Source organism: Neolamprologus brichardi, chromosome 1 (genome assembly GCF_056152115.1).
Source record: "Neolamprologus brichardi isolate AB-2024 chromosome 1, ASM5615211v1, whole genome shotgun sequence".
NCBI lineage: Eukaryota > Metazoa > Chordata > Actinopteri > Cichliformes > Cichlidae > Neolamprologus > Neolamprologus brichardi.
In genome coordinates, this window is record NC_142104.1 from 31369339 (window position 1) to 31441427 (window position 72089).

General features: G+C 39.2%; 1 protein-coding gene across 1 annotated transcript; it reads left to right on the forward strand.

The window, feature by feature from the left end:
• The first annotated feature begins 21094 nt into the window (after positions 1-21094).
• Positions 21095-25674, forward strand: chst1 (carbohydrate (keratan sulfate Gal-6) sulfotransferase 1). The gene is made up of 2 exons (XM_006793775.3): positions 21095-21412; positions 23054-25674. Exon 2 carries the CDS (start codon positions 23101-23103, stop codon positions 24385-24387), a length of 1287 nt encoding a protein of 428 aa, XP_006793838.1. The 5' UTR covers positions 21095-21412; positions 23054-23100; the 3' UTR covers positions 24388-25674.
• Positions 25675-72089: the final 46415 nt, after the last annotated feature.

Consider the following 72089-nt stretch of genomic DNA (forward strand, 5'->3'; position numbering starts at 1 on the left):
CGGCTACCAAGACTGGCAGTTGGGACATGGAATGTCACCCCTCTGTGGTGGGGAAGGAACCTGAGCTAGGCTCACCTCATCGCATGGCCTGGGCTCTGGAGCCAGTCTCCTGAGAAGGGGCTGGACTCTGTCTCAGTCTGAAGTTGCCCCTGGTGAGAGGTGTTGGGCTGGGGGTAGGTATGTTGGTATCCCCTTGCTGCTGGTATGTTGGGGTTTCTCCCAGTGGACAAGAGGGTTTGTTCCCTTCGCCTTCGAGTCAGGGAATGGGTCCTGACTGTCATCTGTGCGTATGCTCCGAGTGGCAATTCAGAGTACCGAGCCTTCTTGGAGTCCCTGGGTGGGGCACTGGAGGGTGCTCCCCCTGGGGACTCTGTTGTCCTACTGGGAGACTTCAATGCTCACGTGAGCAACGACAGTGAGACCTGGAAGGGCGTGATTGGGAGGAACGGCCTCCCAGATCTGAACCCGAGTGGTGTTTTGTTATTGGACTTCTGGTCGATGATCCATTTGTAATCGTATCACCAGACCTGAGGCTATATGTTTTGGACACTCGGGTAAAGAGAGGGGCTGAGCTGTCAACTGATCACCACCTGGTCGTGAGTTGGATAAGGTGGTGAGGGAGGACGCTGGACAGACCTGGCACGCCCAAACGTACAGTGAGTGTGTGCTGGGAATGTCTAGCAAAGGCCCCGGTCCGTGAGATCTTCAACTCACACCTCCAGGTGAGCTTCAACAGCATTCCGAGGGAGACTGGGGACATTGAGTCCGAATGGACCATGTTCAGCAACTCCATTGCCAAAGCCGCTGCACTGAGCTGCGGCTGCAGGGTAGTTGGTGCCTGTCGTGGTGGTAATCCCCGAACTAAATGGTGGACATCAGAGGTGAGGGGAGCCACCAAGCTGAAGAAGGAGTTCTACCTGGCTTGGTTAGCCTGTGGGACCGGAGGCAGCTGATAGGTACCAACAGGCCAAGCGGAATGCTGCGCGGGCGGTGGCGGAAGCAAAAACTCGGGTGTGGGAGGAGTTCGGAGAGGCCATGGAAAAAGACTTTCAGACTGCCTCGAAGAGATTCTGGCAACCCGTCAGACGACTTAGGAGGGGAAAGCGGTGCTCTACCTGCACTGTGTATAGTGCGCGTGCAGTGCTGCTGACTTTGACTGAGAAAATTGTCAGGTGGTGGAAGGAATACTTCGAGAATGTCCTCAATCCCACTGGCACGTCTTCCGTGGCGGAAGCAGAGTCTGGGGACGAGGGGGATGACCTGCCAATCTCTGGGATCGAGGTCACTGAGGCAGTTAAACAACTTCTTGGTGGCAGAGCCCCTGGGGTGGACGAGGTCCGCCCCAAGTTCCTAAAGGCTCTGGATGTTGTGGGGCTGTCTTCGTTGACACGTCTCTGCAATGTTGCGTGGAGATCAGAGGCAGTATCCCTGGACTGGCAGACCGGGGTGGTGGTCCCCATCTTTAAGAAAGGGGACTGGAGGGTGTGTTCAAACTACAGGGGAATCACACTCCTCAGCCTCCATGGGAAAGTCTATGCCAGGGTGCTGGAGAGGAGAGTCCATCCGTTAGTCGAACCTCGGATACAGGAGGAACAGTGCAGTTTTCGTCCTGGTCATGGAACACTGGACCAGCTCTTTATCCTCTCGAGGATACTCGAGGGTGCATGGGAGTTTGCCCAGCTAGTCTACATGTGCTTTGTGGACTTGGAGAAGGCATTTGACCGTGTCCCTCGGGGGGTCCTGTGGGGGGTAGTCCGGGAGTATGGGGTGTCTGGCCCATTGCTACGGGCCATTCAGTCCTTGTACGACCGTTGCAAGAGCTTGGTCCGCATAGCTGGCAATAAGTTGGACTTGTTCCTGGTGGGTGATGGGCTCCACCAGGGCTGCCCTTTGTCACCGATTCTGTTCATAATTTTTATGGACAGAATTTTTAGGCATTGCCAAGTGGCGGAAGGCTTTCACTTTGGTGGTCTCATGATCTCATCTCTGCTTTTTGCAGATGATGTGGTCCTGTTGGCTTCATCAGGTGATGGCCTCTAGCTCACCTTGGAACAGTTCGCACCCAAGTGTGAAGCGGTGGGAATGAGAATCAGCACCTCCAAATCTGAGGCCATGGTCCTCAGCCGGAAAAGGGTGGAGTCCCCACTCCAGGTCAGGGACGATACCCTGCCCCAAGTGGAGGAGTTTAAGTATCTCGGGGTCTTGTTCACGAGTGATGGGAGAAGGGAGCGGGAGATCGACAGACAGATTGGTGCAGTGGCTGCAGTGATGCAGACGCTGTACCAGTCTGTTGTGGTGAAGAGAGAGCTGAGTGTAAAAGCGAAGCTCTCAATTTACAGATCGATCTACGCCCCTACCCTCATCTATGGTCACAAGCTGTGGGTAGTGACCGAAAGAACGAGATCGTGAATACAAGCGGTGCAAATGGGCTTCTACCGAAGGGTGGCTGGCCTCTCCCTTAGAGATAGGGTGAGAAGTTCATCCATTCGGCTGGGGCTCAGAGTACAGCCGCTGTTCCTCCATATTGAAAGGAGCCAGTTGAGGTGGTTCGGGCATCTGACAAGGGTGCCCCCTGGGCGCCTCCCGGGTGAGGTTTTCCGGGCATGTCCCATCGGGAGGAGGCCCCGGGGCAGACTCAGGACATGCTGGAGAGACTATATCTCTCAGCTGGCGTAGGAACGCCTTGGTGGTCCCCCGGATAAGCTGGAGGAGGTGGCTGGGGAGAGGGAGGTCTGGGCCTCTCTGCTTAGGCTGCTGCACCCGCAACCCGGCCCCGGATAAGCGGAAGAAAATGGATGGATGGATGGATGGATAGATAACATTTTAACCAACCAGCTCGGGAGAATGTAACAATTTTTGTCTTCCTAATCTGAAAATGTTCTATTTCTTCTTTTATTATTACATACGAACTGCCAAAGAACTTGTGTCAGTACTGGAGAATTTAATTAATCTCATTTGTGGGAAGTGCAATTAGCTCTAATAATGCATAAAAGACAACATCATGAAAAAGACAACATAAAGATTCTATATGCTACATCTTGTGAAATGGTACGTCCTAAACATGTAAATGAAGCACATGTAATGTGCTTCAAGTGAAGATTCTAGCACATAGTAGTATTTTTATCCTGCTGCGAAGCTGAATGGATTTTCCCAGAAAAAGGAGTAGCTAAATGAAGAAAATTTGGAGTGCTTGGGTGGAGGGCAGGAAGCTTTGCGGAAGGTCTTTTCCTGAAAGGAGACCTTGCTCCTGGCAAGGATTGAGTAAAAAGATGTCTGCATCCTTGGATTATGTCTTGTCCCTCCTCCTCTTAACTTGATTTCCTTAATAGTTGATCATGTAAAATATTTATGTGCAGACTGTATGTATGTGTGTGTGTCTGTGTGTGTAGTTTGTGTGTGTGTTAGGTGGGAACTTAAATCTGTTTGCATATTCACATCTTGGGAATCTATTTTTCTTAGATAAAAAGAAACAAGAAAAAACAAACAAAAAAACAAGAACAGCAACAATTCCCCATGTTCTATATAATTTATGATGGGGAGTTTAAACAAATTCACAACCTTTATAAAAGAATATAAAAACAGCTAATCAGTACACTGATTATGTGCCATGCTCCCATTTTCTGTTTTCAATTTTGTGAATGTCTCTACAAATGACAGAAGATGAAGTACAAACTAAGAGAACACACATAATCGACAGTTACGATAACAGCTTTGATAACGTTAAAATGCATATCACTATTTACAACAAGCATTAGTTATTTTATTCATTTCCAACACCTACTATACAGCATCACTTGCTATGTGGAGAAGTTGTCTCATCACGTTAATGTCCATGTAACTTGTGAAAGAATATCTCATGGCATATCTGGGTCAGGTCGTGGCCAGCACACATCTAGCAATAGTAGCAGTGGATTTCACTTCGACTACAAAAACAGATACCTAAATAAAATATGGTATTATAACCGATTGATTTTATGATTCAGTGCCCTAAGTTCAGTTCTAAGTATATTGCATTGCACAAGGACAGAAGTATTAAACATTAGCATAACTTTTAATTTATGAAATAAGAAAAAGAGACTGGACAGATGTCCCCTCTGGGTTCAAACTAATCGCCTTTAAGTGAGAGACGTTCTTTCAATTAGGGTGAAAACTATTCTCAGCTTTCCATTTACAGAGACACTGTATGTGACAAGAACACTTTTCTTTACTAGGGGATACTGAGGGAACAATATAGGAATTTGTGAATTAATTTATAAACAAGCTGTTACAACTCCATTTAAAAAAAAGTTGGAAGCCTGTGTAAGATGTATGCTTTTATGTTTTTGAAAACATTTTTTAAGGCACCGTCTTTTAAGATGCATTATGCCTACAAGTTGCATGATTAGGAGTGGTGCATCTACCAAGCTGGACTAATTTTTCATCAATGTTTCTTATGAAATAATCAAAGTGAAACTCTTCTAAAGAGTTTCAGTTGCTGAATCTCTGATCAATTTGCACCATGGATGTTAGAGCCCAATGTATCCTAATTTAGAGTTACAAGTATAACAGAAAACTGAATTTCAAGTATGTATATAAATACTCCACTGAAAAGTTCCCAAGAATCTAAAACTGAATCCTCCCAAACCAGGATCCAAACATTGACAGCACTTAGTCATAGTTAAAGATCTCAGGGGAAGTCTTGTTTAATACACATTAGTGTACATGTTTTCAGTTGTGGAAACTTATTTATTGCATGATTTATTTTTGTTTATGGTGTAACAGTCGTGTTCTTAATATGACTCCTATCTGTTTTGAAATGTGATCCTAGTGCAGCTTATTAACTTGCTTCATTCAATATCATTGATATTGCTCTGAGCATAAACAAGACTACATTTATTCAGCAAATAATTGCTGAGAAATCAAAATCCAACCATATGATTTTTCAACTGTTTCTTCAACTGTTTGCAGGATGCACACTGTTTGAAGTTCAGGCCCTGTTAAGTTTAATCACAATATGGCCTTAGACAAAACACAAACACTCTGACTTTTAAACGGTTTATTGGAAAATACAAATTTGGAGTGAATGATGGCAGGCAGTGAGGAATGGAGAGTTTGTGAGTCTAAAGGCAGACAGGGCAGAATGGTGGCTTTTCTGAAGAGAAGGGAATTGGAAAGTAATCCATTGCCAGAGCACAGAAAATGCTAAGTTGGTAATGGTGGTGGAGTGGGCTGGCAGGCAGGGTAGAAGATGGCAGAGTGGTGAGCTGGATGGTGAATATCTTGGTAGTGACTATTCCTGAAGGTGAGAAGAGCTAGTAGGCAAATGGCTGTTAAGTCAACAGGCCTGCAACTGAGGGAGAATCTGAGGCACGAAAAAGCAGCAGCAGTAGTAGATTGTGTTAGCCTGAGAACATTGCTACAACTGGAGATGACAGAACAATCTGGCAAGGCAGAAACAGGTCTTGATAGTAATGACTAGCTCAAGTGTAGGTGTGCCAGGCACGTGAGTTCAGAGACAGAAGAGCAGTAGCCACACCCAGGGACATACAAACACTCAAGAATACACAAGTTGTTTGTCTTTGATGTGCCATCTCCAGCACAACATCAATCCAATCATTTACAATCAAGTCATCATTTACATTGCAAAAGATCCTTGCATCTTTTGCAATGCAAATCACACTAAGAGAGTTTCACAAGTGGTGTGTTAAGTCTAGGGAGATTTATATGTCATTTATATTGAAAATGTATGCTATTTGAGACTGTACTGTATATGTCCTCATCTCCTCAAATTTCTCTTTTGACACGGCTTCCTTAAAATAAATAAATACACAAATAAATAAATAACCCTCTTTCAATTTTAAATGACATCGAACAGAAAAATGCTTCTTTCACACACTATGTTAAAGTCCTTCTGAAAGACAGAGCTTCAAAACTGAAGAAACTGTAAGCGTTGTTTTAAGTTTGAGTGATTTGCTCTGGTGGCCATGTCTGACCAAGGGTATGCACTAGGTGTATTTCCAAGGGTGATATTTCTTTTGTATAGATGTGGTGCTGGTGCCAGTGCTGATCTATTTGAACACTTTTCTGAAAAGCAGGCGATATTTTAACATTGCATTGGGACTTCAGAGGGGGGGAAAGATAGCTGTGGACTGTAACTTCAGATCATTTGTGAATATTTCACAGTGCCTTTTCCCATTGTCACTAATAGTAGTGGCTCCTTCTTTGATTCAAACAAGCAGAAGTGTTTGGGGTTTTTTTTGTGCTAATGTGTGGAGCCGGTTCTCCATTGGCCACTAGCAGCATTACCAGTATTGACAATCATGGCACAGCAGTGGAAACAGGAGAAAAAAAAAGGATAAGAGGGAAAGGAAGAAACAAAGCTAAAAACAAACTCCAAAAAAAAGGTAATGATGAAATTCACCACATTTCAATGGTTTGTTTCTTTCCACTTTCTTTTTATAGTTTAAAATCGGCATTGCTTTCCATCCACTACCTCATAAAGGATTTTACTACTGTTTCTGCTGAGGGATAAGGTTCATTCCAGCCAAACTACTCTGAGACTATGTAAATAACTGCCCACTGGGCAGCCTCCCTGTGAACAATTATTTATTTACTTTATTGTTTTTTAGTAGTCAAAGTACCTTTGCTAACATGACATACTTTATCTGCTTAGTAACAGCATAGCAACATCAAACAGCACCACACCAATATACAGGATGACAGACTTCTACCTATATAATCATAAAAAACTGAAAGAATGGCACTTTAGCTGGCTTTAAATTTCTTGTAATCCTGCTGCATGTTCTTTATTTTGTCCAAACATTATTTCTATGTGATGGATGCATAAGATAACAAGTTGCCAGCAAGACAATTTCACTTTGATCAGTTAAATTCAAGCAACAAATGTCATTTCGGATGTTAAAGGACTGTTGGCATCAATATCAAAAAACTGCAAAAGATGCCAAAAGAAAACATATTTCTGACATTATTCTGTCAAACTGTGACAAACCACGTGTTTTATTTAAAACCATTAACTCTGTTCTTAATGCACCACATACTGACTGTATCGAGTCCACATATGTGGACATCACATTTTGGGTTATTTAGACCAAAATCAAAATTTTAAACAAATATCCTCATATACAGGATACCTCTTATTTTTCTTAAAAACAAAAATAAGGTAAAAAATAAAATCTGGTAATTCTTTGTTTTTACATTCATCGGGCCCCAATATGCGCAAATATCAAAGAGAAATTAAAAATGCATGCCGTGGAAGAGTTCAGGTCTTAGGAGGTTAAAGGAGACTCCAAATGGGGGTCCCTCCTGATTAAAAAATCTGCTCTTGATCCTACAATTCATGCAAATTACCGGCCGATCTCCAAACTACCTTTTCTTTCCAAAATTCTTGAAAAGATAGTTCACAGCCAATGAATGACCTTCCTGGCAAAGCAAAATGTTTTAGAGGTTTTAAACCGTTTCATAGCACTGAATCAGCCCTTTTAAAAGTTTTTAATGACATATTTTTAGTTACTGACGCTGGGGATTGTGTTGTTCTTGTGCTTTTAGATTTAATAGCTGTTTTGTTTTTGATACAGTGAATCATGCCATCTTAATCTTTATTAGGGGCACTGCACTGGAGTGGTTCAGATCCTACTTGGCGGGGTGAACTTTTTCTGTTCGTCTCTGTGACCAGGTGTCGTCCCACAGGGCTCAGTTCTAGGACCCCATCATTTTTTCTTTGTATCTGCTTCCTCTTGTTTCTATACTGAGAAAGAATGGCATTGCATTTCACTTATACAGTGCTCAGCATAAATGAGTACACCCCCTTTAAAAAGTACGAATTTAATCAGTAGCTCAATGAACAAACAAACAATTTCCAAAGTTTTATTGAACACTTGTTTAACTCCATAACATGAAATTAAGGTTAATAATATAACTTAGATCACAAAATCTTCAGTTTTACTCATATTGGTTGAAGCAAAAATGAATACACCCTGCAATAAATTTACTACATCTAATATTTTGTATGACCACTGTGATTTCCAAGGACAGCACCAAGGCTTCTAGGCATGGAATGAACAAATTGGCAACATATTGCAACATCTGTCTTTTTCCATTCTTCAAGAATAACCTCTTTTAGAGCCTGGATGCTGGATGGAGAGTGATGCTCAACTTGTCACTTCAGAATTCCCCACAAGTATTCAATTGGGTTCAGATCAGGAGACATGCTTGGCCATTCAATCCCCTTCTCCCTGTTCTTCTTCAGAAATGTAACAAATGTGTGTTTTGGATCATTGTCATGTTGGAAAAGTGCACGGAGTGATGGCAGCATCTTCTCCTTCCATCTTCCTATTTGATTTATTGTTCACTGTTTTGTTTTTTTCTATTGTTATTAACATATTTACTGTACAGCACTTTGGTCCTGTGCTGGGTATTTTAAAGTGCTTTATAAAGATGGATTGGATTAGACTGGATTGGATTGGAAAAACATACTGCCTGATTATGTGCTGTATTTTAAACCCACCTATTAAAAAAAAAAAAAAACACCCCCACCTGTATTGTGCTCCATGCTTAATCTAGCATTGTGCCTCTCACACTCAATATTGCTTTCTTTCCATCCTTCTGTTGCCCATAGAACCACAGGTGTGAGGAGTTGCCATGTCTTGACATCAGTGGCATCTATCCACTCATGTGGCCAACTTATTATTCCAGCTGGATATATGATGACCAGAAGAGAATTTGTATGGTAGGCTTTGATCTTATTTCCATGATTCGGCTGACTTATCAGAGCCAATCTTACCTTCTGGAGGTATTTTACTGTCGGTGACCTTCATGCATCTTTATCATGGTTCCTGCTGGCCTGTGGGATACCCAGGTACATGTAGCTGACATGTGTATCTGCTACTCTGCAGATTTATCTATTCTGAATGATATCCCAGTGTTTTTGCTGTTGAGCCTAGTGAGGTGGATCAGTGAATCGATTTAGGAATAAGTGATGCCATCCTTGGTAGGAGGCTGATATTAATTCCAGTCCTGAATTTACATCCATTCTCTTTATCTATATTGTAAAGATGAGCCACCTTAGGAGGTGGCTATGTAGAACAGCAGTGGGGACGTTGCATCACATTGTTATATTCAGCACTTGATGTTGACTTATGTGATTGTCTTGGAGTTGCCTTCCAGTTCCCTTCCATGGTCCCTGTGAGTTCCTATGAATGTTATTAGAATACTAGTCTTCTATATTGCGAAGCACTACAGGGGGGATTCAGTCATAGATTTTCTGTAGTCAATCTGGGCACTTCTTAGAGTCTAATCTTAGAGTCCTGGTAAATGGACTGGTTCTTATATAGCGCTTTTCTACTCTATCTGAGCACTCAAAGCTTGTTCATTCACCCAGTCACACCCATTCACACAAGCAAGGCTTTCAGTGCTACCTAACTAACATTCAGACACATTCACACTCCAATGGATGCATCGGAGAGCAACCATGCAGACTGGAGTAGACTGGGATCAAACCAACAACCTTCCGGTTGCTCTACTACCCGAGGTACAGCCACCCCACTGTACTGTTCTATCAACGAGGAGCCTGTGGATGGTTGACCTAGTGTTATTTCCCATGCCTTTCTCCAAGCCTTCTTAGCTTAGTAGCTATGATACCTAAAAGGATTTCCCATGTTGTGAAGAGGCAGGTAATTACCCAGTCTAGATGAGTTCCTACTCTGAGCAGCTCCCTTACTGAGCTGCTCATGGAGTGCCGTTAGCTTCTTCAGCCAGTAGGCGTGGATCATGTCCGGTTCTGGTGCTGTCCAGTTCCTCATTCCGAACTTTCATTGTACGATGTCTGCTGGATGTCTGTTGAATAACTCATTGTTGAATTATCATTGCAGTGGCATATGTGAGCTCACTGGTCCCAGTAATACTGGCAGTGGGTATGGTGCATCACCTGATAGCACTTTGTCAGTGAGCCAGAGTAGTCATGCCCTTGGTTGGGTGGCTGCCTCAAGTTTGACCTGGTCTCTACATGCACGGTTCCCACCATGAAGCATGGCAGAGGAGGTGTGATGGTGTGGGGGTGCTTTGAGACACGCCATTCTGTCCGATTTGCATTTAGTTGAACCATTATTTATTTTTCAAAAGGACAATGACCCCAAACACACCTCCAGGCTGTGTAAGCACCATTTGACCGTAAAGGAGAGTGACGATGTGCTGTGCCAGATGGCCTGGCCTGCACAGTCACTTGACCTAAACCCAAGTGTGATGATTTGGGATGAGATGGACCACAGAGTGAAGGCAAAAGGGCCAACAATTGCTCAGCATCTCTGGGAACTCCTTCAAGACTGTTGGAAAACCATTTCAGGTGACTACCTCATAAAGCTCATCAAGAGAATGCCAAGCGTGTGCAAAGCAGTAATCAAAACAAGGGTTGGCTATTAATATAAAAATATAAAAGATGTTTTGAGTCATTTCACACTTTTTCATTTATTACATTATTCCATATGTGTTCATTCATAGCTTTGATGCCTTCAGTGAGAATCTACAATGTAAATACTCATGAAAATAAAGGAAAACCATTAAATGAGAAGTTATGTCCAAACTTTTGACTGGTAGTGTATACTGTGGCAAGGAATCAAACCCCCAAACTATTGTTATAAAGACAGTGATAAAAGTTTTCATTTAATTGCCATTCAAATTTTCATACAAATTGCTCCACGTGAGGTGTGGAATCTGTCTTTCTGCCAGGTAAAGAAGAATGTGAGAGCAAAGAGGGAGAGACTGATTGAAAGCATAATATTTCAGTATAACACACAACTGCCCCTTCCAAACAGGTTTTCAGAGACCCAGATTTCAGTCCACTGCATTAGGCAGGTCAATAGGAATGGAGTCCTTTAATTTCCCTTATCTTTCTAATTACACATAATCTGCTAGTCTGTCAGTATGAAATATATTAATAAATAACAGGGGTTGATGGGTATCCTGTGAGACAGACTGATTTAACTGGAAGGCATCCTATTCCCTTTTAGTTCTATTAGATAAGACACAGTTCTCTAATCTACCATTTAGGATGTCTGTCACACGTAAATGAGTCATCCCACAAGCACATTACATGCCAGTCAAAGGAGCATAATGATTCATAGAGGTACAGCATAGACAGACTGATAACATACCCTAGTGATAAAATTTATACACTCTAAAATGATTTCAGAAAAGTTATATTTGCTTTAATTTGCTGTATGTTGATTAGGTGGTACATCAGGGGCAGTATTTATGTGATACCTGTGGCAATGCAGTTGTGTAATATGTTATTTTTGTTCATATGATCAGGTTGTCAGTGGGTAGTTTTACTGTAATGCCCTTAGGCATATGAGGGAAGCCATTTGACTTTTACTGTCGTATGTACCATCGACACAGATGTCACATACGACAGAAACCCTGACAGAATACAGTGTTATAGTTTTAATTTAAATGAAATCTTGGGAATTTTATGGCTGTTATGACTATTACCTATGACTAGGTAATTCTATAATATTGTCAACACTACCATAATAGCTGTCTCACCTTCCTGATTAACAGAGCAATGATATCATAACACTTACAGTGGGGCAAAAAAGTATTTAGTCAGCCACTGATTGTGCAAGTTCCCCCACTTAAAATGATGACAGAGGTCAGTAATTTGCACCAGAGGTACACTTCAACTGTGAGAGACAGAATGTGAAAAAAAAATCCATGAATTCACATGGTAGGATTTGTAAAGAATTTATTCGTAAATCAGGGTGGAAAATAAGTATTTGGTCACCTCAAACAAGGAAAATCCCTGGCTCTCACAGACCTGTAACGTCTTCTGTAAGAAGCTTTTCTGTCCCCCACTCGTTACCTGTATGAATGGCACCTGTTTGACCTCATCATCTGTATAAAAGACACCTGTCCACAGCCTCAACCAGTCAGACACCAAACTCCGCCATGGCCAAGACCAAAGAGCTTTCGAAGGACACCAGGAAAAGAATTGTAGACCTGCACCAGACTGGGAAGAGTGAATCTACAATAGGCAAGCAGCTTGGTGTGAAAAAATCAACTGTGGGAGCAATCATCAGAAAATGGAAGACATACAAGACCACTGATAATCTCCCTCGATCTGGGGCTCCACGCAAGATCTCATCCCGTGGGGTCAAAATGATCATGAGAACAGTGAGCAAAGATCCCAGAACCACACGGGGGGACCTGGTGAATGACCTGCAGAGAGCTGGGACCAAAGTAACAAAGGTCACCATCAGTAACACACTACAACGGCAGGGAATCAAATCCCGCAGTGCCAGACGTGTTCCGCTGCTGAAGCCAGTGCATGTCCAGGCCCGTCTGAAGTTTGTCAGAGAGCACATGGATGATACAGCAGAGGATTGGGAGAATGTCATGTGGTCAGATGAAACCAAAGTAGAACTTTTTGGTATAAACTCAACTCGTCGTGTTTGGAGGAAGAAGAATACTGAGTTGCATCCCAAGAACACCATACCTACTGTGAAGCATGGGGGTGGAAACATCATGCTATGGGGCTGTTTTTCTGCCAAGGGGACAGGACGACTGATCCGTGTTAAGGACAGAATGAATGGGGCCAAGTATCGTGAGATTTTGAGCCAAAACCTCCTTCCATCAGTGAGAACTTTGAAGATGAAACGAGGCTGGGTCTTCCAACATGACAATGATCCAAAACACACCGCCCGGGCAACAAAGGAGTGGCTCCGTAAGAAGCATTTGAAAGTCCTGGAGTGGCCTAGCCAGTCTCCAGACCTCAACCCCATAGAACATCTGTGGCGGGAGTTGAAAGTCCGTGTTGCTCGGCGACAGCCCCAAAACATCACTGCTCTTGAGAAGATCTGCATGGAGGAATGGGCCAAAATACCAGCTACTGTGTGTGCAAACCTGGTAAAGACCTATAGTAAACGTTTGACCTCTGTTATTGCCAACAAAGGTTATGTTACAAAGTATTGAGTTGTATTTTTGTTATTGACCAAATACTTATTTTCCACCCTGATTTACGAATAAATTCTTTACAAATCCTACCATGTGAATTCATGGATTTTTTTTTCACATTCTGTCTCTCACAGTTGAAGTGTACCTCTGGTGCAAATTACTGACCTCTGTCATCATTTTAAGTGGGGGAACTTGCACAATCGGTGGCTGACTAAATACTTTTTTGCCCCACTGTATATTGGGATTCCCATCTCTGTTCAATGATGTCCCTTCTCAAACCACTGTTATAAAACATGATGTTGTGTTGACTAACCCACACCAATTAAACAGCGCACCTATTGGGTTAGCCCAGCAAAGAGGGAAGTCATAAAAAAGGAAGTTGACTATCTTTTTTAGAATGGATGTGGTGCCAAGCTCCAGCTCCTGGAGATCACCATGTCTCCTAGACACAAAGTCAGATAGACGCCCAAGATTCTGCACTGACTTTCAGAAGGTAAACTCTGTCACTATGCCAGATGCACATCCTTTACCTCTTATCGATGTCTGCATTGATGAAATTGGGCCTGCTAAATACATTACTAACCTTGACGCGTTGAAGGGGTATTGGCATGTTTCTTTAACACCAGAAGCATCTGACATTTCAGCTTTTGTAACTCCTGATCACTTCCTGCAGTACATGGTTATGCCTTTTTGGCATGTGTGATGCTCTTGCTACCATTCAGAGGCTGGTCAATAAGTGTTGGGAAACATCCCTAGTTGTGAAGCTTACTTAGATCACACAGTTGTGTATAGTAGTGACTGGTCAACCCACATGGCTACATTGAGAGAGGGCTTCACTAGTCTAGAAAAGGCATCCTTAATGTTGAACCATGCCACGTGTGACTTTGCTAAAGGCAGTGTTCTCTACCTTGGTCAGCAGGTTGGTCTAGGAAAAGTGCATCCTGCCAAAACCTCTGCAATTAAAGAATTCCCCCTACCAACCACCAGGAGGGAACTGCATCGTTTCCTTGGGATGACTGGATATTACCGGTGGTTTTGTAAGAATCTTTCCTCTGTTGCTGCCCTTCTCACTGACTTAACCAGTCCCTCAAAACCTTTCGTTTGGTCTGAGGGTTGCCAACAAACTTTTGAAAGCCTTAAGGGCATACTTTGTTGCACCCCCGTCTTGTCTGCTCCCAACTCCTCTTTACCATTCAAACTGGAAATAGATGTGGAGTTGGGGCAGGAGCAGTGCTTCTCCAGGAGGATAACCATGATGTAAGTTACTTCTCTCGCAAGTTAAACATCATCTCAAGTATTATATGATTGCAAAGGAGACACTTACTTTGTTGTGGGCCTTGCAATATTTTGACGTTTATATAAAGTCAAGTCCAAATTCAGTTCAAGTCTTCACAGATCACAACTCTTTGGTGTGCCTGTCTAGGATGTATAATCATAACCAATGACTTATGCGTTGGTCACTGATTATTCAGAACTATGTTGTCAACATCCATCACAAAAAGGGATCAGAGAAAATTGTAGCAGACAAGCACACAAATCATACAATAAAAAGAGATGACAGCCATAAGGGTCAAAATACTGTTGTAAAACTAGTAATTGGCTTTATTAGTAATTTGATTTTTATTTGTCTTAAATATTTATTATATTAACTGCAATGCAGGTTTTTCACATGTAACTTTACATACAAATGGAAATTTAAAACTAGAACTGCTAAGGGTGAGTTAAGAAATAGATTAATAGTAACCATATGAACTTTGCTTCCTCTAACACACAATATTCGGCCCTTTCTGACAATTTCTCTAGATTTAGTTAAAAACAAATTACACTAGTGAAATCCTCACTTGCTCCACTGCTGTGCTTTTTTCCTCAAATTTAAATGTAAACAAACAAACTCATCGAAAAGTGTGTATCAGGTCGTCGAAGTATCCAAATCTGAATTATTAGTGGTACTGCAGAAATACAGGAAGTTATTACAGAAGTTATTCCAACTTTATACCTGTCAGAGTAGTTTGTGCAGGATTTATATTAGGTGATTGAGTTGTAATGAGATATCCGGGTTTTGTGATTTTCATAATGAATATCTTGGCACATGACTGGAATGCTGTTCTTGATGCAACTGTCATGCAGAAATATGCAATAGCATTGGTATTTAATAGACTAGATCCATTAGCCATTAATAATAACAATTTGTATTAATATATAAAGAAAATTGACTGTGGAGTACTCATAAAAAATATTTAGTAACTTCTTACTTCTAAGACTGGAGGCATAATAGTTGCACCCCTAAGAACTAATGCTACTGCTGAACAGATCATTAATAGCACCCAGGCTTGAAACACCATTATTTAGGCAACATATTAATCACTGATTGCAGTACCATAGGTGAAAATGAAAAACTCCATTGGTTTTAATTAAACTCTATCTTGCTTCGTAGCACTTTACAAATGCTATTGCCTTAAAAGGAAAGAATCTTTTAAATATAATTTATTGTCTGTAGTGTGATTTAGATCATTACCTTAAAGAGGCAGAGAGCAGCTTTCAAATATGCAAAGTAACATACTTCCCATTGTAGTTAAATGTGCTCCTGCACAGTCATGGTGTGTATGTTTCAAATCTAAGATTTTTATTTTTGCTAAGGCTATGTAGTAGTTTATCACTACAAATGGGTGCATGGAGAGATGGGATATATGGTTTCTATTTGATTAAATAGACCTTTGACAAAAGATCCAGTACAGGAGAACGGCAGCCGCAGCTCTGTGGGTTTACACTGAATAAAGCTCATCCTGAGGGACAACTGCCTAGTTGGAATAGACTAGTGCCACTGGTGCTGGAGGCAGGAGCCTTTTCAGGTCATTTACTTACTTACTTAATAGGGATGACCAACTTTGGCAACATGCTGTAGTAAGTAAGAAAATCTACCAAGCCACAATATAATTTGTGTAAAGTTTGTCTAATTGCACAGTAGGCACTTAGAGCTTTCATTTTAAAAGATTTGTATCAAAAGGAGGAAAGTAAGAACTCACTTCACTTACACATATAGCAATTAGAACATTCCATCCAGATTTCTGAAACACACAGTAATTGCATCATCCGAGTCTCAAGCAGCCATGTAATTAGGTGAAAGTGTAATTGGAAACCACAGTTACAAGCACTGAAAAAAATAATAATTAACTCTGGAACAGCATTAGGCTACAATGGGAAGAATGACTAAAATTATAATGATAGTACAAAACATTATCAGTCTATTACTCTACAGAGGCTATTTTTAGATTGTAATGAGACATCTTCGTTCAAATTATAAGTGCTTCAGATTTAAATAAAGTGCATCCTGAAAGTATGACTTTCCGGATGCACTTATTTAGTACTGATTTCATGTATTTCATAGTAAAGCCTTATTCCCAAATGGACTGGGTTATTGTGAGTAAAAATCTGAGGTGAAAAATCAATTTAATTCATTCTGGAATAAGGCTGTAACATGACGAAATGCAAAACAAGTGAAAGTAAAGAGCTATGAATACTTTCCAGGTGCAATTTGCATGTATTTAATTCATGATTCTGACAGTTAGTTACATTTTTAGTGTCTAAACTGGTGAGCAGGCAAAATTGCACACATATGTATATGTTAAGCAAAGCTATACAGTGAGGTGAGAACACCTGAAATGATGCTGTTGGCACAGATGGACATGCGGGTAGACAGATGTAGGAGTAGAGGTTGGAGAACAAAGTGGTATAGTTACGCAGTGGGGTTGCACTCAGCCTGCTGGTTTGTGTGCATTCACAGATCACCAATGCTCCCTCAGCTTGCTTTTTTGCTCATTTAAATGAATCTGACAAGCATGACTGAATGACTCAAACACAAATCAGTGCTCTTTTTCCCCCCTACAATTGGCTTCTGATAAAGTCCAAGATGAAATTAATTCTTGATCTCGGTAACACCTCACAAAGCTAAGGAAGCTACAGTTATCTGTGTCTCTGAATCATATTGCTTGATCTTCAGCACTATAGTTTATTAGGTTCCTTATTACTGTTTCATTAATTGTTTTCAAGGTTAAGTTTTTGTTATTAGGTCAACATTTCACATTGCTCGAATCAGAGATTTGAAAGAATTGTGGACACAATGTATGCACTAAGTTTTATAGCATATGTAACAGCACAGGTGGGACAGTATGAGTAAAAACTGATGGGGCTTGAGTTTTCAATTCAATTCAATTTTATAGATTATGTACAGCTCAATTAACGACTGTGTTCCTTATGAGCGGCTGTCTCAGAAGATCATTATGATGCTGCTGGGGGAAATGTTGCTACTCTAAAATGTAAACTTCTGGTTTGAGGGTTTTTTTTGTTGTTGTTTTGGCTTTTTTTACACCAATATGTGTCTCTGTGCATTGAGAAGGATAAAAATATCAACTATAATAAATGCAGAAAACACAATAAGGAGTGTTGTATTAAATAAAAATAGTTGTGAGATGCTGTATCAATAGAAGTAGTCCACGGGTTTTTTTTTTCCAAACTTCAAGATGCTGTGTGATCTACCTCCCCCTATTTTGTATATGAGAACAAGACAATCCCTTGAAATCCTCATGCGCAGAGCTCCAAGTTGTGAATGAAAAATGGCAGGCACCAAAACCAAGCTTCTGTCACTACGTGCATACTGGCATAAAGATGATGGAGAGAAGAACAAAGCCAGTACCCCCCATTCACACATTATTTAGCCTGGCGTGTTATGAATCTGTTACAAATCCTTTCATAGTGTGCTCAAGAAGAATAGCCTTACGTGATAATGTGCGGAAAGGCTATCGCTCTGCAGCAGCTGTACAGCTTCAGTGTGGGAGTGAGTCCCCTATGACAAGGCTTCCACAAGCTGGGTTCATTGACATGGACGCTAAGGGGACAGCCATGGAATCAGAGCTGTATAGCTGCTGCTTCCCTCGCCTCCCTGTGCACAGATTTAAGCACATGCAGGGGGCTTTCATCTATAAGATTGAGACAATACAAGAGAAGCTTTACAGAGCATCCAATAAAGGGCAAATAAATGTGACCACAAACATGCACAGAGAGAGACGAAATCAAAGACCTGCTGGAACAAATGATTGCTTCAGATGGTAAATAGTTGTAACCATTAGGGAAGATGAGTGTTTTTGCCAACATAAATAAATACAAAGTATGTAAAATTCTTGTTTTATTCTAAAGGATAAAACAGGATAAAATGTAAAGTTTCTGCACAAACTATTTTGTATATACTAACACAATGAATTCATATTCCCATGCATTTTTTGATAATATAATATACTAACCTACCACATCATGGGATTTCATTTCAATAGAGTTTGTTTACGTTAATTAGAAATACATATAAAGTTTTTCTGTATTTAAATTTTCATTTTTTTTTATTATAGTAAATGATTTAGAACTTTCTCATGTAAATGCAATTGATGGAGCTATGTTAAGCTAAACCGTGTATAGGTTTTATTTTTCAAATGGTGTTGTTTCATTTTTTATGAATTAACTGCACACACTTTACTGAATCTGTTTACTGGATAATTAAATTAAAAATATATACATATATTACCACAAATACCTTAAAAATCAGAAGTCATAAAAGTTGGAGATTTGTAATGTGTGTAATTCTCACTGTAGTTTAAAATAAATGAAAATGTTGCTTTGACACGGCCTAACCTCACCAGAAAAACATGACGCACATTGTTAGATTGCTTGATTAAAGTTTTGTGTGTGTGTGTCCCTTATTAACATAATTACAGTGAATTAATATATTTTAACCTAAATTATGATTTCCAGTAGTAGTCCAATACAGCGGAAGTCCCGTGTTTAACTTGTGCCACTGTCACATCTTCTTCCATTCAAAGTGGACAAAAACTTATACTTGTCATTTCAGGAGTCGCTGTTAATGAATGAAGGCACTTTTTTTTTCATCTTTTTCACATCTATGTAAAAATTTAATTTGGAAGATATCTGCAGTGACAGCTCATTAACATCTAAGGCCTCCAGCATCTCAGGGTAAATCTTTGTGTCTCTGGCACAATGCCACTTTAGATATTTTAATTACCTCAGTGTCATCGTTCAGCAAAAAGTGAAACCAATTCCCCTTGAGCCATGATCCCAATAGTGTGTTTACTAGAATCCTAAATAAAATATTGTTTTATTACTTAAAGATAGTCCTCTCATGGTGTAGTCCAGCCTTGTCTGCCATGTTGCCATTACTGGATCACAATTGCTGGACTTGTGTTCCGCGTTTATGTGCTTGTGTTTGATTTTATTTTGAAAAGGAAAACATAAAATATTTTATTTCTGTTCTGTTCATGCTTAGATGATATTTAGATGCTTAGATCCAAGCAACTGATAATGAATATTTTATAATTGTCATGCAAAAATCTCAAGACTGTCTAAAGACTGTGTGTTTAACAGAAATGTTCATGTAAAGGTAAACCTCTAATTGAAGACTGGTCCATGTAATGTATGAATGTGACCATAACACTGATATTCTGCATTATCCCTGTGATGACCTGGCAATGGGCTACACACTGCCACTCACCTAATGCTGGTTTAGGCTCCATCCCTCACTGACCCACTTTGAGGTAACATGAGTATGGAGCTAAAAAAAAAAAAACCCCAAAAAACCCAGCTTCTAATATTACCAAGATTTATGACATTAAATTCTCATTCAAGTCAAATCATAAAGACAGTCTAAACTATTAACACACACAGTCTTTATTGTAAAAGCCAAATAACAGGTCACTGTGCAGACTGGAAAAACCCAAAGTAAACTTGTGAATTTGGACATTTCACAACAACAGTAGCAGTGAAATTATCCAGTAGATCCCTGGATCTACAGTAGTCCCTGTAGGTGCTTATAAAACTTGGTCAGTAATGGGGAGGAATACTTTATCCCAGACATAGTGTTGAACATTCAGGCAGCAAACTTTCAAAAAGTGCATTCATTTTTAATTGGGTGGCAGTAGCCTCCTTCCTGAAGTCCTTTCATTAACAATATTCACTTTTTTTCATTACTATTTTAAATGTTTCTTTGACAGTTTTTCAGATCTGTTTCCTTTTAACACCCACTGTGTTCTTTTTAAACTCATATCATGTTCATTATCACCACAACCAGTCCTTTATCAAGTGAAATGCAGATACCCTGGAGACAGAGCTTTGCAAAATCACAGAGCCCCAGGCAGTAACGCTGATGTGACAAGTTTCTGTCAAATGCATACAAACAAGATGGATATATGAAAAAATAAGAGAATTATTTCTATTTTTTCCCCTTTTTCTTAAAAAAAGTTATTATAAACAAACTAAAAACACATCAATTACATAGAAAAATAGTAAAAGATAATAAGCCCCATTCAGGCACACACACATTGGAAACCTTGCACCCTTTATGTGTGTCTGAACACAAAACAATCAAAAAGCACAGAGTATGTTTTGTACATATTATTGCCTATGACATTCTGTGCTACCATCCAGTGGAGGACTTGGCTTAGTTAGCTGTTTAACAACATGCTAGCAGTCACGAAAACCTAAAAAAAGTTTTCAGAACATTCCTAATATTCAGCCAGTATGTTTCCAATAGTTTAAGAACATAAATACTCATTTCATTGCTGAAATAGGGGATAATTTCTTAAAGATACACCAACACCATGATGCTCTTTCAGCAGCTGCTTTGAGAATGAGGCATCTTGGCCAGAGCTCCCCCTTCTGGCAGCTGCAGGCATAACAAGTCAATCACACGCATCATTTTTTTCAGAAAAGCTTTGATAGGTAGTATTTCTTTATTTGGTAATAAAGCGATTATCCCGTTTAATGGATTTAACATTGTTTGGATTACACCAGTTTACAAAAAATCGACTGAATTCCAACACCACAGTTTCATTGCGTACCTAACTCTGACTCATGATGAATATCATGATAAAACCAGTCTATTACATATGTAATTTAAATAACATGGCTGATAGAATCATAATGAACTTGCTACCAATTTGGCGGCGTGAAAGGCGATTGTGTGTGTTGCGTCTATAAGGTTGGGTGTGTGCGTGTGTGTTAGGGAGAGAGAGAGAGAGAGAGAGAGAGAGCGAAAGAGAGAGGCAGGTGGAAAGGGGAGGGGTTTGGGGTGGTCCAGACAGTCGGTCCTTGTGTACCTCACACACTCAGCCTCTGCGCATCATTTAAGGAGAGCCCGGTTGTCTTCACCGCCTGGCTTCTTAGAAACACCACAGCCGCCTTAGCGTTACTCCAGCACTTTTCCCTCCCAGTTTGTTCTTGTTTATCTGAAGCCAGTCGTTCAACTTAAAAGCGACGCTCCAGCGTTGGATGGAATATACGCTTGTGAGTGGCGCATTTATGCTCCCCTGACCGAGAAGAAGCGCACAGTGGAAAACGTTTTGAGGACTAATGGAAACCAGCCGGGATTCATTGGCACACAGAACATCATGAGAATACTACAACTACCAACAAGGTATAAGGAAACAAGTGTGAACGCACTCCATAATATTACTTTATCTCGCTAAAATCTGAACATTAACACGACATTTCTTTTACACCTATGGTTATTTTTGAACACTTGCGGCTGGGTGGGATGGCTGTTTTGTTCTATATTGTCCTTATCGCGCAGCGTTGGTAAGGATGTGTGCATCGCAGAAAATCTCAGTAAGCCAAACCTGTTCCCGCTGCAGTGTACTGAGCCCTTTTTTTTAATTTAAAATGTCTATGATAAGAAAGCACCGGTGCTCTCTGTAAGCATGAGTCGTCTCTGTTGAAATCGGTGGTCAGAGAAAGCAGTTTTTTACAGTTAAGAGTATAACAGTAAGCTATCATTATTTCCAGCCCCTGCACACAAGCAGAGAGCTCTAGTGTGTCAGTGCATCGGAATAACATACGTCTTATTTTTCATTTAATGGGGGGGGGGGGGGGGGGGGGGGGGGGAGAAGTGATTGTAATTTGACTTGCTATTTTAATGTATTTCCTCCACATTCTGCTTCTGAGGCAAGACTCTCATGAATGCATGGCGTCTGAAGTGGTGATGGTTAGCCTTTATTTTTGTTTAAGTTCCCCATGCCAATGCACAAGTCCATCACAATGTATCTTAAAAGGTAGAACCTTAATGTGACTGATTCTTATATAATACATTCAGTATTACTTTCAGTTCTATCACCAGTTCCCCTTGACATGACATTGGCATTAAATCTTGAAAGTATTGTTTACATGTCTGTGCTGGCTATATAAGACTGTTTTGTCTTTTCCAGCAAGGGCAATGCTTAGATTCTCCAATCAGACCAAACAAGGTCTGGGAATTAGATGCAGATATGATAGAACAGACACAGAGATTAGGGAGGATGCATGGGAAGTGCTGCAGTACTTGGTGAAGTGAGTTGTGTGCCTTATTATATTACTATAACTTTTATAATAACAATAATAACAAATACACAACTTGAACAAGCTGTTTTTTAATGTCATTTATACAAAGAGAAGATTTTTCTCATCATATATAAATACTGTAGTCCGGGCTTTCAGACTGCTTTGTGTGTTTTGGGAACAGATAGACCTGGAATGAAAATAATGAGTTCAGACCTTTTAAAAAAAAACTTTTTCATTTTCAAAAATTAAACTGCAGCAAGAAAGAGGAGGCAAACGGAAAGATTAGGAATGAGTCATCGTTGGGTCAAATAAGCACATCGCAAGCAGTATTTTCTTTGTGGTTCTAGGACCAAAAGGTTACAGTTTCCTTAATTATGTTACATATGCAAAAAGAAAAAGGGTTGGATTATATTTGATAATTCATGTTGACGCTCTAAACAACAGCCCTAAAAGAAATTCTGTCTGAGCCATAATCATAAGATTTAATAGCAAAATCAACTGGAGTGCAGGTTGTCCTGCTGTTAATTGTGATATTCAAATTAGATTTCATTGTAATATACTTCATTACATTACCATCTTATACATCTATAGACAGCACGCTGTAAATCTGTATGTTTAAGTGATCTGCCATGTAGTACTGTGTTTGATTAAAAAGAAGACAGACGAACATCAGAGGGCTTTTGCACATTTACAATGCCATACAGAAAATCCTTTCTAGAATAAAAAGATTCTTTGTTCACAGGGAGGACCTAGGCATGGACCCCTGTGTCTAAATGAAGTGGTTCAGCCATGCAATGTTCCTGGAAGGCAGTGATTCTGCTGGCCTTGGCCTCCATTGCCATCCAGTACACGGCCATCCGAACACTCACCTCCAAGCCTTTTCAGCTGTGCCCATTGCCCAGCCCCCAAAACTGTGGCCTGGGGGGCCAGGAGACCGAACCTCCCTTTGAGCGGGGGACAGCAGGTGGTGGAGGCTGTGATGACTACCCTTACTTTTCCATCAATGCCACACGAAAAACGCACATATTGGTCCTGGCCACCACGCGTAGCGGATCCTCCTTCGTTGGCCAGCTGCTCAACCAGCACCAAGAGGTTTTCTATCTGTTTGAACCTCTTTATCACGTTCAGACCACGCTGATTCCACGTCTATCGCACAGCCGCAATGCTGCCGATCGCCGTGTGATGTTGGGGGCCAGTCGAGACCTTCTGCGTAGCCTGTACGGTTGTGACCTGTATTTCTTAGAGAGCTATATCAAGCCAACACCTACGAACCACACCACAGACAAACTGTTCCGTCGTGGTGCCAGCCGCGCATTGTGCCAGCAACCTGTATGTGATGCCTTTGGGCCTGCTGATGTTAATGTGGAGGAAGGGGACTGTGTTAAGAAATGTGCAACCCTCAATATGACCTTAGCCACAGAGGCCTGCCGCGAGAAGCGGCATGTCGCAATCAAAATTGTTCGAGTGCCGGAGATTGGAGATCTGCGTGCTTTGGTTGAAGATCCACGTCTGAATATCAAAGTGATTCAGCTCGTCAGAGACCCACGCGGTATCCTGTCATCACGGATTGAGACATTTAGGGATACATATCGTCTGTGGCGTATTTGGCGGGCCACAGGGAGAAGGCCCTATAATCTTGACTTGAGTCAGCTCACGGTTGTCTGTCAAGACTTTCTCAGCTCTGTTTCAACTGGTCTCACCCATCCTTACTGGCTGAAAGGGAAATACATGTTGGTTCGATATGAGGATTTAGCGAAAAATCCTCTTCTTAAGACAAAGGAGATCTATGACTTTCTGGGGCTGCCTATGGATAAAAATGTGGAAGACTGGATACATGCAAACACTCGGGGCAGCAATGAGCCTTCAGCAAAACACAAGTTTGGTACGGTGAGGGACTCAGCAGCTAATGCAGAGAGCTGGCGCTTAAAACTATCTTTTGATATGGTGGAATACACACAGACTGTGTGTCAAAAGGTACTTCACCAGCTTGGATACAAGGCTGTGAAATCAGTGGAGGAACTGAAAAATATGTCCCTCTCACTGGTACAGGACAAAACTTTTGTACCATTTTTGTAACAAAGATAGTTCTCTAATGACTATTTTTGATATATTTATAATTGTTGCCTTATAAGGTCCTTTGTTTGTTTGATTTCTGTATTTTTGTTTCCTCAAATTTGCACTAAACTTTAAAGATTTTGAATGCACCAAGGGAATTATGGATGACTCCCCAATGTTACAAACAGCACATTTTAAATACAAAGTAATCAAACAGGCTAGTTTACAAATGTCCCATGATTTAGTTTTGTCCATCAGTAGAATCCAGACGGTACCGTCTTCATCAGCTGTCTGTATGCAAGTTGATGTTGTTTTGAGAAAAGTAAGATGTTCCTCGACAAAAAAAGAGAGCAAGAGACATTTTTTTTAGCCCTGTGATGGCAATAGATTGACTGTACAAATCCTACTGTGCAATAAATGGTGAATGTCGCAGTCAACCTTTACCACTATGGCATTTCTATCCATGTGGGAAGAGAAGAGATACTTCTGACAGATGCCACGCTTTCAAAGGATAATTGCAGACAATTAATAGGCTCTCAAGTTAAAGGGACCAGAATCCCATTGGAGGTCACGAGCGTTTCATCAGAGGATTTACAACCATCTGCGATACACAAACACACACTAATAAAAGGTAATGCTGAAATCTTCATTACTGTAAGAGAATATGTGCTAATTCTCAAGAACATTAAAAAAAGACTCTATGTAGAGACTGGAGCATTCTTATGAAGAACCATTGTTTTCCCCAGTTTTATTTATCAATTTATTTATGTTTTAATATGTCGAGTCAATTGAATCGGAATTATTTGCAGTGTGAAATTTTACACAGCCTGTTCTGTCTTTAATTAAATTGTTTATGGCACTGTTCTCCATTGGTAGCGTTAAATCATCAGTTAAAACGTACACACTTGTTTTGATGGCACCTGATAAGTAGGACTTTATAAAAACAGAAAACATTGCTTGAGCAGGAACAGCTCCTGGATTCTTTCTCAATAAAATGAAAGCACGGCTCCTTAGACAGTCCATGATGCTCCTATGTTTATTTACAGATATAACTTTCATAACTGAGGAAGATATGTTTGTGCCTTTCCAATTTTACCAGGACGCGTGGGCAGTTTATGGCGTACAGCCACATTAACAAAGTCTGCATTTGATGGCATACAAAGAATAAATGCTGTCCATAATTCCGGACGAATTGTTTGATCATTAAAGAAGCAGCGAATGCGCTGTTTCCATCAAGTTGTCTTAAGGGGAGAAGGTCAAAGAAGAAGTACAGTACACCACAGGCATGTAAATTCATGTGGCATTACTTTTCCCCCCACCTTGCAATCAGCTTAAAGAGGAAGTTTTTGTGATTTTATATATTTATGGAGAGCAAAAACTGATGATATTTGGTTGTAATGCAATTCGAATAAGAATTCCAAGTAATTAAATAAAGTAATTGCAGCAATATTTGATGTAAAATTAAACACACATTATAACCCATTTGATATCGATGGTGACTTGGGCGATTAGCGCTGCTACAAATATGGTTTTTATACCCCCAACCGGCACAAACTGCAATGCTGTCGAAAATGCTCCCACAGTTGGTTCATATTCAAAGTCATGTTTACCAGGCTTATGCAGTGGCTAGTTTGGCAAACTGTCTTCACAGTTTGTGTGCAAAGTACAGTCACAATTTCATGCTGTGCACTGCATTTCTAAATATCCCGCTGTTACTGTAGCAGCTTAAAAATGAATGTGTTGGACTGTGTAGCGCAGAAACTGTCAAGGGTGCGTGCACAAACCACAGCTGCACCAAGATGCAAAGTAAATACCTTTCAGAATGATGTCGGTAAACACACTGAATATAATATGAAAAGCATGTCGTAATTTAAACTTGGCACATTTGCCACAAATAACAAAAACAAAAAAACAGTCGGAACTGAGTTAATTATTGTTGCAACTTTTAATCGGGTACATATTGCCTTCAAGGAATAAAGTAATAGTTACACCCTATAACATGACTAATGATAAAATATATATATATATTCAGGGATCAAACATGAGAGATGTATAAAGGTTTTACATTTTATTAAAGCAATACAGTACCTCTGCTACAATAAATGCCTCGAGTGAAGATCAAAGTAGTGTCCTCAACACCAAAAAATGTCAAAAATCCCAACATTTCCTTACCCTCGTGGGCTTTTTTTCTTTTTGGGGGTTAATTTAACTTTTTTTTTTTTTAAACTGAATTTTAACCACTATGAAGTGTAACTGTGCAGTCAAGATGCTCATTTATTTGCATGCATTGACCGCTTGTTTACCCATAAGAGATAAACCCTGTGAATGGAGCACCACACGCCCGAGCTCATCAGTATTGGTGACCGAATGTCCATTGAGATGCAGAGCACAAACCTTTGATCCTCCTCTGTGCCGAGACTGGAGGCAAACTCTCTCTCCTCCTCCTTTTCTCTCTCTCTCTGCCTGTGCTTTCTCCATCATCCACCTCTTTCTTTCTTACAGAGATCTCAGGGGATTGTTCCTTTGCTTCAGTGCTCACTCTCTGTTTTTCACTTTACCTCTGAATCTTCTGGATGTGCTTGGCATACTTTTAATTTTAAACTTTAAAACTAGAAGTGTGGAATTATTTGCATTTATGTAATTTCTTTGAGAAATTAAAGGAGATGGATTGACATTTTTGGAAAATACGCCTTCTGTCAGAAAGCTAGAAGACCGGTTTATCTTAGATCTGAAACCGTACCATAGCAGCCAGTTAGTCATGCTATGCACAAAGGCTGGAAATTTGGAAACCCTTTATGTAGCACTGCCTGACACTAACACTGATTTCTGAAGCTCACTAATTAAGATGTCAGATGAAATATGTTCTGCCCCCAAACTGAAGAGTTAAAATATCTGTAAAGCTAAATCTCGGTGCTCCCCCCGCCTAGTACTTGTACTACTGCTGCTGTGCTAAAACAGATGCTATCTATCTTTTAATCTAACATCATTATAGGAAGCTTTTCAGCTGTTGTGTGACTGACAGTTTTTAACCTGTCCACTGTGATAGTAAATCTCCCTTAATGGGCTTTAATGGGATCTAGAATGCATCAGCAGCACACGCTTCTGAAAAGTAAACCTGCACTGCTGTCATTCATGTCATTTACGTCCTGTGAAATAAAGAGCCCTAACATCATTAGACAGTTCGTCAATAGGCTTTCAGCTGAATGATATCTAGCTGAACACGAACGCGTGTGATCCGAAGCTCTGCATTAAGCTCAACTCGACTCCTCGTTTTTACCATTGAACTGTGCCAGTTTGCCAGTAATGGTCCACTTACTCCACATGCCTGACCCCCGCACACAGTTTGCAGCCTGCTTTCCATGTGTTGGTGTGTCGGGTATGTTTCTGGGCTCTCGCTGAGTCCCTCATGTTGTGTATTGTGTCCCAGGGCTGAACATATGGTTCACAAGCCCCTGGAAGAAATTAGAGGAATATCCCTCTCTCTCTGTCCCCCTCTCTTTTTATTCTTATCCTCTCATAATGTGACCTTAATAATCCAACCCTGTGTGACTGCATGACAGAGCAGAAAGATATGTGCTTCTTTGTGTGCCCGCTGTTTGCCGAGCTGTGCTGACTGAACATGCCCTGCTAGGTTCTTGTTAAGAGTCTGCAGGAATAAAGTGATAAACTTCACAGATTAAAATCTGCTGCTCACACGTCTTGCTTTTGTCTTTGTTTACACGAGCGCATTTGGTAGTGTGTGTAAGCACTTCTGATCAGCCACTTAGCGAGATATAGTCTGTGAAAAGCTCACTGAGCCGAACAAATCATGTGAATCGTGGCACTTAAAAATGTGTCGCCACTGCTGAAGTGAACTGTGGAGACGTGCTTTCCGCGTGCTGACGAGCAGGCGTCTTCTTTGACCCCTCCTTTGTCACATTCGGGGATGATTTGTCGTGGTGTTCGACTTTTGAACAGCAGTTGCTGCTCATATGACTGCAATCAGATATCATGTGAAAACCGTGGCATGCTTTTATATAATTTTTCTGCACAGGTTTTCCAAGTTCTCATTTGATTGCTGGTAAAATGGCAGGGCTAGCAGGGCTTTAGCAAAAGTGATGTAAGCAGTTTAATTGAAGTTGTCAGCAGGTCAGCATTACAGAGGCGTAGCAACCAGGTCATTATGTAGTTAGAGATCCAGAGTCGGGTTTAATGGGCAGAGCAGCTTTGAAATTAAATTCTAAAAAATGAAATATTCTCTCTAATATGCAAACTGGAGCCGCTATCCTTCGGGGTAGTCACATTTTGTGCTTGGATTGAATTCTAATCCCAACTTTGAGTCATATTTATAATGTTGGCTCATTTTTATAGACAAGATCATTTGGCATCTGTCAGTGTTCTGTTGCTGGATACATTTAATGTTGCACCAAGCATGTTATGGGAATATTTAAATGCCTGAAATCGCTGAACTCTAACAGTATAATGATGGGATAAAAACACTGTTAATCTCCTTTTTTCATACTTAAAATTAAATCTGTACAATCACTAAATCTCTTTCAGCTTGTATGAAATGTGAAGGGGAAGAACTGGAAATGATAGCCTGTCCCCTAAAAGCTAAGAGCTGCAGCTGCTACTGGCAAGCACAGGTTACTCTCTCTGCCTCTCTCTCTTTCTCGCACACACACTCCTAGACTCACACATGCACATTCACACTGAGGAGCCATTGATGGTTAATTCCCCCGTGGAAATGTGGTTATAGGTGAGTGAGAGGGTTTGGTGTATGTGTGTGTGTGTGTGTATATGTGCAAGCAGCCTCAGTCAGGCCGGTCAGCGCAACTTACGTCACTGTGGTCAGCTGTGGCTCTCTTGCTTTGCTGCCATTGCTCAAATTCTCCCTTCGGCCGGCCTGAAAAGCTGAAATGAGATTAGCGCACAAGCAAACAAGTGTGTGCAGTCCTGAGCTAAAAATGAAGCTCACACAGCTTCGGGAATAGCGCGAACACAGAAAAATCTCAGTTTTGACATTGCGTCACATTTTGTTTCAGTAATATGAAACCTGAAAATACTGTACGCTGTGCGGAAACCTTGTGCAATATTAATATTGTTACATGGCAGAAGCCAAAGTTGGGCAGAGTGGTGTGTGTATTTCTGGCCTTTAGGATATAAATTCTCATCCAACCAAACATACATTATTTTAGACAGCGAGGTTGTAAATCGGGGCTCTAGCAGCACAGTAATGTAGGGCATGAAGGCATTTTATGGAAAATCTTATTTTCAGTAACGATGTTTGTTCAAATGATCAACAGATTAATTTCTTTGTTTGCATACTTTATTCGTTTCTCTTACAGATCTACGTATATAAAAGACAAAGTATTTTCTCATAAATCCTAGCTTAAAAGAGCACTGGCTGTGGGGCATTATCTGCAACATTGTGCAGGTTTTGATTTAAGCTTTGTCTTACACATTTGCCAGATTTGTCAATTTCCCTCAAAAAGAGAACATCCCCTGACATGTCTACAGCTCTGAACTGGAACATATGTTCTTTGCTACCCTGTCAGCTCTGGAGAAAAAGCTGGCATGAGCAGTATCTGCTGTGTACTTTTCATTTGAATTCAATAGCCATTATCTAGACTGATATCTTAGTTAACATATCGGCAAACTCTTGGGCCTCGAGGCTGTTCCAAATGACAAAACTTGATCTAAAACACTAATTATAACAACGCACATTAGTCTGTTTTGAACTTCATCAACCTGCAATTCCATGATAATTTGTCTTTTGTTGCAATCTTGAAAATGTCATTAAGTGTACTTCTTGTTTTTGTTCTTTTCAACTAATTACATGTGTAAGAAACTCTCACTGACTAAAATACTAGAAAGGTGGCCCAAAGAGAACACCAGCTGTGTGAATATGAATTAAAAACATTATTAGCTATCAGTGCTCTTATATTTCGTCATCTAAAAAGCATTATTAGAATACGTATTGAGACAGTTTTTTTAGCCATTGTTATTATTCTTTTATTTTTGCAAACATACTAGGTCCCATTTGAATGCACCCTCATTAAAATGCCTCAATAAGAGCTCAAATCATCCTACTTATTTTGTATTTATAGCTTTCTTCTTTTTACCATCCAAGGTTCTCTAAGGCTAAGCAGAATGGTGCAATAGATTAATGTTTCCACTCAAACCACTATTTTATGGAGAATTATATTGTGTTTTCTTCCCACAACTCAGGTTTGCATACTCCAGAGAGCTCTTAAACTTTGCTGTCTGTTGATTTTAGTACCTCTTATTAATTCACTCTAATGGTGAGATCTACAGCATGGTCGAAATAGAAAGAAATTCAAGGAGCTCACAGTGGTTATTATTACAAGAAGACCTTGGTAAGGCTGTCTGGTAAAACCTGATCAAAGTGGTTTTATTCATGGTTTACGCAACCCCATGTATGCCTCAAGTTGTTATTAAGATATAGTGCAAAATCATAGTATTTCATATAATGAGGATTTTTCTAATAGATTGATTTGTATCCTGTCTGTGGTTTTCATTTGGATTTATTCATATATATAGATATATATTTGACAAATACACAATGTTTTACAAAAAGAAAAACAACATGTAGTCACTGAAATTAAGTCTGATATCTGGAAACATGGAGACATCACTGAATGAAAATCCTAGAGAGAAAATGACATTTTACCATTTGTATTTGTATTTCTGACTCAGCCATGACTTTGAAAATGCCTTACTTCCTGTGGCGTGGAACATTTGTGAATGTCAGCAACTAACTGGTTTATTTGTTGTTTTATATGGACAGAGGTGATAATCACAATTTCCTGACTGAATTGCAGATGTATGCCTCCATCAGCAAAGCAAGTTGCTGTTTGTATCCATGTCTATCCAGGCTCATACTGTCTAAGCTTTAAAAACTGAAGGAGTTTAAGAGGGCACCCAGAATGACATTTACTCATTTGTAACCAACAAAAGCATGAAATATAGTCACAGTCTCTATTATCTAGGACTCTAGAGCATCATTATCTCACAATGAACTTTTAACATTTGACGCTTTGAGTCTCAGATGTCATCCTTTTATCCTGCTGTGAAAAATTTTGGGAAATTCCCTCAACACATCGAAGAGATCTCGTGTTCACAAGAATGGTATGGATGGATCGACACATCAACAACCCAAAAACATTATGCCTCAGGCTATGGCTGTCACTAGCATGGAGACATAAAAAGGCTGCTGTCAAAATGAAGCCACCCATTCTTGACTGGTGAGAAATTGCATTGCTAAGTGCCAAAGTCAGCTTTCATCTTTACTAATTTGATTTCATTATTTTTTTTAATTAAAGGAACGAAAGATTTTTTTAATTATTACTCAGAAAACATCCTGCCAGACAAGCATTAATATAATCCTGTAGCAACTGTTACAAGAATATAACATTTAGCTGAAGAAGTGCGTGTTGATAAAGGGATTATTCAAAAAAGAAATTAATATCAACTTTTAGCAGCAGGTAGAGAGGATCCTCGGATTCTGAATGTTTTCACTTATCCTGAAAAGCAAAATGCTGTGTGTCATTGGACCTTAAATAATTTTGGCATGAACTTTTTCATCTGCTGTCATCGCATCAATCGTGAGGTAAGTTGAGTCGTTGTGCAGTATATGCAGATTTAAACAAGCATGTGTGTAACCTTTACCCGAGGGAAGCAGAAAATATTAAAACTCCAGAGGAAAAAACATCTTTTAGCACAGCGGTTCCCAATCTTTTTTTTCTCTACGGACTGGATTATCTCTGACAATATTTTCACAGACCGGCCTTTAAGGTGTCGCAGATAAATACAACAAAATAAAACCAGAAGAAAGAACATTTATTCATAACACACGGGAAAAGACCCAGGGAAACCGAGTTAACGATAAAAACGATGAAAACCATAAATTTCACACCATAGCCTCAACTCTCGCAGCCCAGTACCAAACAACTCACGGACCAGTACTGGTCTGTGGTCCAGGGGTTAGGGGCCGCTGTTTTAACAGATTCCTCTGGTTCCTGGTGAACTGTGATGTATCGGATAATGGACTTGATAGCATTAGACTTAGCGTTAACTTAATTAACATATTAGAATTGATATGGATTGTTAATATTTAATACCAAAGCATTAAGTGCAACATCTAAGTTTGTCATATTAAAGCCTTCACACACCAGACTAAAATCTGTACAAATATTTTGTGCGTTTCATATGTTTTTTGCAATTTGCCAATAAGTGCACTTGTAGCTCAATCCTGAGTATACGGCTCAGACATGCAGCTAGATGCTGTTCCAGGATTTCCCAGCCTCTTCAGGTGTGGTCCCTACACCTTAACAAGAGCTCAAACTGCCCCACTGATATCCTGACATACGTTTGAAAGGGATTGTGATACAGTTACATCTCCTGAATCAAACCATGAAATTCTCCCCACTGATGCCTTTTTGTGAGAATCGGATGACCCAGAATATCAGTTTCTTTATGTTCTTGATTAGAATCATCAGGACCAGATCGTCATTGTTTGATAATGAGTTTGTTTTTTCACAGCATGTTTTTTGAGAACGCATTGTGTGTAATGCCCTTTATGTTCCAGCCACACCAACAAAGTCAGTAAGCTGGGGCTATGCTCAAGTTTCTGAAGTTCCCATTTAGGACAGGAATAAAAATGAGACACTGGTATATTACCCCCATATTAATTGATACGGTGACTATCTTGACTTGCTTTTTTTTTTAAGTATCTAGCAGAAAGAAAACCAGGATATTGTTTGTAACTAGAAATTTGAGGTCACCTTTCTTGATTTTCTTGACAAACTCCAGAAAGTGCTCCAGCCATTACCTTTGCCTGTGTTTAGCTTGGTGCTCAATGGGTAGCCAGTTCTACAGCTGCTTTGCTGAAAACAGTGGCACGTTTCACCTCAAAGTGAGGTGTGAGATTGAATCAAAAAAGATACATGTACACACACAGAAAACCTCCACAGAGCTTTATGATAATATTTCACTGTGTGTTTATTACTAGAAGCAACACCTTTGAATTCAAGTAGTCACGTCATGCATTTTTTTATGGTAACTTTAGTCAGAAAGATTAATAAAACATTTTGTCCAGAATTCATCAGCTTAGTGTAGAATTCCATTTCCTTGGCCTTTTATCAATCACTGGTGTCAAAAGGGGTCCCGGCCTGCAAGACAAACAAAAGCAATATTTTTTATTCTTGGTCTTTACATTATTTAGTAACCAGAATAAGTTTCTGCTTCCTCTCCTTGCCCTGAATATCTTGTTAGAGTCGAGCTGTGACTCCACCCCGTCTGGGTAGTAAAACAGGTGTCGAGTTCTTGAAATGCAAGGATTGTGTATGCATGTTGGCAGTGTGTGACGGAGCTCTAAGGACAAAGATAGCACTGCCTAGTAACACTATGCGTACTGTAGCTACATACTGTAATGTGACACTTAATTAGATTCAAGCCTCTTCACACGCCCATACACTTAAACATACATATTTTTTTGACAATATTTTTATCATGGCTATTTTACTGAAGACAGTACTTATTGGCTTATTCATTGAAAATTTGAAGATTTCTTATGAAACAAGAAAAAATATATCATGTCAGGAGAGAAGACGTTTTGTGTGTGAGTTTAAAAGAAGTATTCTGTACTTTTAAATAATTTAATCATGCAGTCGCTTGTATCTGACATATTACTAGGAGTCCACACAGCAAATGAAGCGGGCCTTTTTTGGTTCAAAGAAAAAAGTGAAAAGTCTACTCTACAATTACTGTTCACGTACTTAAATGTTACAGGGCAGCAAGTGAATTAAGGCTGAATTTCTGTGCTATTCTGCTTTAATACCCTAGCCATAGAAGCCTTCCTCATGAGTTCCTCATTCTCAGATCAATTTGTCGTGGTTGCTTTATTGGCAAACACAGAGACGGATTTAGCAGGGAAAGCCTGTTACATATATACCACGTGTCAAACCTCCCTTTTTAGCTGTTTTCAGGTCATTCCTGACAGCAACAGCTGTACAGGGTGATATATTTAGAAACCTGAGACAAGAGAAAAAGAAGCTCCTCCACTGAAGTTGATAGCATTTACTGTAGTGAAAATAGGAGGCAAAATTAATGCTCAAATTAATGCTATAAAGAAAAAACACAGGGTTAGTTTCGCGGTTAAACTCTGTGGGTTATTAGCATTATTAAATCTGATAATATTTACTTCATGATACCAAATAAACCAAAGAATCATGACTAATTCGGCTAAGTATAATTAGACTTAGAAACCAGGAGATTTACTTTTGCTTTTAATTTGAGTGCTGCTACGTAACAGTCCATGTACCAAGTAATATGCATTAATGAAATGAACTTTTCATCTCTGTTGTAATAACATTATGTAGCTAAGATATGTGAATTTTAAATATTACTTTGTGTTGTTTTTTTTTTAATTCTATTTATTATTGCATATTAGTTAAAGAGCACTAGACAGCCACTAATTGGATGTAAGTTAAGTCCAGGCTACAGAATTCAGGACCATCTGGACTGAAGCACAAAAGCGTGACTAATACTGTAATACGGGCAGATACAGTCATAAACGTATCTATTAGATGTAAAAATGGAAAACAGATCTGATTCTTGATGTAATTTTTTTTACTCAGAAATGGTAAATGGCCTGTATTTGTATAGCGCTTTACTCAGTCCCTAAGGACCCCAAAGCACTTTACACTACATTCAGTCATCCACCTATTCACACACACATTCACACACTGGTGATGGCAAGCTACACAGCTGCCCTGGGGCGCACTGACAGAGGCGAGGCTGCCGGACACAAGCGCCACCGGGCCCTCTGACCACCACCAGTAGGCAAACATGGGGTTAGTATCTTGCCCAAGGATATTTGGCATGCAGCCAGGAGGCAGCCTGGGATCGAAACACCGACCTTCTGATTAGTGGCTGACCTGCTCTGCCACCTGAGAAATAGGTGTGGCTTTGAATAAGTTCAATTTTAGGAGAAGAGAACACAAAGTCAAGGTGTTACACCAGCACTGCGCACTTTGCTGATGCATTTAATAATAAATAATTCATTTTTTATTGTGCTTTACGCTGTTGCTAATTAGAATCAAATATTTGGATTTTTAAATATGTATTATCAAAGCTTTATTAGGAACTTTAGATTAGGTTAAGCATACCATGAAACAAATCATCAACATATAAATGATTAGTTAGTGCGTAGAGAAGAAAATTACCCGTAATATGCAGTAAAATTAAAAGAACCCGCATCCTTACCATTTATAACATTTAAAAGAGACTTGTATAAATGCATGAACAAATATATTCTGAAATTGCCCGATGATGAGTCTATATTTACTTAATTAGGTGTAAGTCAGTGCAAGTAAGTGTGATATTAGTAGAATGCTTAGGTCATGGGTTTGGCTAAAGTGCAGTTAAATAAGAATGGATCGTTTGTTGACTGTATGTTCTTTACAGTTACTATTCTCCCCATTTCTTCTTTGGGTAAATCTTGTGCAGAAAGAAGATTTAAACACTTCAAACATCCAGTAATCATTAGGAAAGTACTTTTCATGAAGAAAATGTTATTACTAAGAGGTTAACAAGCAAGATTGGCTTTACAGTCTTGCAGTGGGGTACCGTCAGTGGGGTAAGCAATCCAAGTTCTGTTTCTCTATTAAAATCGAAAAAAGTAGACATATCTTCTGATCTCAGATATCATTCTGTAATAAAGCTTCTTCTGTGCCTGTTTGCATCCATCCTTAGCTGTATTGTAAAGGGTGGATATCACTGTACTGCTGTCTTGTGGTCCCAGAGTGCTATTGTCTCTGGAAGCAGAATTATTCCCACTTCACTACAATCCCACTGAAATCAGTCCACTGTTTTGAAAATGTGTCTGTGTCCCATTATTAAAGGCTTTAGCTTGTCAAACTGTAATATCATGTACATTATAGAAATTTCTGGTCTTTGACGGAAGACCAATAGCTCTGCTTTCACTGCTTTGAGATCAGTTATTAGTTGCGTTTTGTATGGAAAGTATATTGTGAAACTTTATAGTGACTCCCTTAGCGCACTAACAAAATTCCTGATGATACAGAGAGGATTTTCAGAGACGAAACTGCAACTTGACAGACCAGTTGCAAGAACCAAAATATGCTAAGAATTGTGCTGGGAGACAGTAAAAAGAAGTGGAGGATCTATCGGTTTTGTGAAGAAAGAAAAGATGAGAGGTAAGTGTCTTAGCCTGACTATTAGCCTAGAAATCCGTCATCAGTATTATATGAACCATGAGATTAAAAACACACTTACCTAGCGGGTATTGGTTCCTGCAACTGGTCCGTTGGGTTTTTGTCTCCCCAGAAACACTTCCCGTGTGCTTTTGGAAATCTGTTTTTTCCTGTTTCCATTTTTGTTTTTTTCTATTTCTGTTTTCTTTTTTTCCTATTTCCATTGTGTTTTGTGTGCTTTTGCAGCTTTTTTTTCTTATTGCTGGTGTTTCCTTAAGTTGCAGTCCAAATGGCCAGGCGCTCCTCTAGCCCTTTGAATATAATAATATAAATATCAATAATATAAATAATAATAATATTAATAACATAACTGACCAAACAAAGTTTAGCCATCTGTGTGGCTATGGTAAATGGCCTGTATTTGTATAGAGCTTTACTAGTCCCTAAGGACCCCAAAGCGCTTTACACTACATTGAGTCATCCACCCATTCACACACTGGTGATGGCAAGCTACATTGTAGCCACAGCCACCCTGGGGCGCACTGACAGAGGCGAGGCTGCCGAACACTGGCGCCACCGGGCCCTCTGACCACCACCAGTAGGCAACGGGTGAAGTGTCTTGCCCAAGGACACAACGACCGAGACTGTCCGAGCCGGGGCTCGAACCGGCAACCTTCCAATTACAAGGCAAACTCCCAACTCTTGAGCCACGATCGCTAAAACAACACTTTCATTTTTCATTAAGTTTTGAATCCCCATGTAGATATTGGCAGTTACCATGTCACACAGGGCTCAAGTCTTTTAATTCAGCTTTGAGTCCTTTTGTCTTAAAAATACGTTTAATTTAAAAATATATATTTAAATACATGAGATCAAATATATAATAAATTATAGTATAACATATTTACATATTCAAATAAATTATATGTGGATGAATAGAATTTTTAATGAATTTGTAGATCTGCTAATTAAAAGCTATTTATTTAGAGATTTGTCATCCACACAGGAGAAGGAGATTACAACATTTTTTTTTTTTTTTTAGAATATGATTTAGTACTAAAGATTAAACAGAATGCTACTTTCAGTTGCTCTCTCATTTACAAGCAGTCACCACAGCTCTGAACATTTGATTTTGCAGAACTTTACAACAGATGCCCTTTCCCAAGGAGGGATTCATGTCTCCTCGTGGGACCAATCCAGGTTTATTTCACTTGCTGAGTGACTATGTAAACCACTACCATATGAAACCACTGTGAAATAAACAAAATATAAAGTATTTAAAATGAAGTCCAGCTCAACCATCTGCAGGAGTAATACTAATCCATCTATAACTGATGGGGCAAATGCTTTTTCTTTTGATCATTTATGTACAATTTGACAATGACACAGTTTTGTGTGTAGTAAGGTGTTTCCTTGCTATTTGCAATTGCTAAGGAAGGATTATGTAAAATTGCTCCATCACACATCATTATTTAATAGTACATAATTTAATGACAGCAACAGAAGAGATTCCAAGAAGAAGTGCAGAAGCTGCACTTGCCACTGTGGTCTTGGGATAATTCTAAATAATATGAGGCCTCCATAGCTGAGCAGAAAACCATGTGTTACTCATTTGTTGTTCTAGAGTTATTGGAAATCTTTATGTATAATTTCACAAAATATTGCACTTTTCTCATTTTGCCAAAAGTACCACAATGCTGCTACTTTGTCCCTCCAAGTGTATTTACAGATATTGCTTTGAATGTCAGTAAGCAACCAATAATGTTCACAGCAACAAGAAATGGCCTAATTAGACAACAAGCAGGCACAACACCATTAGCACTGAGGTGGTACATCAGTCCAGTATGAATCACTGTCCTTTTATCTCTGTATTAGCCTTCATCAATTTCTGTAAAAAAAAAAGAAAAATATTTTGTTCTTTACCAATTGCATGATCTTCCTTCAGCCCGTCGCTAATGATGTATGTGATGTGATGCAATAAAACCAAATCAGTAAGCCAAAATTAAAGTTTGAAAGCACTGCAGAGGTGGATGATATTCTCTGTGGGTTTGTTAACAAAAGCAGTAGCTTTTAAACTCTCTTAAATATAAAAAATAATTTAGTTACAACTTCCAACTGTATTACCTCACCTCACAGATTTCCCTTGGGCTGCCATGTGCAGCACATACTTTAGGATACTTCTACATCCAGTACATCATTAGCAGTGAAAGCTATGATTTAGTAATGGATGCACTTTTGTTACTATTTTACATCCTGCACAGGTGAACTCTGACAGGCTGGCTTATGTAAGTTTAGCACTTACCTTTTTTTAAAGTTGTTTTATTGCATAATTTTTTATAAATGACATTAATTCAGATTCAAATTCAAAGTAAGTAAGACCCGTGCACTTATCATTTCAGACTCAAATTGCTTAATGTCATAGTTAAAAATAGGACACGAATATCATTGCCTGCAGAATCCATCCTTACTTTTTTCTTTTTTTCTTTTTTGCTGTTTAATAGCGACATTTTCCATGACAGGAGTCTTCAGACCAAGAAGAAAGAAAGAAATCAGACCAAGAAGAAAGTCTCCTGCCTCTGACAGAATACTAGGAACAAAACCCAACAACAATGACAAAAAAACTTCGAATTATTGCAGATTGTCTTTAGTACTGAAGCGGAGTGCAGTTAGGTCACTGTGACAGAAGGGAACTGAATGATGCATCACATGACCTTCATGATTCAGTGACCCTGGCAACATTTGTTTCCCAGCTTGAAAAGGACCACTTGCAGCAATCATCAGGGCATAAGAGACATCTGCGGTTTCCATCATGTAGAGGGCACTAAGAAACATATCGTGTGAGTATGTACTTTATGTGTGTGTGTGTGTGTGTGTGTGTGTGTGTGTGTGTGTGTGTGTGTGTGTGTGTGTGTAGAGAGAGAAAGAGGGCTTCTAGTGGTATTGCCAAAGCTCCACATGTAATTCTTCCTCCCTCCAGTCACCTTCTGCTCTGTAACTGCAGGATGTCACAGTCTGAATGCATGTTGATTTTCTAAGTAGAAACTTTATCTCAAAAAGTTTTTTCATTGTTTTTGTCATTGTTTTTTTAACATAATTTGCATCTAAAACATGAACACGGTCACTCTGTGTGTGTTTAAGTGTATGTGAATGCATTTTCTCTCTATCTCCCCAGGCTCAAGCTGCCATATTATCTTATAGTATCAATCCACACCACACAGGTACACCAGATGGGTTTCATACTGTCTTTTAAATTCTAGGCTGGGTAAGACCTGCTTTAAAAAAAAGCTGTTCCTAGGACTCCGCTCTTCTGGACAGAGATCTTGGATGTTGTTCCTGGGATCTGCTGGAGCTACTCGCGTAGCCTGCATCGAGTGCTCCAGTTACCACTGGGACCACTGTTACCTTTACCCTCCACATTTTCTCTCTCTCTCTCTCTCTAAAATATCATCAGTGTAACTTAAAATTCACCTGATTTATTTCCTTTTATTTAAAGAAGCTGAATATTTAAGACCATTCTTAACGCTTCAAAAAGAGAAAACTGCATTAGTCTTTTAGGTTATCTTTGCATTCAATTGGCAAAGCCACATAGTTGTCATCCATCAGGGGCAAAGAAGGAAGTGCATCAAAATCCTCTTTGGACGAGGTCAGGATGTTTGGATGAATCAGCAAAACAGCTGACCTTTATATACAAGCAAGTCTTTTAGCTGGAATTTCCAAACACACTTCAAACACAGCGTTGGATGGCTGTGGTATGTTGCCTACTAACTCTAAGGTTAGTGGTTTTATCTCTGGCTGCTCTATTCGGCGTGTCATAATATCCTTGGGCAAGATACTGGACCCTTAATTGCTCCTGATAAATTCTCTGGGAAATCATCATTAATCTGTGATCATCTGTGAATGTTGGATAGAAAGCACTCAGGCACAGAAAATGTATTAATATAAATGTTTGTTTGAATGAGGCTCGTGGTATAAAGTGCTTGGAGTGGTCAAACAAAGTAAAAAAAAAAAACAATATGGAGGAATCAGTCTATTTACAGTCTATTTTCAGGGTCATTGTCATTGTCATAATGCCAGAGATTTGAAGACTCAAACACAGGATTCAGAGACCAATGATGAGTTTATTTTTTTTAATAATAAAAGTTCGTTTCACAGGAGTCAAACTCGGGAACCAAGCAACAAGTACGTTTTTCAGGAACATAATTTCTGGATGACTGCCAGAGAGCACAAGAAGGTTAGCATCACGTAGGAAAAGATTGTTGCCAGTATTACTTTTATGTGCAGAGAGATAGATAGATGGGTCACTCTGTTGAAAGACTGCAAACCATTTTTTGAAGGACATGCTGGAAGGCTATGCAACGGAACTTCAAAAGTATTCAAATCCCTTAAATTATTATTCAAACTGATAGTTGTTTTTGACCCTCAGGTGGTAAACTATTGGTTTAGCAGCAGTCCTGCAATTTTATCTATGCATTCACTGGTAATATTTGCAGCATTACAAGGTCTTCTTGCAGCTGTTATGTTGAAGAGGATTTAATTTTTCAATTGATTATTTTTTTATTACCTCTGAAGAAATAAAGATAGAACTCTGTTGTCCAGAAAGGACTGCTGGGAGAAGCAAGTCTTTGAACGGATATCCTTGCTTCGGCTGTCCACAAACCTTTTAACTACATACAATATTGGCAATTTCTTGTTAAAGACCAGTGAAAGATATACATTTAAAAATATAGTGTAGACAGTTGCATACTGACATTTAAAAGACTGAGTTCTTCTGTGAGTCAGCAAAGTTTCTTAGGCGTCTGAACATAGAAAGAAAGTGGTGATCTCTTTGGATGATATGCAAGGCACATCTTGCCACCGAGACTTAGACACTGTCCCAGCAGAGCCAGGGGCTGCATGTGCTTGACTGCGCCCTTCTGACATCACCCATCACTCTTTGGTAGCTGAAGACCTCCTCTGCCCGTCATCCTTTCCCTCTCTCCAATGTATCTGGCAGAGTTTTGAAAGATGAAGTCTACCCTGGGGACAGCTCACCCTGCTGGGCAGAAATGCTGCCTGTGGGTCACGCAGGAACTCTGCTGCATCCAAACCTTTTCTCATCTTCCAGCAAGACAACGAGCACTGATGCAGTTGCTAGAAATTTGAATTACTTTTTTAAGCAAGTTTTTCTCATTTGTTCATCACAATGTATATATATATATATATATATATATATATATATATATATATATATATATATATATATATATATATAGAGAGAGAGAGAGAGAGAGAGAGACACTTGCCAACACTTTTTCTTTTATTTTTTCAGTGTCTTCTTTCTTCTTCTTTGTCTTCTTTCACCCTCCCAATCATTTTTCTTTCTTTTTTCATGCTTTTTGACGGTGGCTTGTAAAGCTCATGCTGTGCTGAACACTCGTACAATTGGAGAGGGAAATAAAAATAGCTTGGCATGTCAGCAGGGGTTTATGATGGCCTCTTTTCCTCAGAGAACTCATATTAACTCCTACTCACATCTTATACAATAGACTAATGGAGCAATGCCTTTAAAGCTAGTTTAGGCTGATGACTTGAGACGCGCAAAGTAGAGGTTTCAACACATCACGATGTGGATGTGAATTTTCTCTCAGCGAGTTTTTCTCCATCCTTGGTACAGCTTGCTATGTCAAGAATTTTCAGAAATAAGCCCTCTAGTGCACAAGCTTCGAAGGCTCACCTCGTTTATTTCTGATACTTCTTCCTCCCTCTCTATTTTTGTTTCCAGGAAAGTTTCTGCCACATTTACATCTCACCAGTAATTAAACACACAGTAAATATACTTCATATACTTTATAGGAAAATATACTTTCCTTTGTTCGTTACCACACTTTGTGCTTTTTTTTGCATATTCCAACATTTCCCTAATATTTCAGTGGTTCTCTTGTGTATGACCCTTTGCCAGTTTTCTGACTTCTGCCTGATCTCTGTGAGTTCAGCTTTTTTGAAGTTTGTTGAATTTTTTTGCAATATTTTCTGCCTTTAGTTCTTGCTTTTCTTTTTTGCATGGACTGCTTACTTGTGTTTGTCTCCTAGTCTGAAGGCTTTTTTTTTTCTGCCTGTCCCGTTTGGTTCTTTTGCCATCAGAATTATTGTCTAAAGGCAAAGAAAGATGCCCAACGAATTTTCTTTACCAAATAGACCATCCTGGCTTTGCCGTATTGGTCTATTTGATTCACCTTTGCTTTTATTGTTTATTTTCACTTGCTACACATGGGACAGACATAACTGGGAGAAAGAAAAGGGAGAAAGAAAGAGGGAAAGAAAAACAGCGGGGAAGAGGAACGATGATAAAGGGCAAAAAAACAAAAACCAATAAAACAAACAGACAAAAAATACATATATCAATCACCTGGATCACCTAGTCTGAAGGCTTTTTAACTCCAATGTCTTGCTTTAAACCCTTTATGCGTGCGATCTTACACTCTCAGTATGGCTAAACAACTTTAAATTGTGTAGCTGGGTGTAGGGTCCACCCTGGACATTCACACCAGTGGCCAAGGATTTGTAATGACCAGTCAATGAAACATCTATCTATCTACAGTATGCATACTTGTACTATTGTTATTCATTTTGTCTACTATTATTCAGTGCATTAACATTGCATTGAACCTCCCATATGAGCTTATTCTCTATATAAGGAGGAGGATAGCAAACATGTGGTGCATTAATGACGGTTTGTGTGTCAAAACACATCGGGGTAAGAAAAGCAAATGGTAAACTGAAGCTGTAGCACTGAGATTATTTGTTTCTGGAATTCAGTCATCTCTGTTCACAAGTTGTTGTCACTTCAACAGAGCATCAATTTACTTAAAGAACACCAGTTTTGTAATCACCTTGTGTGCTGCTGCTTAGCGCAACAAGGGAAATGGAGGAGCAAAACAAGACGATCCAGCCCATTTCCTCTGAGGATTTTGTTTTGGAATCGTATTTTTAAAAGCAACGTAAAGACAGTTTCCTTCTAATCCTAGATGAATCTTTAAGGTCTATACAGAACTGACATGCATGGTTTATTTCTGCAACAATAAAAAAGAAAAATCATGACTGCTGTTGAAATTCATTAGCTGAATAAAGATAAGCTTGATATCTTGTGGGTTTTGCATATCAATGAATCGTCCATATCCATCTTAACCATTAAAGAAACAAATAAACCTATATTCTCTGGTTATTTTTATCCTTTGCTGCATGTTAAGTAATGAGCAGCCCATCTATTTTTTGTCCATTTTTAATTAGAATATCAGACAGACTTTCAAACCAAAGACTTGCCCCTCATTCCCAGATTAGTTCATCTCTGTGTGATTGACAGTTTCTAACAGAAAGACACTTCACATCATCCTCTGCTTGTCCACACACATCCATCATGGAATTATGTGCGGTGACAGAACAGAGTGGGTGGTGAGCAGTGACTCTTTTGAAGATACAAACAATGTAGAGAAAACAAGGCATTCTTCAGTCTAAGTGTGCAGCATGTAAACGTAACACAGCAGCGAAAAAGCCTTCTGGGTCAAGGATCGCTCTTCTAAGTAAACCCCCCCATGAGAATTTTGGTTATAAATGCCTTTAGGGAAGAGAAATAAATGAAATGTATATATTTTTCAAAATTTTTAAGATTTTATAATCCAGTAGAGTGACAGATCAGATTAGACAGGACACTAAAGTTGCACATTATGTACATCCAATCGGAAAAAGTCACGTCTCACTGAATCAAACTTCAACCCAACATCCAGTTTGTCTGATGTCGGTTTGTCTGACTATACTGAGGTTAAAATACTGAATTACTTTAAAAATGAAATATCATAATTTAACAATGTAGAATTTCTTTAGGTCAAATCCCAACAAGAAAATCTAGAATAGACTGACTGGACAGATGTCGTACATCACAGAAAAACGGGAAAATCAAACCACCCCAGATTCAATTAATGGCAAAATGAACATAAAAGTAAACATAAATACAACAAGATGTGCAGTAGTTCAGTGATTATTAAGATTTGCAATTCAATTCAATTCAGTTCAATTTTATTTATATAGCGCCAAATCACAACAAAAGTCGCCTCAAGGCGATAGATACAGAGAAAAACCCAACAATCATATGACCCCCTATGAGCAAGCACTTTGGCGACAGTGGGAAGGAAAAACTCCCTTTAAACAGGAAGAAACCTCTGGCAGAACCAGGCTCAGGGAGGGGCAGGGCCATCTGCTGCGACCGGTTGGGGTGAGAGAAGGAAGACAGGATAAAAGACATGCTGTGGAAGAGAGACAGAAGTTAATAACAGATATGATTCAATGCAGAGAAGTCTATTAACACATAGTGAGTGAGAAAGGTGACTGGAAAGCAAAAACTCAATGCATCATGGGAATCCCCGGCAGCCTACGTCTATTGCAGCATAACTAAGGGAGGATTCAGGGTCACCTGGTCCAGCCCTAACTATATGCTTTAGCAAAAAGGAAAGTTTTAAGCCTAATCTTAAAAGTAGAGATAGTGTCTGTCTCCCGAATCCAAACTGGAAGCTGGTTCCACAGAAGAGGGGCCTGAAAACTGAAGGCTCTGCCTCCCATTCTACTTGTAAATACTCTAGGAACAACAAGTAAGCCTGCAGTGTGAGAGCGAAGTGCTCTAATAGGGTGATATGGTACTACAAGGTCATTAAGATAAGATGGGGCCTGATTATTTAAGACCTTGTATGTGAGGAGCAGGATTTTGAATTCAATTCTGGATTTAACAGGAAGCCAATGAAGGGAAGCCAAAACAGGAGAAATCTGCTCTCTCTTTCTAGTCCCTGTCAGTACTCTTGCTGCAGCATTTTGGATTAGCTGAAGGCTTTTCAGCGAGTTTTATGGACATCCTGATAATAATGAATTGCAGTAGTCCAACCTGGAAGTAATAAATGCATGAACTTTTTCAGCGTCACTCTGAGACAGGATACTTCTAACTTTAGAGATGTTGCGCAAATGGAAGAAAGCAGTTTTACATATTTGTTTAATATGTGCGTTGAAGGACATATCCTGGTCAAAAATGACTCCAAGGTTCCTCACAGTGTTACTGGAGGCCAAGGTAATGCCATCCAGAGTAAGAATCTGCTTAGATACCATATTTCTAAGATTTTCAGGGCTGAGTACAATAACCTCAGTTTTATCTGAATTAAGAAGCAGAAAGTTAGCGGCCATCCAGGTCTTTATGTCTTTAAGACATTCCTGCAGTTTAACTAATTGGTGTGTGTTATCTGGCTTCATGGACAGATAGAGCTGGGTGTCATCTGCATAGCAGTGAAAATGTATGCTATGTCTTCTAATGATACTGCCTAAGGGAAGCATGTATAATGTAAACAGAATTGGTCCTAGCACTGAACCCTGTGGAACTCCATAATTAACCTCAGTGCAGCATAATAAAGTCCTTTAACTGCTCGCCTGGACATGCTACATAGAACTAGAATTCATAGTTGTATCTTTCATGGTATGCCTTCCTTGGGGGATCTGTCTTAATTTTCCCTTGGCATCACAGTTTGTCAGGTGGGAGATTTAAGACATTCTTAAAGTGATTGCAAAATGCAATGCCCCATTTGCATTGTTCTTTCTGTTCTTGGTGATTTGGTGTTCTTGTTAGTATCAGGGACTTCATTTTATATGATCCAGAGCACAGAGTGTGATCTCAGTTTTTCTGGGCAACAGTAAATGCAGGTCAGATATGTGTATTCCAGTGTAAATGCCTGAAAAAGTGGTAGTTTAGGTAGTTTTATCCAGCTATCAGCTGTTAACTTAAAACAAATATATATATATATATATATATATATATATATATATATATATATATATATATATATATATATATATATATATTCATGTTTGTGAATTATTTAAAAGGAATTTTCTCATTTTCACAGGCTTATGCACTGCACTCTCTGTTCCTTCTAGATGAATGGATCACCACACGGGTAATTCAGTGGTTGTACAGAAGATGCACCGAAGTGCGACAGTAGTTATCTTATCTCTGATCAAGTCATTCATATGTTGTGACATCTAATTCCAGTGTGCATGGACAGGCAGCAGTCACTGAGTAACAGAATGTGTTGCCTTTAAAATGTAGTCACTTTAAACTCCCAAATTATTTATCCTTCTCACATGAAAAAGTAACAACGAGGACAAAGTTTCTGTCTCAATTTGAAAGCAGACATGGCTGGGGTTTTTTGTTTTGTTTTTTGACTGATAACCTGAACTCTCAGATTAAACCACCTATTCTTTCTCGCATCCAGTCCAATACACCCACAGTCTCACTAACTATCACAAGCAGCTAATACTGCCTTGGCCTGCTAATAAGCACCCCTATCACTCCTTCCTTGTAAACCCCTGAAGCCCCCCACCCATTAGCGGTGACCCTGCTGAGAGAGCTCCCAGTGTTTTAAAGGACAGGAGGCAGAGGCTAGTGCCTCCCAGACCAAAGCCTGGATTAGTTACTAATCCTTGGAGGTATTTCTCTCACTCCCCTGCCACCCCCTGCTTTTCAGGAATCTGCTTGCTGCATGACTTAAATTTTCTAGGCAAAAGAGAGATGTGGGAGGCTGCAAAGCACAGAATGGGAGTCAGAGCCAGTTAATGAAACTGTTAGAGAAGAAGGGAAAACATGTATAGTGTAAAATCTGCCTCTTGGCATTCTAGTTTGGCTGCTATAGAAATGTGTGAACTCTTCTTCTTGCTAATTTCACTGAACCGCTCCTTAGGCTAGTAATTTCACTGGCATGACACTTCTATATTAGCATTTGGTTTATGTGCTTTAATGGAAGTGTGTAAAAAGCTTCTATTTTAAACACAAAATGTAAATACCCTGAACTTAAAGCTCAGGTATTGAAATGGGCCTGACTAACTCTGATGCTATCTGCATTCAGTGTTTCATCCCTATTTTCAGTATCAACAGTCTGCACAGCATGCACGCTACCCTCACTATGGTTAACCTGGGTACTATGAATTATAATTTGCTTAACTGTATACATGTTTTATTTCTAAATGAAAATCACAAAGCCTTGCTTCTCGTTTAACAGCTTCGATCCTTTAATCTTTAATTCAGCTAAGACACATCTTGTGAATGTACTTGCATGACATGCCACATTATACAAGCATGTCGCCGCTTTATATACACTAAAAGACAAGCTCTCTCTCTTTTTTCTTTTATCGTGTTTATTAGCTCCACAGGTTGTGACTGGCTGGCTTTGATGAGGGCGCAATAATGACGTACATCATGTAACCATCTCACTAATTACCCTGTCATAATCACTGTCATCAAGGAATTCGACGCCGAGTCCTCATTTGCAGAGGTTGAAATATTCACGCTCTTCTCGTGAAAGTTGAGCAGCATGAATTTTAAAACGATTACACTCCAAACATCTCTGGAGGGACATGCAGGAAGAAGCCATTTCAATCAGTTATTCTGTTTTTTGTTTTGTTTTGTTTTGGGTTTTTTTGCTTTAACAACATTTAAAGTCTCAGAAGAAAATGGGGCACAGGCCCATAGATTATGGTTAAATAGACGATGTCATTACACATGGCATGACCCATCTGGTTGAAATAAATCAAAGCAAATACGTGTGGAAGTGACAGTTCAGTCATACGGTTGTCAGAAAGACTATAGTTGTTTATTTGTTTGTGGGTCCTCTTCCCTTTATACCCCTTCTTCTCTTTCCCCAGTAGAGCAGATTGGATTATACTGAGGACAGGCAGCAGAATTAGTGTTGGATCGCTGCGTCGCATATGCTCCCCAAGGAGCGATGGTCTTGAAGAAAGGGTGTGTGCGTTTGTGTGTGAGTGCAAGTGAGAGAAAAGCAGAGAGAGATAGAAAAAGAGAGACTGAAGCAGATGGTGGAGTTACTCAATGTTCAAACATCCCTGGGCAGTAGTAGGGTGCACATTGTTGACTCTTCGCCTGTAATAACTGAAGTCATGTTTCTTACTGCCACATTTCATGCTTTAGTGGTTGGATGATGCACTATATTCTTGTGCATAGCTCCAGATTTGCAGGTTGATAGTGTAGATCCAGAATAGAAAGGTCTACGTCTGATTCTGTGGAAGGAAGATTTTCTATGTTAGATTTTGAAGGGAAGCCTGAACCTGAGGCTGTGAAATTACATCTCTTGCTTTAGAAAGGAAGAGGAAACGGGCAGTTATTTGATGTTACCAACTAATTCACTTATGTATAACCACCATAATCATGTTGGCTACTTGTACTTTTATTTCTTATAATGTAACATATATTGAAGCTTATAATATGGTGTTTGGTATGGTACAGCTTAAAGTGAGTTGCAACATCATTGGAAAAAAGCTTGAAATGTAGTGGAGGAGAAGTGAAGAAGAAGAAATGTCTCATTTATCCCATATTTGGGATACTGTTTTGCTACAGTAGATGAAATGTAATAATAAAGGAAGCTACTTTTTGCTGCTCAGTTATTCACAAGGGGTTGCCACAGCGGGTACCTTTGCACGTTTGACTTGGCAGATTTTTTCACACTGACTGCACTCCCTGACACAACTCCAAAGGGATTTGTGTTTTCTTGTGGGATTGAACCAGGCTTTATTAATAATCGGTAGCAATAATAGTAATAATAATCTATCCATCCATTTGCTTCCGCTTATGCTTTTCAGGGTTGCAGGGGGTGCTGGAGCCTATCCCAGCTGTCATAGGGCGAGAGGCGGGGTACACCCTGGACAGGTCGGCAGACTGTCGCAGGGCTAAGTAACAATAATAATAATAATTTAAAAAGTAATAAAAATCTGATTAAAATAAAATATTTCAAAATTACCAAAGCAAAATAGAATTTTAAATGGTAATAAATTGTTAAAAATGAAGAGTTGATTAACTCTTTCAGGTGTGATCTAGTGCAAGATTACCTGTATGTGTCCTCGTGGCAATGGAGCTGAGGGTTACACATAACCAGCTCTGTAGGTTTTCTTGTATGTGATTACCATCAGTCTTGTCTTACTCACATTCAGGAGCAGATGATTCCACCTAGACCACTCCACAAAATCGCCCACATGTGTTCTGCAAATACATCCCACCACTGCAGATCGTTAGTCTATTTCTGTAGGCGGCATGACCTGGAGTTGCACTTCAAATCTGAGGTGAACAGGAATGGATACTGCACAGCCCCCCTGTGGCCCTCCTGTACGGCACAAATCAGACAAGCTGTTGCCCCTGTCTCATGTACTGTGATCTGTCTGTCAGGTAGTCAGTAATCCATGAGAAGGTTTACATGTATACTGATGTTTCCTTCAGCTTCTCCCTCAGTACCAGTGGTTGTAGCATGTTTAAGGCACTCAGTGTACAGCCCTTACTGTCTAGATAGGAGTAAGGCCTCTGCATCTTAAAGACCACGTCATATACTCCCATTTTTGGTTGCAGAGGGTAAAGTCACCACAGTCACCAAGTGTTTCCTCAAAGGGGGTTATTTGACTGTCACCTTAAATGAAGGGACTTTATTCATTTCATTCCCAACATCCAGTGTGTTGTTCTGCTTGAGTTTGGTGTCCTCCTGTAGGAATTCTTGGATTTCCAAAGTTTCACCTTCCTCAGGTCTTCATTGTTTCCAAACCCGAAGGATCCTTTAAAAAGGGCACTTGTCGCTGGTGATTCGGGGCTTGTTGTTCACAAATCTGTCATGCATTGCTGGCTGGTACAATGATGTGTTCACAAAATTTGACATACTTTTTAATGCAGCCATACAATACTTCATAGTAACAAGTCCAGGATTGCATCACTTTTCAAACATGTACATTTGTACAAGCATCATATGTGTGCCTTGGTGTTAGGTTGCAGTGTTATAGTGTTATATGGACAGTGGTTATAGTACCACTGTCCATGTTTAAGAACTTCAAACTTTGATGACACACACTGATAAATGTATTGTTTCAACATGACAGGGCTTCCTCAGAACAAGGCTCATAGAGAAGTCATTTTCATAGACTGCTGTACAATCTCCACATTATCCAGCATCTTTGTTGCAGACTGTCTTGTTACTTCCGCCCTGCTAATGCCCCTTTGATTTGTTTATAGTGTCTAGTTTATGAGCTTTTAATGTTGCAGAGGAACATTAATTGTAATAATGTCTTTAAATATTACATAGGGGTACATTATTCAGGTGTCCACAAACATATGTCCATTCATTCGGTTGCTTCATAGCAGTAGTTTTTTTCTTGTTGTGCCTGATACCACCTTATTGCAACCACTATTCTGGTTGAAAGCCTTTCCTGTATCTGATTCATTCATTCTTACATAGAATTGTTCGCTTCCTTCACTTGCTCTCTGCTTCCACTGCTATTATTAATGCTGGGAGTATAATGGAGTCTTGTTGTGGCACATAGATTTGGAGGTTTGCGGTGGCCCATCTGCTGACCCAAGGTCCCGTGCTTCTGAATATCTGGACATCCTATCTATTGAGATGCTTCTAGAATACTGAATAAGGTAGACGCACGCAAACCAAGGCTAAACCTCAGTTGATTATAGAGTGTGATTTTTTGTTTGTTGGTTGGTTTTTTTGGACCCTCTAATTTCCGAGTACATGCGAAAAAATATTTTCTTGTCTGTTAAAAAGAAAATAGCTAAAGTGTCCTAAAAGAATGAAAACAAAATCCATTCATCTTAGCAAAAATCCCATCTTTCACTCCAAATTAGAGAAGAGCTGGCTACAACCAGCAAGCTACCACAGCTGGTAAGCAGAGTCATAAATCTGCAATTTAGGGTAATTATCACAACAGCTGGCACATGCATACACATGGCAGGCTGATGAGTTTAGCAATGCATGACAGCACCGCCCCCAGATGTAGCTGTTGTTGGGGACATGCTGGACAAACATGGATTGTTCTGTGATTAACTCAGATGCCCTGCATCTAAGAAATTCTAATGTTGTTGAAGCAGCAGCCAAGATTCATTATACACTTAGACTCAGTGAAATAATTGCATCCAGATTATGGGGAAACATTTTGAAAATAATGAAAATGCAATATGCATACTTTGTGATGTGCATAAATGCACATTTTGCAAAGAAGTATTTTTTTCTCAGACAGTTTCATCTATTTGTAAATGACTTCCTAGATTTTTCAAAGTTGACTAAATCACTCTACTGTCAGCTTCTCAGTGTTAAAGGAGACAGTAACACAGAGAAAGGTGGGAGTGTATCCAGCTTTGAAGCAGTGAGAGTCATGCATTTACTGAAAAAAAAAGACTGGAGCTGCATTGCAGTTGGGTTTATTCGGGTTTCTGTTTAAAATATGATTGTTTAAACTGGGTGCAAAACAGCTTTTCTGGAGAATACTGCATGGTCTGAGGGACTGACACCAAAACCTGACATTTATTTGATGTACTGCACTAAGTGTCTCAAAAAGGTTCTCCCTTGAAGAAATGTACCCAGAGAATGTCAAAAAAAAAACCACAGCTCAAGTAAAATGCACCGAAGAGTAAAAGAAAGGGTGTTTCAAAGTGTTAAAAATAAAACAGGCAAAAGAAAAGAAAGTAAAAAAAATTAAACAAGCACAGGCCACTGTGTATCTTTTTAAAAATGTATTTTCTATATCCCAGTCCACTGTCATTGAACTCTCAAGTGTATTTACATTTACTTTAGTTTTTGTTTCTAATGTTAGGAACAATGATATTTAAGTTCTAGTATCTGTCCTCTTCCCAATAGCATAGTTTGTCAGGAGCAAGAACATAATCATAGTGACTGCAGAAAATGGCCCAAAAAACAAACATGTTCGGAGTACAAAGAGACTATTTTCCCTTGTGCTTGAGAAATATTACAAAAATGACAAAAGTTATAAACATACTGAAAGCATAAGACCGGCTAAAGATTTCAAGTGCAAAATAGCACTGGGACTTGGTTTATTGTTGGAGTTGCCAAAAATGTAGAAATTAATGACTAATTCCTTATCAGTCTAAAGCATATGGATAGAATCTAACCAGAAAAACAAACACACCTAACAACCACTTTTGTTTTAAATCACACACACATATTTGTACATGTCAAACGCAAGAATTTGTCTGACATTTACATAAATTGTTTTCAATCAATAAGGCAGCATCTTTTTCTCTGTTTTTAAGTGCTTCTGTTCAAAAAGGTCAAAAATAAAGGTAGTCTAATCATCCCTCCCCGTATATGCCTTTCATTGCTGGACAGGCATATACCAGCTGTAGGAGGATAAAGGGAAGAAAAGCTAATGCAGCAGATAAGAAATTTAATATGAGAACAATCCACTGACATCACTTAACAGCTTGTGACTTGGTGCTGTCCTTTGGCCAGCAGGCACAACACAATTGCTTCCATTGGAGACACAAAATCCCAAGCTCATGGAGATTAATGGCTTTAACTACATTTTCTTTGTGTCCTTTTAATTTAAGATTGAATAAACCTTACATACGCTCTACATGTAACAAAATCATATAAACTCATGATGTCAAAGATGATTTTGATCTTTTCTTGGGCCTAAGGTTATTTTAAGTGAATTGCTGATTATTAATCACTTAAAGAGGTGATTGCAATCACTTAAAGCTTATATCATAATTTCCTTTAATTATCCTTTAATTATTATGCTGTTTCTCCTAACTAAAATGTATGTTATCATTCATTGACTTCAAGGCATTTTTTTTAGATAACATAGTTCCAACCCGAGACTTTGTGTTTAACCCAGCAGTCATGGAAAATGATATGAGGGTGTTTCCAACCGTCAGTGGCACACGGGTCCACTCATGTGCCCACTAACCAGATGAAAAATGCAACAACAAAATATTTTTAAAAAAGAAAAAAACAACTTGAGAGTTACGATTATCATATTTCTCATTTTTTAGTGTAGCCTTCTCCAAACACCTATCCCTGCTCACCATTGATCTGTTGTTTTAGGCGTAGCAGTATCTCCACAGAATCAGTCAAGGGGTATTACCCTTCCAGTTAAACTTGGTAAGATAATTTAAAAAAAACACCTAAATATCAAAGTGAAGGAGAATTACTGTAATTAGCAACTGTAAAAAACAAAAAATCAAACTTTAGTTACATACAGTGACAAACAACCCATTTGGAAGTGACTGCTGTGAGTGAATGTCTGTTTACACATGTGGCTGTGTGTTTATTATTGTTTGTGTTTCGGGTGTTAAACCTACCGCATGGCCTTGAGGCTGTTGTGAGTGAGAAGATTTCCTCAAAGCAAGTGGCTCTGATTTGCTGGTTGTCTGCAGAAGGCACCACTCTCATACCCCTGTTTACTATCTCAAACCACAACTGTGGTCCAACCTCCAGCCTCCCCTGAGCATTTTGTGTTTTAATTCGCCCTCCCTTCCGGGAAGCCTTGTAGCGCAGGCATCATCATAGAGTTTCCACCCTGCTTGAAGTGCAAAAGATAGAGAAAATTGCATTTTTCAGTTTATCTCTTTGTGAATTACCAAACACTTAAATCCCTTAGACCTTATCTTAAATTATTGCCAATTTCCTTAAAAAAAACAAAACAAAAATCCAACGATGTATATGCATACAACTGCAGTTTATTCTAATATGGTAAAAGGCACTGTTTAGTGTGCTTGTACATTATGCAGCAGGTGAGTTGTTGATAATATTTTTTAAATAAACAGAAAAGGTTAAACAATTATGACATCATTTTTCTGGATCTCTTCAAATGTCAGGGTCTGAATAGACGTTAGCTTTATGGAGCAAAATGCACAGTGTTGGCAGTCAGTTGGCACCCTAGGCAAAAAAATCACAGGGCGGGACTCTCCAACCAGCATTCATCACCATTATGTTCTAAATAGTATGACGCCACAATGTTACTCATGACAGGTAAAACAAGATAAGACTAGCGAGTTGACTGCTCGAGTTCTGACACCGACCCCTTTGTTCACTTGACTTGTTCACATGACAGCCAGTAGAACTAAACACATTAGGATACTGTTTTAGCTGAGTTAACTAATATTAAATGTCAAAGTAAATAAAAAAAGTGGAAGTCATGTTTAGCAGCATTTAGTTATTAAGCAGGTAATATACTGAGTTTTATCTGCTCCATTTAATCTGCTTCATTTTGCTTCTTTTTTTAAATCCTATCTAGCTTCCTTTTTTTCTTATTTCATTCAAAGCACAGAATGATTTTTGCTGATGAGTTTTTGTTGTTCTCATTAGGTCTATTTAAACAGAATCAGACAGACCACTTGCAAGAGGGGTGACTGGAGTCATTGGGACCTCGTGAGATAGACGTCAGGTCTCTCTTAATGTCTTTGCAAACTTTCACATTGTCATTGCTGCAATTTACAGTTTCCAGTTGTGTAGTTTGTCTTTTTAATGACACAGATAAATCCAAATAGTAGACTTACAAATGTCAGAATTACATTCTAGGTCACACAACTGTTTCAGAGCTCATATTGAGTTACTAGAGCAGCCTCAACCCTCACATGCATGTGATACATGAAATGAAAAGTTGATAGTAATGATTTTTTTTTTTTTTTGCTTGCTTTGCTTGTAGGTTAACACTTGTATTAACTAAAAATAACTACAGTCACAGATTAAAAACAGAAAACGAGAGTTAGAGTTCTGACAATTATACGTGATTGATTGATTTGTGACTTGAGAATTTAAAAACTACTAAAAAGAACAACAACAAAAACCAAGCTCCATAGTCTGATCAAAGTTCATCTTGATATTTAGCTGCAGATGTGAATTAAATTATCTCTATATAACCAGTCTTTATGCTATTTCAGCAATTATGTGCAATTAAGGAGAACGTATGGCTACACGTGCGTTATGTCGACCTCAATTACACGAGAAAGTTACTTTTATGAAGTAATAAAATTTAAAGCATTGCGTTTTTTATAAACATCTCAAAGAAAATAATTTATTACACTACTTGTTACAGTATTGTATTAAATGCTCACACACTCGATCTTAATGGGGTCACATACCACATCATACTTTCTGCATTTAAAGCTTATTCTACTGACAAAAAGGGTACAGCTAAAAATGGAAGCAGCGGTGCTGCAAGCTGGACGGGCGTCACTGCTTTTCTTATTCTTAGCAAATCAAGCCTTGACTGTTTGTCCTTTGAATGTTCTGCTGCTGGTTTCTCTCTCTGTCACTCTGTCACTCAACTTTCAGGAGTAATACCAGGTAATATTGTACTGTATGTGAGATCCATTTGCTCAGGTAGAGGCAAAAAGTGCACCTGGGCCTACAGACTGAGTCTGACTGTAAGCTTTTAAGAAGTATGGCTCTCAATGCAACTGTATACAATGTATCATTTTTTTAGTTAATTATTCACCAACAGCATTAGGTTTTGTCTTGTCTTTTCTTTGGTTTGAAGGTTTTTTTTGTCTTTCACATGGACTTTTTTTTTGTTAACCGAATGACATGAAAACACGCAGATGTCCTTAAACGATGCCCAAGGTCCCAGTTCTGATTATACCACCTGTGGCTCAATTTTGAGCCTGCCACATGCAGGTCTCTCTAATCAAATCAAGATAAGAAGGTTTCATACATGGACTTGTTTTTCATTTAAATTTTTGTTATAACTGTATCTAGCTGCCTAAAGTCTTAATTCCTTGGCTGTCACAGCATGCTGCATTTGACCCAGATGAGATGCTCTGCCATAACTGTGCTACAAGTGGATCTTGGTTTCATCTGTACAATTTATTTATTACGTATAATTTTTATTTTTTTCATTTATTTTTCAGAACTATGGATGTAACCAGTGGTTTGCACCATGTTGAAAAGCGTCTCTATTTATAATTATGAAGATTGTGGACTGTGAAAGTGCTACATGTTGTGAAGAGGTTTCTTTCCTAACCAAAGAAAGACTTCAGCAACCATTGCTTTGTTTTTGGCTTTTTTAATCTAATGATGGCATTTTTCTATTGATGTCACTGTCTCAAGGATACGTGGAATTCAAGACTCTTCAAATAAATAAAATAATATATTTGCCAAAACATGTGTCTTTAACTAATGTAATGTCATCTTGTATTACCTGTCATCTGCAGCAAAGCAAAATAAATCCCAGGACATGCACGTCTGTGCTGTCAAGACATTCAACCTATGTGACCTGGACAGACATAAAGTGCCAGATGCTGCTGTCAACACACCCACTTGTTGTTGTCAGTGGCTGTAGGCAAGCTTAGGGCATTAAAAGGCACATTGAAATATTTTGACAACACTGAGCATTTTCCTGGTTCAACAACACATCACCAGAATCCTGATAATGCAGGTTTTGTGATTTAAGGAGGTGTACCAAAGACAAGTGGAGGTAAAATATTTCTAGTTGCCATTGTTGACTCAACACACATGCAAGCAAGAAAACAGAGCAGCCCGTTGCATATGATGCAGTAGATGTTTGCCTTTGTTTCCCAGTGACTGTATAACATCTGGTTAACAGTGTGAAAGGGCTTATTTTAAACAAAATTATTACTTTAGATTACAGAATAGGTATTTCCTAAACTATTAAACAGTAAATAAAACCAAAAACAACAACTCAAACTCCAAAAGTTGATTCTGGACGTAGCATTTTGTGGGAGAAACATTTCGTCACTCATCCAAGTGACTTCTTCAGTCTCAGCTGACTGCAGTCCCATATGAAAAAGAAATAGAAAAAACTTATAAAAGACTTGCATAAGATGTGGTCTACTTCATATAGTGAATCATATAAGGCTTATATGGTTTACTCATGAAAGTGGCCACTTTCTCATTACTTTCATATATTGTTTTAGTAAGTATCTAAAACATACAAATTTCATTTATATAATTTTTCAAGGGATCTTCTATCTGTTTTCACTATTGTATGCTTTTCATACAAGTTTCACACAAGACAGATACAAACTTTAAGAAACAGCCCTTTTCCAGCTTTGACAAAAGTCCAGCTGGGATAACCACATTTACTCAGGGCCTTCTTCATGTGCTGTTCTTCTGCCTCCCTGGCCGGTGTGTTAGTGGGGATGGTGTTCGCTCTGTGTTGTAGCGTCCTGATGACACCCAGTTTGTGCTCCAGTGGATGATGAGAGTCAGACCTTGAATACTAATCCATATGTGTAGGTTTATGGTACACGTCAGCTTTTAGATGTCCCCCATTACTGATGGAAATCTCACAGTCTGACGGCTAACCTGCCACTTTTCATATCCTCCCTGGTGAATTTGATGTGTTGGTCCACTGAGTTAATGTGATCCGTGAAATGTGGTACGTATTGAGATTTGATTTTCACCCACAAAATGCTACGTCCAGATGAGCAGAATCAACTTTTGGAGATTTACTTACCTGGATGATTGAGCATGCATCAAAACAACTCAAACTGTAAAAACTTTCCATCTTAATCCCTATCTCTGAATCTGAAAGCATTCATATATTTTGTCTGTGAAGGTTCTCAGTCATCCAGGTCATTGTAGTCTTAGGAGCTTAAAAAGAAAAGCTTGTGGGCTTCTTTAATATTCCTTGAAGACGTTTCACCTCTCATCCAAGAAGCTTCTTCAATTCTAAGAGCAACTGGTGGAGAGTCCCAGATTTTAAGCCCTATGGGAATGTCCCCAAGAGGGTCATGGACCCCGTTATTAATCTTCTACCTAATCACACGAGCCAAGGTGTGAAAATGGGTGTAGGTCACAATCAGCCATGGTTTCGGGTAAACCCACTGTCCAGAGGCTTTTCTTTCCAAGCTCCTTAGATTTATATATTTTGTTTCTTCAGAGACTTTCAAAAAACGATTTGTGATATTCAAGCTTGGAAAAGAACTTAATGGCATAACATCGTACACAAATATGACGTTGAATTCATATATACCTACTAAAAACTATTTGTTCCAAGAATATCTGATGGCGTGTCAGATAAACTAAGATTACTAAGAAATTCAGTCACTGAAGATACATTCAGTTTTATTTTCAAAGTCAGAAGTGTTGTGTTTGCTGGTAAACTATTTCCATTTCCTCTCGTCTCTCATCAGGGCTATTTTCATGCTCTCTGGTTTGGAGCAGCAACTGACCAATGATTCATAGAGCAGCAGCACTGTACACGCCAGACCTCAGTCTATCATAAATATCTGCTATATTTGTTCAGAGAAACCAATAATGCGACAGACTACTGTGCAGACAAATGTCCTTTTCACTGGATTTAGATATTTTAATTAGAAATAGGCGGTGTTATACTGGCAGATACGAATAAAAATGCAATGTTTGTGACTGGAATTCTGTGATGGTTCTTTACCTAATTATACATTATACGTATTATGCTGTCTTTCCACTTAGACTCAGTAAATGTTTGCTTTTTACATTAAATAATCCACATGGAAGGTATTTTATCTTTCATGTATAAGCTTTGATGTTGTTTCCATGAATAAATGAACCAAATCATTCTGTCATATACTTTCGCTTTCTGGGCTTTATATTGCACCTTCTTTCAGCATAATTCAGGAGAAGATGAAGGGAGAGAGTTGAACAGGGGCATAAAGGGAAAGGGAGACATTTTGGTCTGGCTCACATTATAAGATTGTCCTGTTTTGTGTGTGTGTGTGCGTGCACCCCACATTTGAGTATCCTAAAGGTTTGGACATAGTGTATTTATGGCCAGGAAAAGGCTGTATGAAAGATAGAAAATGAAAATGGCTCCTCAGTAAGTGCAGCCAAGCTTGAGTCTGTCTGACTGGGCTGCTTATTCATACACAGAACTAGCTTAACCTCCTCATATGAACCTTGAAATAAATTGCTCCTCCAAGTGTAACCAATGTGCTCTCAACTTTCAAAATGACTATGACTGCTCTGAAAAAGCATGCAGCCAAGGAGTTGTAGCACATTCGTCCTTTCGGACAAGCGACTTTGCTTTAAAATAAAAGCTTAAGAGGGAGTATATTCTCAAAGCATTATGTAGGCATATGTAGGGTGAGAAGGCTGTTCAAGGAAAATAACTGACCCTGTACGCTATGCTCTAATGCATTATGCAATTTTACAGCTTGTGACTTGAGATTCCCAAGAGTCTTTCTCATCAGAGACTTGTCTACAGGAAGCTGCACATAATGTATGGTAATGGGTTAGACAAAATATTGGGAAAACTTTCAAATGCAATCTAGTCCTGTATAAAACCCATGACATCAATAATAAGCGTAAAGTGAAATAAACACCTTTTTTGGCAGTTTCAACAAAAATGTAAAAAAGTAGATCAGCAAAGCCGTTTTATGTTCATATGTGTGACTGAGTATCTGAATAACTGGGTTTATGCTCTGCACACTGAGGTAAATCTGAATCTGTGGAACATGGAGAAAAAAAAAAGAAACTCCAGCCGCTTTCTTTAATGATGATCACATCATAGATATCTCATCGATATTGGTAACTTGCTCAATTAAAGATTTCTAACTATAAGCACAGAGTTTAAGGATGCAACAGCAAACACATCATTATAAGAATATGTCTAATGAAATATGCTATTATTAGCCATTTATAATTTAGACTTTGGATTTGGGGCTTATAATAATAATACATAATAATATTTTAAATCCTTCATTTAAACTTGAGGGTTTTTTTATTTTTTCTGTTGGTTGTTCTTTTGTTTCTTACAAAAAAAATAAATAAAAGTAAAATAAAAACACCATTGAACAACACAGACACACAATCCAATGACAAATTATACTTGTCCACATGTTCAAATTAGGAAACACATACAAGAGCGAATGCTGATACTTTAAATATGACCTTTTGAAATGTTCTTGTGAAGCAAAATAATTTAGCTTCGTAGTTCTTTGTAGCTCATTTGTAGGCAGATATTATATTTAAAACATTTTGTTATTTTAGTGTGAATATGTCAGGGTTTCGTGTAGTGAATGAGAAGAAGACCCAAACGCTGGACTCACGGTGCAGGATAATGGTATTTATTGAAATGGCTGGCTGAACTGAAGTGACTGAACAGAACGGAACACAGGGGAACGGCAGTGACAACATCAATGACACGACAGTGAACGAGTGGAAACAGAGGACTTAAATACACTGACTGATGAGGATGATAATGAGAGACTGGTGAGTACACAGCTGAACATAATCTGGCAAACGACACAAGAGAGGAGCTGACACAGGAAAAGCAGGAAGTGAGAACATTGATGTGACAACAAACTAAACGTGACAAAACTGAAAGCACTGGGTCAACGACCCAGGAACCCTGACAGTACCCAGGACGGAGTCCAAACAGAGACAGTTCAGGTGGGCGGCCACGCGGCCAGTGGCTGAGCCGAAACAGTACTGGCGGGCGGCGACTCAGCTGGTCCGGAGGCTAGCCCAGTGCTGCAGCCTGGGCTAGTAAAGTCAGCTAGCCTAACAAGGGATAGTGCGAGGGCGTGAAAGGCTGGATCAGGAGGTGGATGGAGTGGTAAACTAACAGGTGGACGGGCTAGCTCTTCCGAGCCTCTAGAGAGGTCTGTTTGGGTTCTGGCTGCCCGCAGCCTGGGTGCTGGGACAGGTATGGAAGGTGGCTGGACGCCAGTCACACCCACCCGAGGAACACAAACAGGTGCAGGAGTGGACTGGGTCGCAGCTGCCCTCCTCCTGGGAGCTGGAACAGGTGTGGGTGTAGGCTGACTGACAGGAGTGGAAATAATGACTGGGTGAGTGATACTGACAGGTTTAGGTGCATGAGTATTTTTAACAGTGGCCTGGGCTGATGAAACCGTAACAGGCTGACAGGTGGACGAAGGAGCAGGCTCAGATAAAACAGTCCTAGAGTGGGCAGACCTAGGGTTTGCGTACACAGGGACCAGAACAGATTCATCAGAGACTGTTCTGGCCCTTCTGCCATCACCATTTACAGTCTTTAATCTAACAGTCTTCGCAGATGTTGAAGTGCGGATATTGTCCTTAATAAATCCCAGCTCAGAGGGAGCAGAGCAGAAAAAATCTTCCCAGTCCACATCATCCTCCAGGAGGGAAACACCCGACGGATCGGAGATAAGTCTATTATTTGTTTTAAGTGAAAAATCAAATGAGGAGGCTGGAAAACAGTCACTGGAACTCACCACCGGGAGTTGAAAATAGTCAATTTTATGGCGGCGTGTGCGCCGCTTCCTCCGGGAAGAGAAAGCAGGCGGGGTAAACAGCTGAGCCTCTGGCGCGGTAGCCTCTGTTGAGCCGTGGTGAGAGGCGTAGCCGCTGTGCCGTGGCGAGGCGGAGAGGCTGGAGAGTGAAGCGGCCGGCGAGCGAGCGAGGAGCAGAGTGCCGAGGGAGCGAGCGGCCGAAACTTGGCCAGTGACGCCCACTCTCCGCAGCGAATGCTCCAATGCAGGACAGGCAGCAGACGGAAGAACGCGGCGTCCCTGAGGCCCGCCCAGAGTCAGACGAGTCCCCGCGAAGACGCGCTCTCTCTCCGTGAAGAGCCGCTGCTTTCCCCTAAGCTCCTCCGTCCAGCAAAGGAGCGCTGCCTCCTGCCGCTCAAAAAGTTCCGAGTCCGCTGGGTCCACAACGCGGGGTCGTGTCATTCTGCCAGGGTTTCGTGTGTGAATGAGAAGAAGAGGACCCAAACGCTGGACTCACGGTGCAGGATAATGGTATTTATTGAAATGGCTGGCTGAACTGATGTGACTGAACAGAACGGAACACAGGGGAACGGCAGTGACAACATCAACGAAGTGGAAACAGAAGACTTAGGTCGTGTCCAAATTCATGGGCTGCATCCTCCTGAGGCCGCATTTGTAGACCGATTACGTCACAGCAACGCGCCGAAGGCTGTCCAAATTTGTAGACTCCTCCGAATGCAGCCGACAAATGCGTCCTCCTTTTCCCCAAATTTGAAGGATGGGTCGGGTGTGTCCTTCTTGGCCCACCATATCCGAGAATTCATAGCGCGGCCCAGCCAAGCTCCAGTTTCCGGCAATGGCGGCCGCTACTAAGTTTAAAAATTACTCTTATTAATCTTTCTGGGCCACAAAATAAACTTTAAACATATTTTCAGGCGAGAATGTGGGTTAGCTCGTTGATAATTAAAAATGAACACAAAAAACGGAGAAAGATTTCGGGGTCCATTTTTGATTTTCGTGCCGTGGCGCTGACAACCGGAAATACTCTGAATTAAGGGCGAGAGTAGATCGAGAAGGCTAGACCGTCCAATTCCATAGCTGTTTACTTCCGGCCTACCCGACCTCCTGAGGACCCGGCCCACGTAGACCGCGAAGGCCGGGTCCTCAGGAGGATGCAGCCCATGAATTTGGACACGACCTTAAATACACAGACTGATGAGGATGATAATGAGAGACCGGTGAGTACACAGCTGAACTTAATCTGGCAAACAACACAAGAGACGAGCTGACACAGGAAAAGCAGGAAGTGAGAACATTGATGTGGCAACATAAACTAAACGTGAAAAAACTGAAAGCACTGGGTCAACGACCCAGGAACCCTGACAGAATAAAAAGTAAACATAATGTTAATCATCAGCAGTGTTGGGCAAGTTACTTTGAAAAAGTAATCAATTATAGTTGCTAGTTACTACTTCAAAAAAATAACTGAGTTAGTAACTGAGTTACAAGATTCTAAAAGTAATTAATTATTTCAGTAACTATTGCGTTACTTTAAAAAAAATGTTTAACATTTTTCCAGGGTATAAAAAGTTAAAGTTCTTTACTGTAACAACCACAAACATGTTTAATTAATCATATTTCATAACTTTAAATGCAAATATAAATTGTCAATTTTAAAATCATATTCACAAGTTTTGCAAACAACAAAGTTATTTGCAGCCATTTACCTTTTACCTCTTTTTTAAATAACCATTTCAAACTATTTACAGAACAATCAGCTGTTCTGCATTCAATAAGATGCCACACAAATTATTTGTGCCACTCCAAATATTTCTGTCCACTATAAAGGAGAACATCACAGCCTGATACCTGCAGGTCTGACAGCAGCAGATGTATCACTCCTGTTCTCTACCTGAAGACAGCATTCACCTCATTGTTCTGACACACAACACAAAACTATCCACAACACTACACAATAACTACACAAGACAACACATTAACTACACACTCCAAACACGCTAAACGTATTTTCTTGTTGGTAACGGTAACGGCGTTGTAACGATAGAAGTAGTAATTACTTAGATTACTCGTTACTGAAAAAAGTAACGCCATTAGTAACGCCATTAGTAACGCCGTTACTTGTAACGCCGTTATTCCCATCACTGATCATCAGCATCCTGACTAGATATTGTAAGTACTGTGTTTATGTGTAACAAGTGAGAAGAGGTATTTCTCTTTTTTTGAAGTACAGCCTTATAAATAAACATACATTTCTTCTTTCTTCTAATTGCTCAGGAGGATCATCTCATTTTAATATATAAGAAACAATTTTGCATTTGGAAAGAATCACCTGTGAGAAAATGTGGTACTTTGCGATTAGAAGGGTTGACCAATTTCAAGGTGGATGAAGAAACATGTATATAGCCAATATGACCATAACAGAGAGCAGACAGAATTATAAAGTGTACATTGATCTTATGACTTGCTTAAGGGAAACATGATTTGCATTCAGATTTTGTTTTCATTAGTATTCCACATGGAACTTAAAAGAAGTCTAGCATCCAGCTAAAGTTTAAAGTAGTTATACAGAGAAAATACTTTCAATTTTAATACCATGACAGGTCTGGTATGGACTTCCAACTGGATATATGACCTTTTGAATACCATGAACTTCGTTTTATCAAGAGTTTAAAACAAAAAAGTACATTAGAGTGTAAGTGCAAGAGATAATATTGTTTATATAAAGGGTTAAAAAAAACTGTTCCACGAATGGATCCCTGTGGAACACCTGTATTTATTTTAAGGGGAGTCTACCTAATGGTTTACTGTCATTGCTAAATGTCACTATCAGCAGGTGCATTTGGATAAGTACTAGAGTTGTGTCCTCACAGTTGCATCTATTCTGACAAAGGAAAATTTCACGAAGGTTTAGTGACCATGATTTTTGTTCACTAAAATCTAAGATGTTTTAGTATGTTAAAGTTGATGTTTGCCAAAATCTGAAGACAGTTCATGAAATTCTGTGACCAGTGAAACTGTCCACTTTTTATTCATTTATATACAGGATTCTTTGTTATCAGGTAACAGGGACCCCGACCTTTACCATTTGAACCCAGGTGTACATTTGTAAAAGGCAATTAACTAAAATCATGATCATAGTAATTAGATGGACGTGATGTTAAAGTAAATAAAAGTTGGACAATTTAATATTCCATTAAAAAAAATGTCTGCCATTATCATATAATGGATTAACAATAAGGAATATAATGTCATTTTACTAATTCATGCATTATAAACACATTTTGGGACTTATACACTGAACATTTCCATTTTATTAGATAGCATAATCATCAGTCATGTTTCCTCATAAACATTTTTGTTTGCAATTTAAAATGATTACAGAAATGACACCTTTTAAACAGAAACCCAGGCAGATTAGACCACATTCTAGCAATAATTTGCTAAATTTTTCTACTGACATGGCACATTCAATATCAGCTGCGTTTTCAAACCTTAATATTCTTCAAGTACAAAGGCACTGGACAAAGAAATTCCCCATTTCCTTCTATAATTGATCTACCACAAAAAGACATGGCGAATACATTTACTGACTGAGTTATTTGTGCTGAAATTTCTTTTTTTCTCTTTCTCGATGTATCACAGACTGGTCATATCAGACAAACAGCTCCATGCTGAGTAACTATTTTCAGAAAATGCCTTACAATAAAACACATATTTCATCATTTCTCCTACAGTACATGCCTCTTTTCTGCCACTCTTTTAAAACAATATTTTGGTCCCTCTTTATTCTTTGTGTTTCTAATCCTCCGCTTTGTTTCATACCCTTATGATTGCTCAGTTATTCTTCTGATCAGTCCTCCACCCCTTTCTTTTTCTCTCCCTCTCTGTCTCTCTCTGTTCACTAAGCTTTTAGAATGAGGGGGCGAGAAACCCCAAAGCATGAATCATTAAAAGATGTGAAGAGAAAAATAGATCACTGCAGATGCACCTGCAAAAATAACAGTGCACGATGAAGGGAGAGGGAGATAGGGACAGAAGAAAAGGGAGGGGGAGGGTAGCTTTTGGCTGCTCTTCACCATCACAAGACAAAGGATCTGTCCTGTTCTTAGCTGGAGTGATTCTGTCTTTACAAGTACCGTTGGCTTTCACAAGAAAGCCAGGAAAAAACAGCTGCTGGTCATTTCAATGAACAATTTGATATTCTTATAAACACCATTTGGAGATTGTAGATATTTTGCTGAATATTTTATTAAAGCTTTAAATATGACAAAGCTGATTAAAAGTAACACAAAAGATCTATAATGAAATAAACCCACATTAAAGACATTTTAGATGAAAGTGAAACATGTGCCAGGTTTAATTTACCGATGTTTTATCATAAGAGGTAGTGGTGGTGGTGGGGGATGGGAGGGGTGGGGGTTTCTCAGCTGGAACTCTCATGTCTTACCTGTAGTGTACTAACTAAAATGAAACATTAAAAAAATGTCAGAGTAGTAAAAAATTCAATGAAGCTCAGAAAAAAAATCAATGTTTACATATTTCCACACTCCCCTCTGTTACACAGTCTTGTGTTTTAAAAGGCAATATACATACTGGTCTCTGATCAGTAAGTTCTTTATGAACCCACTTGGCTTGTCACACACTGATGTAGATAAATCCTTCAGCCCATCCCAGTATTAACACAATATTGGAATACAAATGGAGAAAAGGTCATAATATCTAATACACAGATTTGTAGATTTGTAGCAAAAATAACTTCCATTTTCATCTGACAAAACAGGCACAGAGGCCATTCATATACCTCTAAATCCCTAAATCTTTTTATGTTTAGATTCCTGTAAATTTCTGTAACATGTATTTAGTACATAATGCTTACATTATATTGACAGAAGTATCTGGCCACCTACACATTACACCTACAGTCTAAATCCAGAGGTATTAATGTGGAGTTGGTTTCCCCCTCAGCAGCTATAACAGCTTCCACTGTTCTTGGAAGGCTTTCTGGAAGATTTTGGAGTGTGTATGTTGGAGTTGTTGCCCATTTATCCAGAAGAACATCTGTGAGGTCAGACACTGATGTCGGATGACAGGGCCTGGCTCGCAGTCTCCAGTCTAGTTCTTCCCAAAGATCCTCAACAGGATTGAGATCAGGTCCCAGCTTGGGGCCAGTCAGGTTTTTCCATACCAAACTCATCCAGCCATGCCTATGAATGTGCAGCAAAGGGGACAGAGTCATGGTGAAATAGGATATTTTCTATTACAACTTTGGAGCAGTCTTGGTAAGCTGAAGCATCAGGAGTTCCAGGCCTACACTAGAAAAACAGTCCAATAGCATTATCCCTCCTCCATCAAACGTTACTGCTGGCACAATGCAGTCAGGAAAGTATGTTCTCTTGGCATCTACCAAACACTTGCACCTTGCAATAATACCACTTACAGTTGACTGTGGCATATCTAGAAAGGAAAAAAAACTTCACATATTGACTGATTCACTGGTGGCATCCTGTTACAGTACCATTATAATGAACATTTTAAGATTATTTTACAAATGTTTGTAAATAAAGACTACATGGCCAGATACTTAATATCAAGCTTTACTACACTAAAAAAAACAAAAAAAAACAAAAAAACAAATAAGCATTAAAATACTGAGAGCCATTTCCAGTTCAAAAAGTACCAGGACGAAGCAAATACTTACTCCTGCACCTACATCTATCTCTTATATATTTATTTTCATCATACAGTCTAAAATATGCATACATGCCATAAATAAATATATCTATCTCTAAACCAATTGCTCTGAATACTGTTTATGTATTCAGAGGTTTCTGGGATGTTTTCTAAATTACTATTATTGGAAAATATTCCTATAGTTATTTATCAGGACATTTTTACAGGATGACTAAAAATTAATCCAAAGTCAAATTTTTATGTGCAACTAAATACACCATTATGGTTAACTTTGATCTAAACCTCTGTAAATCACTATTTAGCTATCCATTTTCTATTGCTACGAACAAAACCATTGTGGGGATATATTATCTGCAGCATTCCATGTTAATAATGAAACTATTGTGCCATTCCCAGCATCAAAAAATGTTCAGAATACTAGAAATTAACCAATACAGTTGGGTCAAAATTAATTTTTGTACAAATTAGCCAAAGGCAACATGCTTCATCATATTTTCTAGTGTTTGGCTTGGAAGGAAGTTGATTTGGAAGCATATTTTGCTAAGTTTCATCTTCTGCTTTGTGTTTGTGTGGGAGCCACGTCAAAAACCTGTCCATTATGCTATTAGTGTCCAAGCACTCTTTTTTAATTTATACTGCAACCCCCCAGCAATGGCTCTGTGCCCCCCTAGGAGGCCCCCCCCACCACACACACACACACACACACACACACACACACACACACACACACACACACACACACACACACACACTTTGGAAACCACTGCCCTTTTACATCCTTCCAAAATAACTCCCAAATAAAAAAGTTATTTTCCAGTTTCATTTAAGTCTCGGGCTGACAAAGCCAGTGGAACATTAATGTGATATTCTTTGTTATTCTTTTTTTTGTATGGCAGTTTTATGGTTTTCAGATTGCAGGGTAACAGGTTAAATTACATGTCATCAGACAACCTCTGCTTCCAACTGTGAAGCAGTAACCTCTGGGTAATTATTCTCTCTGTTCCCGCAGTGCATTAGACAATCGTTTTCTAGTTTCATGGGGATGGCATGCTCCTGGGCATACCATCATTAGATTTAGCTATGATTAGACCAGTGTTAAGAGCAGATGAACTGATTAGGACTTTGTTGAGAACAGATTGTCTCATTTGTAATAAAGAAAAAGGATCTTTTTATGAGACCCAGTGAATCTTTTATAATCATGAGCTGACAATGGAAAAGCTTCTTTAGAATGAAAATATATCCATTGCATTTTTTCAGTTTGGTCTATACCTGTTTGTAATAGCTTTAAACACAATCATACACATATAATAATTTGTTGTGCTTTCCTAACTTGAAGGCTAATGCAAAAAATTATATTTAGATCATGAAATTCTGATGGCTGTCTTACCATGTCCATTTTACCATGTCAAAGGGTGTGCCCCATTTAAAATATTTATTGTTAGAGCCTACATTTTAATAACTACAATGAACCAGTGTTGAAAGGTTCCTAAAATCCACCAGGTCACCAGTGGATCACTTAGGATTTGGTTACATTTAAGGTACAAAGTACACAAACATAGTTTCAGAAAATAAAAGTGTTACCTTTCTAGTCAAGTTCTGGTTTCCTCTGCTATTATAATTCTGTTGTAAGCCTTTGTAGTAAGGTTTCTCTTTGTGTAGGTGTTCTTATGTCATACCCTCAAGCATAACATATGAATGAGGAACACAAAAGAAAAAAATATACATCAGCAATCTGAATGTTAACCAGCTGTTAGTATTGTAAGTATTAATGTTTGAAAAGTACAATCTAATACCTGTGGGCACGGGGCCCACTTGTGGCCCACATCACCCCTACTTGCAGCCCTTATATTGACGTGAAGAAATATAATGCAATTTGACCCTTGGAGTTACTTTTCTTGTTAGGCAGGATTTGTTTGTTGTAAAATGCAATGTTAAAAAAAATTATTTTAAAAGCAAAAGAATATTTAATATGAAGGCAATATGAGCAGAGTACAAAGATGTTGAGAGATAGGCTGTGTTAGTTCAGTGAGAGAGTTATTTAGAAAGAAAACAATTTTCGCTAGCAGTCAAAAACTAATGTTTGCACTCATGTCTACATTTTTATTTTGGTAAATATGAACAAATTTATACAAGAAGTGCTGCCACATGTCTGGCCAGAAAGCGAGTACCAATGTGTTTATTTGGTAGTTCAATGAAAGGCTTCAGTTAGTTAAGAGTGAGAAAAAAAAAATTGCATTCATGTTTTCAGTTTTGTCTTGTTATACAATATGTTGAATTAAAAAACAAATAAAAAACTATATTTTCAGAAATATTTGTGGGTGTTTTCTTGTTTGTTTGGTTTTTTTTGTTGTACTACTTGAACACTAAAGTCCCTCCAATGAGATGACAGTGCCAGCAGTGGCCCACAGCTCACTTAAGTTTGAGACCCCTGTTGTAGATTAATGCACAGCACCCCATCTGGCAAAAAACACTTTCATACCAACTGTCAAGCACGTTGATCATTTGACCTTGTTTCACAGCCACAGGGCCTGGGCATCCAGCAGTCAGTGAGTCAATAACAAACTCTGTATAGTAAAGGATCTGCTAAATATTATTTATTAAGTATATCCTGATACGTCAAACCATAAAACTGACAATGGATGAACTTTCTTTTTACCTTGACTGTAATGTAGTGCCTGGAAACCAGAAAGTGGAGAAATAATGGCTTCACCATGATGGAAATGTAATTTGTAAAAGGATTGGGTTTTTCAGGTCTGTCTTACCATGTCCATTTTTAGACCATTCAAATGCAGTTTCTGTCATTGCAATTGTTTCTTCTGCCCATACCAGCTATGAAAAGATCCCTCTCTGTAATGATTTTAATGCAGGTGAAAGCAGGCAAGTCCTGAGAGAAAAATGTTAGCTAAGATAGCTAAGATGAAGCAAATGAGGCTTCAACGCAATCGGGCAAATTAAATTAATATATTTCAATAGTCTTACAGCCTTATCAGAGTAGAACTTTGTCTGTTTGCACAGACAGCAGTCTCTTGCTGATTTCAGGGGAGGGACAGTGACAAGAAGAGTGAATTTTGCACTCAAAATCAAAATGACAGACTTGCAATATAACAGATACTGACTTGAATGTGTTTTAATTGTGCATCACCCCTACAATTTAAGCTTCTTTTGGAAGGGATTTCTTTGTGACCAAAGATGAAGTGTACATTGATTGATTTAGAGTTGGTGTTATCTATTAAAATTGGCGGGAAAATGGGGGGGGCGATAAGCCCTAGACTACTCTAGCTATTCATTGAACCTTTTTGTTACACAGCTTTTTACTTTATTTGTATTCCTATTGTTTTCACTCAGCCACAAGCCAGTGTACTCATAGTCCTGATCCCAAGCCCAGAAAAATGGAAGGGTTACATCAGTAAGCGCATCAAAATCTTTATCAAATAAAACATGGGAATGATCAAGAATGAGATTTCCATACTGGATTATTTGGGACCTAGATTACTAATAACGGCCTGTAGTGCTGTGGGCCAACAGGGTGCAGTTGGAAACTGTAATTGAACAACAACTTTATTTTCATTCTCAGCTCTCTCCTCACTGCAACAAATCTAAACAGCTTCTGCATCGCTGCCATTACCACACCAACCTGTGTGTCAATTAGCCACTTCACTCTCTGCGCACTCATCACCAAACACAGACATCCTTAAACTTGACTCGTTCCCAACATACAGTGGGCTCTCCACCCTTTGAGAACCATGGTCTCAGACTTCAAGGTACCAATTCTTATCCCAGCTGCTATACAGTCGGCCACAAAGCCAGTGCAACTTGGAGATCATGGCTCAATGAAGCCAACAGAACCACATCATCTGCAAAAAGCTGAGACAAGATCCTGAGACCACCAAACGTTTCTAGGTGCAGGGATTATTTCCAAATATATTATGAACAGAATCAGTGACAAAGGGCAGCCCTAGAACGGTTCAACACCCACAAATCTGACTTCCTGTAAAGTAAGCCAAGCTATCAATATGGTTGTTTAAAAAGGATAAAAATCAAATATAAACATGTAAAGTATGACAAAAAAAAAACAAAAACAAAAAAAAAACAAGGACCCCAGTCGGTAAGATTGGGGTTAAAGAATCATCTTTCTGTTTTATATACTTTTAAAATAATAGGAAAGTAGTTATTTCAAAATATGAAGTTCTCACACTCATACATAAAGGTTATATTTCTTTCATTTTCAATGATTTTATTCTGTCCAATGCAGTATTATAAGTGACTTGTCAATCTAATACTCATCATACTTTATACCATACAGTAGTGTGTGTTTTTCTTATCGTCCTATTGACAATTCCCATCCTAAACAAATCTCAGCTTATTGACTCTAGCAATCTGCGTTTCCATTAGTGAGGCCAGCTTGCAGAATGAATGACCTGTATCCACCCCCACTGAATTAAAGCATAATAGCAGCTGCCCTGCTGCATATAATTACAAGCAAAAGAAAGCCTGCCTTGAAATAAAAATAGTTGGCAGCAAGTAATTACAGAAGAGAAAGTTTGTGTATGCGAGAGCATTCTGTTTGAAGTTCAGTGACTCAAAAAAGCCAAGCAGCAAAAAAAAGCCTTAGCTGATAAAGATCAGCACTATTATTGAAAAGGGATTTGGAATCATGAATATACATTGGGTAGCCTGGACTCTCTTCTGTATAAGACAGTGACAAGACTGTTTTAGAACTCATAAACTTCAAAAGGTTTATGTTCCACATGGACTCCACTATTTCCTGTGTGTTTCATCAGATAAAGTCTTCA

Bases quoted from the DNA above. Each gene is read 5' to 3' on its own strand.
- chst1 (XM_006793775.3), top strand. From the start codon at position 23,101: ATGCAATGTTCCTGGAAGGCAGTGATTCTGCTGGCCTTGGCCTCCATT.